This window comes from Salvia splendens, chromosome 20, assembly GCF_004379255.2.
Source record: "Salvia splendens isolate huo1 chromosome 20, SspV2, whole genome shotgun sequence".
Lineage (NCBI taxonomy): Eukaryota > Viridiplantae > Streptophyta > Magnoliopsida > Lamiales > Lamiaceae > Salvia > Salvia splendens.
In genome coordinates this window covers 2167855-2226343 of record NC_056051.1, presented here as the reverse complement: position 1 = coordinate 2226343, position 58489 = coordinate 2167855, and the positions used below count along the sequence as shown (strand labels likewise).

The 58489-nt window shown below is 37.4% G+C and overlaps 7 protein-coding genes and 1 long non-coding RNA gene across 11 annotated transcripts; 6 read left to right on the top strand and 2 right to left on the bottom strand.

Annotated features, from left to right (window-relative positions):
- Positions 1 to 10435: 10435 nt before the first annotated feature.
- On the top strand, positions 10436 to 11836 carry LOC121782022 (stemmadenine O-acetyltransferase-like). The gene has a single exon (XM_042179728.1). It carries the CDS (start codon positions 10436 to 10438, stop codon positions 11741 to 11743), a length of 1308 nt encoding a protein of 435 aa, XP_042035662.1. The 3' UTR covers positions 11744 to 11836.
- Positions 11837 to 20754: 8918 nt separating this feature from the next.
- On the top strand, positions 20755 to 21948 carry LOC121782739 (stemmadenine O-acetyltransferase-like). The gene has a single exon (XM_042180688.1). The coding sequence runs from the start codon at positions 20755 to 20757 to the stop codon at positions 21946 to 21948; it is 1194 nt and encodes a 397-aa protein (XP_042036622.1).
- A 1567-nt stretch (positions 21949 to 23515) lies between these two features.
- Positions 23516 to 25912, bottom strand: LOC121780847 (uncharacterized sugar epimerase YhfK-like). Its single transcript, XM_042178487.1, has 9 exons — positions 25700 to 25912; positions 25039 to 25122; positions 24895 to 24950; positions 24670 to 24765; positions 24502 to 24579; positions 24377 to 24439; positions 24118 to 24291; positions 23903 to 23998; positions 23516 to 23800 (listed from the first exon to the last, which is right to left on the bottom strand). The coding sequence occupies exons 1-9, from the start codon at positions 25860 to 25862 to the stop codon at positions 23729 to 23731; spliced, it is 882 nt and encodes a 293-aa protein (XP_042034421.1). The 5' UTR covers positions 25863 to 25912; the 3' UTR covers positions 23516 to 23728.
- Positions 25913 to 26842: 930 nt separating this feature from the next.
- LOC121780867 (developmentally-regulated G-protein 1-like) lies at positions 26843 to 31683 on the top strand. Its single transcript, XM_042178506.1, has 12 exons — positions 26843 to 26978; positions 27219 to 27306; positions 27427 to 27494; positions 27643 to 27719; positions 27851 to 28031; positions 28202 to 28258; positions 28998 to 29072; positions 29378 to 29497; positions 30160 to 30330; positions 30482 to 30595; positions 30686 to 30856; positions 31224 to 31683. Exons 2-12 carry the CDS (start codon positions 27237 to 27239, stop codon positions 31317 to 31319), a joined length of 1200 nt encoding a protein of 399 aa, XP_042034440.1. The 5' UTR covers positions 26843 to 26978; positions 27219 to 27236; the 3' UTR covers positions 31320 to 31683.
- Positions 31684 to 32340: 657 nt separating this feature from the next.
- LOC121780916 (PHD finger protein ALFIN-LIKE 4-like) lies at positions 32341 to 36052 on the top strand. The gene is made up of 5 exons (XM_042178573.1): positions 32341 to 32692; positions 32773 to 32805; positions 34316 to 34544; positions 34953 to 35085; positions 35581 to 36052. The coding sequence occupies exons 1-5, from the start codon at positions 32602 to 32604 to the stop codon at positions 35827 to 35829; spliced, it is 735 nt and encodes a 244-aa protein (XP_042034507.1). The 5' UTR covers positions 32341 to 32601; the 3' UTR covers positions 35830 to 36052.
- Positions 36053 to 37767: 1715 nt separating this feature from the next.
- Positions 37768 to 40472, top strand: LOC121780915 (DNA-directed RNA polymerase I subunit RPA49-like). Its single transcript, XM_042178572.1, has 4 exons — positions 37768 to 38257; positions 38696 to 38845; positions 39095 to 39415; positions 39949 to 40472. Exons 1-4 carry the CDS (start codon positions 37856 to 37858, stop codon positions 40360 to 40362), a joined length of 1287 nt encoding a protein of 428 aa, XP_042034506.1. The 5' UTR covers positions 37768 to 37855; the 3' UTR covers positions 40363 to 40472.
- Positions 40473 to 41175: 703 nt separating this feature from the next.
- Positions 41176 to 44683, bottom strand: LOC121780914 (casein kinase 1-like protein 2). Of its 4 annotated transcripts, none has more exons than XM_042178570.1 (14): positions 44458 to 44683; positions 44345 to 44385; positions 43679 to 43748; positions 43435 to 43583; positions 43258 to 43353; positions 43101 to 43168; positions 42920 to 42981; positions 42740 to 42803; positions 42570 to 42669; positions 42352 to 42478; positions 42183 to 42265; positions 42060 to 42111; positions 41802 to 41899; positions 41176 to 41729 (listed from the first exon to the last, which is right to left on the bottom strand). In XM_042178570.1, exons 1-14 carry the CDS (start codon positions 44531 to 44533, stop codon positions 41571 to 41573), a joined length of 1245 nt encoding a protein of 414 aa, XP_042034504.1. In that variant the 5' UTR covers positions 44534 to 44683; the 3' UTR covers positions 41176 to 41570. The 4 variants fall into 4 exon arrangements, with proteins under 4 accessions (XP_042034504.1, XP_042034505.1, XP_042034501.1 ...); XM_042178571.1 differs by having other exon boundaries at positions 42570 to 42654; XM_042178567.1 differs by having other exon boundaries at positions 44345 to 44683.
- A 1296-nt stretch (positions 44684 to 45979) lies between these two features.
- LOC121781916 lies at positions 45980 to 48265 on the top strand. The gene is made up of 3 exons (XR_006046206.1): positions 45980 to 46230; positions 46321 to 46411; positions 47970 to 48265. It is a non-coding gene; the product is annotated as an uncharacterized LOC121781916 (long non-coding RNA).
- The last annotated feature ends 10224 nt before the right edge of the window (positions 48266 to 58489 follow it).

Genomic DNA, 58489 nt, shown 5'->3' with positions numbered 1-58489 from the left:
AACGGTCTTTAGACAGCTCATCTAGAGGAGACGAAAAGAAGCCCGATCATAGCGATCAGAGGCTTCCTCGCCGAACACCTTCCCCACCAAAGGAGGGATAGCGGTCATACGAGGTGATCGAAAAAGAGCAAGTGTGTTCGCAGATTGCGCTTAAAAGTGCCGAGCAATCAGTTCGGCACCATCAAGCATAGCAATCACAGCAGCCGGAGTCAGAGGCAGGCGGAATGACCGAAGTCACACCGGAGCCGAACTCGATGGTGTACGGCACTGAAGACGTGATTCCGGTTTAGATTGGCATACCCAGTCCCCGAACTCAATTTCTCCTCAGAAATGAATGGTGACGGACTGAGAGCCGAACTAGATCTTGCCGAAGAAAGAAGAGAATTGGCCTGCATAAAAGCAGCCAAGTACAAGGAGCAAGTAGCCCGGTATTACAACCAAAGGGTGAAGAAGCTGCAATTTCAAGTGGGAGATCTCGTCTTGAGAAACAACGAAGTAAGCCGAGCAGAAAAGCTGGGCGAACTCGAACCCACATGGGAAGGTCCATATCGGGTGTCAGAAGTCCTCGGCAAAGGGTCTTACAAATTGACTCACGTGTCAAGAGCACAAGTACCCCGAACATGGTACGTTTCCAACCTCAAAAAGCTCCATTTGTAAGAGACAGTCCGGTCAATGTGCTTTCTTTGGTTTGCTTGGTCTTTATTTGTCTATATGCGTTTTGTCTGTCTATGTGCGTGTCGTCTCTTACAAATGTTACTGAGGTATCTTGTTCTTCGAAGGCTGATCCCCTTCTTAGAACATAAACAAGCCAAAGATTGTGTGTCAAAGCTTCTAAAGAGGATACAAGACCACAATTCAGCTTAAACAAGCAGTTCGTCCGAAACGAGCTGCAACAAGCCAAAGATTGTGTGTCAAAGCTTCTAAAGAGGATACAAGACCACAATTCTGCTTAAAAATCAAGCACTTCGTCTGAAACGAACTGCAACAAAAGTCCGATTCTCGCGATAAAACTTGCCTGAATTAGGACAAGGGAAAGTCCAATCCATGCGATAAAACTCGCCGAATTAGGACGACCAAGTTCGGTCAAAGCAGTTTACCTCATAAGACCGAGGACGACCATGTCTAGTCAAAGAGGTTTACTGCATAAGACCACTTCGGTTAACTGGGAAAGTCCGATCCACGCGATAAAACTCGCCGAATTAGGACAAGGGAAAGTTCGATCCCGGCGACAAAAATCGCCAAATTAGAACACAGACCAAAGACGAGTCCGGTCAAAAGATGTTTATTTCATCAGACCAAAGACGAGTCCGGTCAAAGATGTTTATTTCATCAGACCAAAGACGAGTCCGGTCAAAGATGTTTATTTCATCAGACCAAAGACGAGTCCGGTCAAAGATGTTTATTTCATCAGACCAAAGACGAGTCCGGTCAAAGATGTTTATTTCATCAGACCAAAGACGAGTCCGGTCAAAGATGTTTATTTCATCAGACCAAAGACGAGTCCGGTCAAAGATGTTTATTTCATCAGACCAAAGACGAGTCCGGTCAAAGATGTTTATTTCATCAGACCAAAGACGAGTCCGGTCAAAGATGTTTATTTCATCAGACCAAAGACGAGTCCGGTCAAAGATGTTTATTTCATCAGACCAAAGACGAGTCCGGTCAAAGATGTTTATTTCATCAGACCAAAGACGAGTCCGGTCAAAGATGTTTATTTCATCAGACCAAAGACGAGTCCGGTCAAAGATGTTTATTTCATCAGACCAAAGACGAGTCCGGTCAAAGATGTTTATTTCATCAGACCAAAGACAAGTCCGGTCAAAGAAGTTTACTTCATAAGACCGAGGACAAGTACGATGAAATTTTTCGCTAAGCTGTAAATACAGAGTGTTAGAAGCGAAAACAAAATTTCATTTTTCAAATCTTGTTCGGCACACAACTCCGCTACCCTACGAGATGGCGTTACGCTATTACAAAGGACTATTCTACTGTCCAGGGTTGCTAAAGTTGAGCCATCTATTCACAAAATCCTCGTGAAGCTGAGTTCGGGCGTTCCAGGCAGCCGCAGAATAAGCAGGTCGACGAGATGCTCTAATCGACCTGCCACCTCTTCTCTGAGCCCGGGAAGCCCTAGCACCTCGGCGGCGAAGAGTCTCTTCACGAAGCATTTGCCGATCTTGCTCACTCATAACCACAGCTCCTCTGCGAACTTCAGTCCGTCCTCGACTTGACGTCTCCGGTTGTCCCTGAGTTCGTTGCTGACTTGGAGTAGGGTTTTGAGCAAGTGAATCAGAGGTTTGAGCTGGAGTACTAGCATCTGTTGGCGGGAAATGCCGGAGGAATCTCTCAATTGAGGGACGCCGGGCAAGAACTATGTCGTACCGAGAGGCCCAGCGCCGCAATGATGTCACGACTTGTTGGCAAGCCGAGCTCTCCAGCGCATTGTTCCTCCGGAGTACATTATATTCCTCCCACAGTTCGTCAACTCGACTCTGAACATCTGATATGGTCATTCCCCCGCGCACACGGATGTAATCCTCATACGCAGTCCTCTCAGCAATGGCCGTATTCAGCTCGGCCTCCAGATCTTTCTTATCGGACTCTAAGTCCTTGTTATCGGCCTCCAGCTTCATTGAACGAGCCAAGAGTTCGTCATTCTTCATCTGGTCAGTTATAGCTCTTTTCTCAGCTTCGTCTAAAGCCGAAGAATACAGCCGCTTCCAGTGAAGTACCTCCAGCTCCTTAAGAGTTAAGAATACAAAGCAGCTACGTCAGTTCGGCATTTCAGCTTACCGAGCAGGTAGTAAACCACAACAGGAGTAAGAGAGTACGAAAGGCTATACGAAGACACAAGAGCAGAAAGAAGAATTTTTTCATTCATAAGAAAAAAAATTTTTCTATACAAGGAGGGCTTCAAGGCCATTTTACACAAAGGAAGAAACTAAACTAGGAGAAGGGAGACGAAATCATACTTCGCTAGCTTCGTCTCCACCTTCTCGGTGAGGTTCAGCTTCCTTCTCCTTATCTGCTTCAGCTTCAGCCTCTGCCTCCTTGCTCTCCCCAGCCTGCTCGGCGCCACCGTAGCCGATCTGCTGCGCCTCCTGATCGGCTTCCTTCTCCGGATGCCCGGCCCGCTCGACTTCGGCCTCCCGCTCCAGCGGCTCGGCCTCACCCTCTCCGTTGTAAGTCGAAGCGGGTGAAACGGGTCCCACGGAGGCAAAGATAGCCTCCAGGTTCTCGTCCCGATCAGCTCGACAACTCCGGACTCGGTCTGCAGAAAGCAGGACCGAGGATGAAGCGAGCTCCTCAAGGAGCGGCAGATTCTGAAGCCGAGCTGCTATCTCCCGGCCGTACAGCGGCAGGACGACTTCAGGCCCCTGCTCGCCCTTATCGGTAATTAGCCTTACCAGATCACCGACAAAGGCCGAGAATTGGTGGCTCAGAAAGAGTTTCTCCACGAAAGCACGGAGACCCTCTCCTTGGGCAACCACGGCGGCAGCATCCCTCCGTTTCGTCTGCTCTCGCTGGATGACGAGCTGGTTTTTGGCAAACTGAGCTTCATCCTGGGCCGAAATCCTAGCAGCTCTGGCTTTCTCAAAGTTTGCCTCAGCCTGCTCGGCCCGGTGACAAGCAGCCGCCAATTTCCTCTGCATCTCAGCATAGTCGTTGGACGCTTTGGAGAGTTCGACTGCGACGAGCTTGGAGAGCATATCGTTCCTCTGAAAATGGATAAGGAAAAAAGTCAACAGAGGGCACCAAAAATACAGGACAGAAGTCAAGCCAAAGAATCAAGAAGACAATTCACCTCGGCGAAGTCCGTGGGCCATAAAAATGGCTCACAGATATGCTCCGAAGGAGGCGCCAAGACCACGTCTTTCTCTGGCGCTCTCGGGGGCTTCTGGGTCTTCCCCTTCCTACTTGCCGAAATCGACTCCGGCTTCTTTGGACCCGAAGAGGTCTTTTGCCTCTTCGGATTCTTCTCGGCATCAGGCGCCGAGCTGGTAGCCTTCTCTCTCTCCGGCTCCTTGGACTCCGAAGATTTTCGGGTAGCCTTGTTCAGCATGTACACTGCCAAAAAGCAAGAAAGCAAGGTTAGTTTTCTTCGTTAAAGCAGTAGAGCATAAAGATAAAGAGAAATCCTCACCCTCGGCCTCTTCGTCCGAAGACGAGATGTCGAACACGACGTCGCCCTTGACGAGCTCAGACTCCGTGTATTGTTTCCTAACTATGGGAATCTTGTTGAGCTCGCCATCGAGCTCGTCCAACGGTTCAGGCCGAGGATGACGGATAACGGACTTCGGCCCTCTCCAGGGAAAACTAGGAGCCGCAGTCCTATTATAAAAAAAGAAGCGATTTTGCCATTTCGGCCATTTGGTTTTACAAAAGGCCCTAAAAGGCTGTAAAGGGACCAAGTAAAACCAAGATCCCTTCCTTTTAAACTGGAAAAAATTAAGGATTGCCCTCAGAGACAGATCCTTATCTAGCCTACGCAGTTCGGCAGCAAAAGCCGATAAGTGCCTCCAAGAGTTCGGAGTCACCTGACCTAAAGGGAGTTGAAAAAAATCTAGCAACTCTACAAAGGCAAGGGGAAGGGGGAAACGAAGCCCGCATTCTAAGCTGGCTTCGTAGACGGTGGCGTAACCTTCCGGCGGCGAGTCCGCCCTATAAAGGTCGTCGGGAATCGCAACCTTCCCCCCAGGAAAAGAGTATTTTTCGTGAAGGGATATCACAGTATCCTTACTCAAGATACTGTGAAAATACTCTACGGTCTTCTCCCCGGATTCTTTCCGGCTAGAAGACCCCTTACCCCCTTCACCACCGCTACCAGACTCAGACGAAGAAGAAGCAGACATGGTCCTTACTCTTTGCAAAATCTGAGGAAATTTTTGAAAGCGGAAGAAAATCTTTTTCGCAAAGGAGATAGAGTGCAGAAGAAGCAGTCGCAAAAGTGCTTCAATGATGAAGAAGGGAGGTATTTATCAGATTCGGCGAAGATTTCAAAATCGTCGCACCGTTTCGAATCCCACCTTTTCAAGATTCAACGGCCGGATTTTACTGTCGCATTTAATGCAGCCACATGCAAGGCACGTCCCCTGACGTCAGCCTCCCCCGTACCTTTATCCAGAATGCCGAAGTGACTCGCTTCGCCGAAGTGATTCACTTCGTCTTTCGGGGGGGGTAGTGATGGGGTGCGTACTAAACAAGCCCGACAGCAATGACGGCCCATCAGCCCAAAGCCCAAGGAAGAGTATGAGTTCGGCATTACCAAAGAGTTCGGCCTCAGCCTACAGCTCGGTAAAAGCCGACCAATCAAGCTCTGCGAGTTCGGCATTACCAAAGAGTTCGGCCTCAGCCTACAGCTCGGTAAAAGCCAACCAAGCTCTACTCTCAGATCGGCAACCAAAGCAGTTCGGTCTCAGTTTTCGACCGAACAAGGAGTTAGTGGACCCATGCAGGATTTCCACAACTTCCAACACACCCACTACCACGTGGCGTCAACTCAGGCCACGATCTTAGGCCATGACCTACACGACCTCCACGACCTAGAGTGATGATGTAAGCCACGATCTTAGTTCAATGTATAAATAGAACTTAGATCTGGTAGAAAGGGGTTAGAAGCTCTCTAGAGAAAAATACCATATAGCAAATAGCAAGTCTGTATTTGTAAGCTGTAGAAAACAGATCAAGCAATACAATCTTGCCCTCCCTTCTTCCCGTGGACGTAGATTTACTTCAGTAAATCGAACCACGTAAATCCATTGTGTGTTGATCTACATTTATTTTGTGCATTTACAAACATCAGAAATTCGCGGACTCATCAAATACGAATCATTTAAGGGAAAAAGAGTATTTCTTTTAGGATATTCGCAACGTGAGGTTTTGGAGAAGTGTCGCTTGACATGGAGGGGTGTGGGGTGTGGCCTATAGTATTTTAGGAAGGGGTACAGTATGGAGCCACCAGGACATGGTTATTCAGCTCAACTGTTTCGACTGCGGCAGCATAGGCATGTGTATCAAGTTTTATCATGTAATTGCAGACAGGGACGGAACCAGAAATACAAATTAGCCGGTGCTAAAATTTAATAAAATAATAATAATATTATAAAATGTTTAATGTAATATATATATTTATTATATTTGTTTAATTCAATTTGTTATTCCATTAGATTTGTAATAAATCAAACAAACCAAAAATTAATAATATGCAATCAAATTAGAAAAATCTGATACTCCTATGTTGTTTGAAATATGAAAACAATCATAAATGTTGAGGAATAAAAAAATAAGAGTAATGAGGTATTAGATCGAAATACATTTATAAAAAGAGGTATTAGAATAAAAACTAATTTAGTTGTTGTAATTTTGTTATTTGGTCTTTAATTTGATGTTATGTATTTCAAATAGTATTCAAATAACTATTTTTAATTTGATGTTATGTATATACTAGTAGTATAATTTAGGTGAATCCAATTAAATATAATAAAGCATTAATTAAATAATGTCATGTACTACTTATTTTAATAAAATAAAGTAATTAGTCTCAAAACCAAACTCGTTCATTAACTTTTGGAATAGTAACAAGTTAATGAACCAAATTATTTACTCAATTTAAAGTGGGTCATTTGATAAAATTTATCAAAAGTCAAAACCCATTTAAGAAAGGCCCAATTGATCCAAACATAAAAACGTGTGCCGCATCTTCTTCCCTACTCTGGTAAAAGCTATTCCCATCTGCATTTTTATCTTTCTTCTTCGCCGATGCAGTTTTATTCTTTCTCTAATCCCAAAATACAACAAAAAGATTAAGTCTTTGGTAAATATAAATGGGTCCGGCTCCGGCCAAGCCCCTGCTGGAGCGGTGGCTTGGCCAACGCTATCTCCGTCCCTGATTGCAGACATGGTTTCAGTCTCCACATTTCTCCAACGTTGGGCTGCCAATGCACAAGGATCAGGGTTTGCTCCCTTGAATTGTATAGCTCAATCTTCCTTTCCACAGAATCCCTCACTGCCAAACAACTTATTAACTTTCAGCTATTTTAGCAACAAATACTTGAGCCCTGAGAAGTTTGTGGTGAGAAGGTAAGTTTTCGGTGCCTCTGCTCTATCTATTCTCAAGGCCCAAACAAGTAGCTCCAGCGTGTCGCGAGTGAATGTGGTTACCGCTGTGATATGGAAATGCTTCATGGAGGCCGTGGCGGAAGAGTCTGTCGGGAAGGATGTGAAACCTGTGCTGATGACTCAAGCCGTCAACCTGCGGAGAAAGGCGACACCCCCTTTTCCAGATGATAGTTTTGGCAATTTAGTGTGGCCGGCAGTGGGCTTGTGAAGAAAAGGAGTTGACGGAGTTTGTAAGGGAGGTGAAAAAAGGGATAGCAAAAATAGATGGTGAGTTTGTGAGACGATTAGGGAGTGATGGTGTGTATGAGTTTTTGGAGGAATTGAGGAATGAGATGCCTCAAGAAGCTACTTGGCTTGCTTTCACCAGTTGGTCAAATATAGGTCTTTCCGAGGTTAATTTTGGGTGGGGAAAACCTGTGTGGATGTCAGGCTACATTCCGCAATACTCTGAATATGAAACTTTGGTTGGAAGTAATGTTGTGATCTTATTGGATTTGGAATCCGGAGGAATAGAAGCATCGGCTATTCTTAATAAAAAATATGTCGCAGGGTTCGAGAAAAATGATCATATTTGTAAGTATGCTCGTTTTAATCCTAGTGTGATTTGAAACATTTATACCATATGTAGTGTGCGGAATAAGTTATGTTACCTTTGAGATTGTAATTCCAATACGGAAAAATAACTTTGGAAAAATTATGGCCGTTCTTGATGACTTTACCTATTCCATATTAGTCTTAAAATCATGAACTCTGGACAAATTATTGCGTCTTCTAATAACTTTGAATGTTGTTTGAAAAATACTCTCTTTGTCCCAGAAAATTTTTCGCTTATTTCCTTTTCGTCTGTCCTTAATAATTTGACACCTTTCACTTTTATCATATTTGGTAGTGGACCCTATACTCCACTAGCTCATTCTCACGCACATTTTATTATAAAACTAATATATAAAATTAGGACCCTCATACCACTGATTTTTTCAACCTACTTTCTATTACATTTCTTAAAATCGTGTTGGGTCAAATGGTGACAAATTATAAGGGACGGATGAAGTAATAAATTTTGAAAGTGTATAGTTTTCTCAATCCAATCTAAATAGAATTTTTTGACATATTTTGATCCTATGTTGTTGATACGCTCGGATTTTGCACTGTTTTAAGCCATTATTTGGTCCGTTTTGAATGTCAAAGTTGCATTACATATCCATTATTTGCATATTTTATCCATTTTGGTATTTTGACATTTTTTAGAAATATGCAAAATAGAGCTGAAAAAGGGCATAAAAATGTCAAAATCTGGAAGTTGGAGAAGAAGCGCAACCCAGCGGCCCGCTGGACCCATGCCAGCGGTCGCTGGAACGAATCCAGGGAGTTCTAGAGCTGTCCAGCGGCCTGCTGGGCCCGGTCAAGCACGACAGCCTCTGTTCAAATTTTTCCTTCTATTCTGACGTTCAATTAAGGCTTTCTACATGTCATTTTCTTCGTCTTGAAAAGAGCTTCGCGTTGATACCTTGATCATCTCAATCGGAGTTTGGTGGAGAAAGTTATGACCATTCTACGAAAATTGCACAAAGCTGTCAAATGCAGAATTTAGGCGGAAATTCAAGGAAGGAAAGAAGACATTACCTCTTGAAGCCAAATCTTTTTCTTAACCTATAGGGGTACGAAAATTCCATATTTGCTATTACTTGGAGGAAATGTTTTACCAAGTTTAAATCCTTTTCAAGCCTATATATACTCCATAACCTAATTCATAATATTCATCATTCTTGGCACACAATTCATAGCCACCTTTGGGGAGCCTCCAAGGCTCCTCCCTCTCTACTCCATATTTTAATTCTTCCACCATTCTTGGAGATTGAAGCAAGGCAAGACGAGCATGAAGACTTCAAGATTCACCCTTGGGTTTTGTTTGTTTATTTCATGTCCTGTACTTTAATTATTGTTTTAGTTCATCTGTCTATGGATTGCTAAACAATAGAATTTTGAGGTTTGATAGTAATTGACCTTTATGTAGTTCTTTTTATGTTTAATGTTCAGAACTCGTCGCACTTGATTTTTCTTGAGCTTTTGTTCGACTAATTGGTTGTTACCTTGATTATTGTCGTGATAACTTTGATGGTTTATCTTATGTATTCATACAAGAATTGTGACATGAGTATCGATGCATGGTAAAACTTGAGTGAACGTAGAACTAATTAGAATAACTACAGAGTTAGTGAAATCATTATACTTGAAATTCCACTAATTACCTGTCTTTTATTTGTTTTGTTTCTTTTACTTTATTTATTTAGTTTCATAATTTAAAATCCAAAACTATGTTTCTCTAGATAGTATATGACGCTTAGTATATGATAGTCAGTTGCAATTCTATTCCATGTGTTCGATATCCGGATGTGACCTTTAGTTATACTATTTCTGCCTTGTATACTTGCAAGTAATTGTAGTGCTAAAAAATAGTGCATCAGTTGTCGCGAAACATATATACTCCCTCCGTCCTATAGAAATATGCTAATTGGGGATGACACGAGTTTTAATGTGTGGTTGGTAAAATAAGAGAGAATGAGAAAAACTGGTTGAAATTATGTAGTTGATGGCGGGGTTCATAAATGAAAGTAAAAAAGGAGAAAAAGGTTTCCACAAATGGATATTGACTATTTTTATGGAATGAACGAAAATAAATTCTCGAATTTGATATTGAATAATAGTATATGTCTAATAAAATAAATTATGCCTTGTAGATCTATCAGGTTTTAGAATAATTTCAAAGTTCGTATGATATATCAAAATTGCCCGAATTTATGATTTTTAACACCAATATTCCTTCTGGTAACTTAATATTTCACCGTTATGTTTGAAGTAGGGTGTGAAAACCAAACTTAATGACTATTCAATCTAGAAAAGGATAAGCCTTAACCAAACTAAACAAACTCAAATTGAGTTAGCATATTTCCACTCAAATAAAGTAAATTATTTGGCTTCATCTAGAACCTCTTGACTTTTCCGCTACACACTCAATACCAAACAAATCTTGGACCTATCGATAATATGACTAAGATAGATATTGTCCATTTTTTTTATCAAAGTTGATTAAATGGACCACCACACTAAATCGCACGAAACTAAGATCATCAATAATAATAATATCAACCGTAGTCCAAAGGAAAAGTCAAGCTGATCAAGTCGGCCGATTCCATATTACTCAACAAGTGATTCTTTCATGATAACAGACAAGTTGTGAAGCATCTTTTTCCTTGATCACATCTTCTTCTTAAATATAAATCGAGCACTTGCTCATTGATATTTCCATCAGCCAATCATGATCATGAACGTCGAGATTAAATCCAAGGAGATGATCAAGCCTTCTTCTCCAACTCCAAACCATCTAAGACACTACAAACTCAACCTATTGGATCAGCTCATTCCAGCAGCCTATGCTCCCATTGTCATCTTCTTCCCAAATCACGACGGCAGCCCCACCTCTTTTCAAGTCGATCTGCTCAAGAGATCGCTCTCGGAAGCATTAACGCGCTTCTTCCCGCTTGCAGGAACGATCAAAGCAGACGAGCTCTCCATCGACTGCGATGATCAAGGTGCTTGCTTCACCAAAGCAAGAGCAAACTGCAGTTTGAATGATCTTCTCAAGCGCCCTGATCTCAAACTGATAGCGCAGTTCCTCCCGTGCGGGCTGGCCAGCACGGGGCTCAGCACGACCAACGTGCAAGCCACTGAATTCGAGTGTGGTGGGATGGCTCTTGGTGTGTGTATATCTCACAGAGTTGTTGATGGAGCTGCATTGAGTTTCTTCCTCGAGAGTTGGGCTAATGCTGCTAAGGAGAAACCCTCGTTCGCTCCTGATTTCTCCGCCTCTCGCCTCTTCCCTGTCTATGGCTCGTGGCTCAGGGATGCATCGATGGTGATGTGGGGTTCTTTGTTCAAGAAGGGGAAGTTTGTCACTGGTAGATTTGTGTTTGGTAGCGCGTCGTTGGCCTTGCTCAAGGATAGAGCGACTGGCGTGGGTGGCAGTAGTCCTACACGGGTGGAGGCCGTCTCTGGCTTCATATGGAAACATGCAATGGCTGCGTATGCTGAGAGATGTGGTGCCAAGAATGAGCCCTCTCTACTCACACATTTGGTTAATCTAAGGAAAAGAGCAGTCCCAAATTTCTCACAAGAGTCTCTTGGCAACTTAATGTGGATAGCAAGTGCAATGTGTGGAGGTGGGGTTGATTTGGGGCTTCCTGCGCTGGTGGATGAAGTGAGGAGATCGATATCCGTTGTGGATGGAGAGTGTGTGAAGAAGTTAGGAGGTGAAAAGGGATCGAAAATGATGCTCGGGTGCATAAAAGAGATTGAACATGTGGGGAGTGAGAATGTGCACCATTTAGGGTTTTCGAGCTGGTGCAAATTAGGGTTCTACGATGTCGATTTTGGGTGGGGGAAGCCGGTTTGGGTTAGCAGCATTGATACGAGCGGGCCGTGTTTTATGAATCTTGTTGTTTTGATTGACATGAGAAGTGGTGATGGAATGGAAGCTTGGGTGACACTGGAGGAGCAAGAAATGGCTGTCTTGGAGCATGATCAAGAGTTCACTAGTTTTGCCTCATTGAATCCAAGCCCCCTCTAATTAAGACTTTTTCTTTGTTTTTGTTTTTTTTTTCTTGTTTTTTTTCTTAGACCAGTGTAGACACCCCAGAGGATGTGACAAATTGAAAGGCATAGATTGAACCCCTCACCATTTGATTAATAAGGATTGAACAAGTCTTACGTCACCCCCTCACCATTTGATTAAGGATTGAACAAGTCTTACGTCACTCGATCATATCCTTTGGGTCAGTTCAAGACTTTTATAGTGAAGTTCAGTTCTGTATTTTGCTAAATAAGAGTTAGTTTTAAGCTACGTGTAAAATTATATACTATGAAATGTCAGTTATAGTTTCTATTTATGTTCTAGGGGTTTTGAATTGTACTCCCCCCGTCTCATAAATTTTGTCACACTTTGATTGGGCACATGTTTTAAGAAATGTAATGGAAAGTGAGTTGAAAAAGTTAGTGAAATGTGTCCTATTTTTATGTATTAGTTTTATAATGAAATGTGAGTGAGATGAATTAGTAGGATGTGAGGTCCACAACAAAAAATGGTAAAAAGTGATATGTGACAAATTATGTGGGACGGACAGAAATAGAAAAATGTGATAAACTTTCTGGGACGGAGAGAGTAAGTAATTTACTGATGTTCGAACAAATCACGATCTCACTCTCACATGATCATATCAGCATGCAACTCGCAGTGTAGAACCAATACAATTGTGCCACATTACCGGCACTAGAAAGAAGTGCAAATATGGTATATGTTCCAGGAAAATAGATCGGCCGATCACAGTTTAAAAAGAAAATGTTTTTAGTGTTCTCGGGCATTTTCAATAAAACCCCGTGTTCACTCAGTGATGGCTTGACAAAACCAGTGTTTATAAAAATATGTTTTTGCATGTGTCCACTGAGTACTTTCAAGTACTCAGTTCTGCATATGTTTTAAAAATGTGCAGGTTAAGCGATGAAGACGAAGGGTGATGTTGAGCAAAGATGGCAAATATGTTTCCGTTTGATAAATGCTTGGATGCATCGTGCCTCCATACACGGTGTCCTTCTCTCTTGACTCTTTTGCTGCAATGTAAATAACGAGCTTATGTTCTTTTATATTATGCACTCTGATATATTTTCCAAGTTATCCCAAGTTGATACTGTCATAATTTCGTTGTGCCAAGTTTCCCCTTTCTTCCCGGCTTCTTTAATCCTCCCCTAGTCGTGATAAACCGAGTTTGCTATCATTAGCAAAGTGCGGTCGTGACAAAAGAGGCGTGTAAATCTTCTCCTTTGTTTAACCTAAATACAAAGACTACAATTCTAAGAAACTACAATTCTTTTAAACCCTAAATTTTACTAAAAATAGTAAAATTTAAATGAGATCATTATTGAGGTTCATCCAAATAAGGAAATACTCCCTCCGTCCGCCATTAGGAGTTCCATTTGAGTTTGACACAAGATTTAAGAAATATAAAAGAAAGTGGGTGAGAAAAGATATTGGAATGTGTGACCCATTTTTATATATTTGTTTTGTAATAGAATGTGAATGGAATGAGTTAGTAGAAAGTTATGTGTACCTACCATTTATAGTAAAAGTGAACCAGAACTCCTAATGGCGGACGAACTAAAATGCTAAACGGAACTCCTAATGGCGGACGGAGGGAGTATGAGACATTTAATAGGGAGAGGGAGTAATTATTTGAAATTTCAGTTATCTACTTTTGATATGGAAATTAAATTATGGAATTGGAGGATTTGGAATTGTAATTTAATTCCAAATCCAAGTAATTTTATGATACCACACTAGATTTTGAATTGTAGGCTCCAATTCCAATTTCATACCATCAATCCACAAATAGAGCATCATATTTTTCATTTCTATTTCTCTGTCCTTGTTTCTTTGATCACCACTGTAGCATCAGCACCACCCACAGTCAACGACGTGCTCTAGTACCATGAAGTAGGCCTTATGCAGTAGTTTCAGTTCTCCAGTTAATCATACTCGGGTTTGGGGCGAGCTAATCTGGTCGAGTTTTTTTTTCAGGTTAAATATTTATAATCATAACCCTTTAAAGTTAGTGGGTTATGTGTACAACATCATTATAAGAGAACCTGAAGTTCATTATAATGAACTAATAAAAAACTTATAATAACTCTGGTTTTTTAAATTACGTCAGATGGTGTCATTGTTTTTAAATCTCTTAATTCCCTACAACGAACTAATAATAAAGTTGTAATGAACTCTACATTGTTTTATAATGATGTGTTTGGTGTTTAACTTTTAGAACTACTCCCTCCATCTCATAAGAGTATGCGCTCTTTCCTTTTTAGTCCATCCCACAAGAGTGCACTTTCTAATTTTAAAAATTCTTCCTCTAATGAATTGAGACTCTTTCTCCACTAACAACATTTTAATTACTTTTTCTTTCTAACTCTCTCTTACTTTACCAATTCTACATTTAAACACTTATCCAACCAAAAGTGCATACTCTTATGGGATGTGGGTTATAGGATGGGGGGAGTAGTTTGGTATATAATACAACCATATTCGGATAACCCTTATTTTTGTGGCTGCATTGATATTCCTAATGGGCAGAACACCATTATAAAAACACAAAATTGTCAATAACCACCCAAACTACTCTTTCTTCCTCAAATTTGGTTCAAATATATCAAAACCCTAGATGGAAGTCATTCATTTTCATTTGTAAATCTCCCGCTTACCTTATCTGTGAAATCCCCTAACTATAAGGTCTTGAGCATGTTTGGGAAATACTACAAAAGAAAACTAGGGTTAAATGAGTAAATAGGACAAAATTATCGAGAACACATTGGAAAAAGATAAAATTTGGGAAGTCAAAATTGTCATTAATGCTCCACATCACATACCAAACACTATGATTGCCTATTAGAAAGAATGGACATCTATATTAGTATTGTAATAAATGATAAGAAGTTGAAACCTCAAAATATCTTTGATCCAAAGTTAGACATACCAAACACTATGATAACATATTCATAAAAATGGACACCCCTATGACTATATTAGTCATGTAATACTCACTTCGTTCCTAAAGAGTATACACTATTTCCTTTTTCGTCCATCACCAAAAAGTATGAACATTCTAATTTTGCAAACTCTCTTCTCTCCACTAAGAATACTTAAAAAACTTTCTCTATCTATCAATATCTTACTTTACCAATAATGCATTCAAACATGTGCCGAACCCAAAGTTCATACTCTTTAGGGACGGAATAAGTAAATGATAAGAAGTTGAATATCTCCGATTCAAAGTCGAACTTATAATTTATTACATACCAAACACTATGATTGCCTATTCATAAAAATGGACAATCCTATGACTATTAGTTATACTTATAATACTCCCTTCATCCACAAAAATATTCTCATTTTGTCATTTTGGGATGTTGAAAAAAAATAGTCTCATTTCAAAAATGGAAACTTTCTCTTGTACTTTTAAATCGTTTTTTGAACAATGAAATCCCTAATGCTAAAAAACGGATTCTATCTGCTTTTTTTCTTTGTCCCCCAACCCAAGAATCTTTTTCTTTTTCTCAAATTCGAATATGTAATATCATAATAATAATGGTATAATTTTCATTCTTTTTTTGTTTTGTTATTCTATACAAAACCCTATGACCTTAATAAGTCTAAATGACAGAATTCCGTTTCCAGGATTGTTTTATTAATTCCTTTACTCACTTTTTATTCATCTCTCTTAAACTTTGTCTCTTTCTTATTTTATCTACTTTTTCATATTTATTACATATATTATAGTTTGATTCCATATTAATTTATATAATACTCCATCTGTCCCCAAAGAATATGCACTTTGGATTCAACACATATTTTAATGTAAAATTGGTAATCAGAGAGAAGTAGATAGAAAAATTACTTAAAGTATTGTATGTGGAGAATAGATCACACCTAATTGGAGAGAAAAAGTTTTTCAAAATTAGAAAGTACATATTCTTATGGAACGAACTAAAAAAAAGAGTGCATATTCTTGTGGAACAGATGGAGTATGATATTATAACATAGTTTAGTAAATATTACTAATTTTTTATGATTGAATCATTACATAGTTTAATAATAATTAATAATATTAAGTTGTTATATTAGGCAATAATCTATTACTCCATTCGTCCTACAATAATATGCACTCTTTCCTTTTTAGTTCGTCTCATAAGAATACTCACTTTTCAATTTTTATTGGATTGTTATTGTGACGGTTTGTTATTAGTAGAGTGACGGTTTGTTATTGTGTCTGAAATCCATAATGACAATTTGATACTAAGAATTAAATGTAATTGGAAGCACTAATAACAACGAAGGATTAAATTAGATATTAAAATATAGCAGTTACAGTAACTTCCTGAATTCTCATCGATTTCTTCTTCTCATAGTATATGTAAAGTATACAAAATATTTAGAATAAAGTTAAATAGTACAAAAAGATAGTACTCCCTCCGTCCCATTAAAGATGACACACTTAGGTAGTGGCACTAGATTTTAGAAAATGTTATTTTATATATTAAGTGGAGAGAGAAAATAATATATTTATATTAATGTGAGAAATAGTTTTTTTTTAAAAAAATGTGACAATCTTTTGTGGGACAAACTACAAAGAAAAGTGTGAGATCTATTAAGGGACGGAGTGAATACATGTTATTATCATATGTACGTGTGGAATAAGAATAGCCAAATTGTAGTAGGCTATATTTATACATGTGAATGCCTGTCAATTTTAAAATAAATAAAAGTACGCTACCTTTGGCAACACTTATATTTACTTGACATCTTTATTTGATTAATATTCTAATGTTATTGCATGACTCAGATTTCTTCCCTAATTTAGATGATGTACACGGAAATGAATAGAAACATAAATTGAGCAAAGAAACATATGCATATGGATCTGAAATTGTTTATGATATTTAATGTTTATTTATATATGTAGATTTAGAATATTTGTAAATAAGTCTAATAAATAATGGATTTTGTAATTATAGTATTTAGCTGGTGAAATGATTAATATGTGATTTCTTTAATTTAGATTTGTTTATTATAAATATATACCTTAAAGTGGTTGGGGTGTGACATATTGGCCCTTAGACTAAAGTCTTAATTTAGTCATTTACATTTGCTCTAAAAAAATTCAGGTCATTTACATTAAGTTTGTTATCTTTGGTCCCAGACAATATGTTTTGGTCCAAAGTTAACATTTTCTGTTGAGCTCGACTGTCAAACGTGATTTGACCAAATTAGTGACTTAATTATGAATCTAATTAGTTAGATTAACCTAATTTATTTAATATTAAAATTTGTAAATATTTTTTTATCTACAATAAAAATTAACTTACAATTTGTAAAATATTTCATAAAAATTAAATTAAAATAAAATATTAAATTTTATAAAATATTTTAACTATAATAAAAATAACATTTGTGAATATTTTATAAATTTTAATTTAAATTAATTTTATTATAGGTAACAAATATTTTATGAATTTTAATAATTTTATCATATGTATTACAATATTTTACAAATATTAATATATTTTGATATAGTTAAAAAATATTTTATAAATTTTAATATTGAATTAGTTAGGTTAATCATTTAATTAGATTTATAATTAAGTAACTAATTTTGTCAAATCACGTTTCACCATTAAATTTAACAGAAAATGTTAATTTTGGACCAAAACATATTGTTTGGAACTAAAAGGTACAATAACAACCTTAATATGAAAGACCACAAAGTTTTTTAGAGCAAATGTAAATGACTAAATTTGGATTTTAGTCTTAATTTTATATACTGCTCTTAACTTTTTTCTCCCTAAAAATATTGTTATATATCGAATCATCATACATCATCAAACAATTCTACTTTCGTGACTACAAATATCGACAGAAAAACACAAGAGCTCTCTCCAATAAATGGTCGTTATGCCTAGCATCATCCGCCATGATTTCAGCAAGAAAACTAGAGTCGAGATCGAACCTGGAAGTATGACTCAAAATGGCAATGAAATGTTTGGAAAAATATCTTACATGTAGAAGGGCTGAGAGGTGGTGCTGTGGCAGATATGGAATCCCTAAATTTTCAACTTTTATATGTACTATTACTTTATATGTACTACTATAATAAAGTATAATGAGTAAGGTATTAAATTTAGTAATTGACACTAAAAGAAATATTGTAATTGATTAATTAGCGTGGGTAATTGATAGTACTAAATAAGAAATTGTGATTGATTAGTTTTCACATTAATGACTTACCCTTCTTATTGATCTAATTAGTATAGATTTAAGGATTTGATTAGTATAGATTTGATTTTGCAGTATAATCTGTGAGAATGCATATTACGTATTAGTTGTTACAACTTACACATGTATGATGTATTGTTGTATTTTATTTTCTCCCAATCTGTAAGTTTCCAAAGCTATAATTACTGTGCATTTTAAAATTAATTTTTTAGTATTTGTTTATTTATTTGCTTTTAGAATAGATCATTATAGTTGGCTATAATAACAAAAAAAAAACTATTAATTTCTTCGTTTGTAATATGTTTTATTCCAATAATTAGTATTTTGACGTTTTTTTATCAATTATATTTGTAATATATTTTATTTCAATAGAAAAAGCTATTGATTTTTTGAGTTGTTTATTTATTTATGTTTGTAAATTGCTATATTTTTGCGCATTTAATAGTTAAATCTAACAAAATGCGTGTACTAATATAATGAATATTCCTTATTTGAAAATGTGAAAAATACTAAAATTGGAATTGCATTAGACAAAGCCACGTATATGTAACATCAAAATTTTAAAACGTTTAATATTAATTATATTATTTATATGATAACATAAAATAAAAAAAACTCTTCAATTTATTGCATTAATTAATAGAACCGCAAATTATAAAGCGGATCGTTAATGAATTTAAGTTATTTTAATGACAACCTATTGAGTCTAGGAAAAATATTTTAGCAACTACACAACATTTGGTTTATAACTTTTCTTTAATTTGATTTGGATGTTTTTTATTATGATGTATTAACCTTCATTTAATTTAAATAAAATAATCTTTCTAATTGTATATTGTTGAAACTAAACAGTATAATCCAAAGTTGGCATTTCTTTAATCTATAATATTACTATAAAGATTTCATAGCTTATTATACTATAATTCACAGCCAAAATTATTTTGAGAATTAACTCCATAAATATATCCCAATGATTATTCAAATCCTATTTATAAAAAAAATTGATTAAAACTAAATGCAATATTGAATTAAAATACTTAAAATAATTCCAAACTATTTTGTTGTGTTGATTTTATTTTTCAAAACAAAATTAAAGTGTATATGCGTGAAATTCAATTGACTAATATTTCTAATGTCACATTTATTTTATATAAAACTTTAAAAGTGTCACATTTTATTTAAAACACATGAGTGACTTTATGACAATTGGTTATTAAAAACGTAAAAGTTACTACCCATCCAAATACTATTCCATGTTCAATTGAATCTAATATCAATTAGAATCTTTGATTGTAATAACTTAGTTTTAAAAAATATTTTAAAAAATATATGATACCTATAATATAAATAAAACTGAATTAGTAAAAAGATAAGATTATACTCCCTCCGTCCCATGCTACTCGCACTTTTCATTTTAGGCCGTAAATTTGGGATTGATTTTTTTGTGTAATTAAAAAAGAATTTTAGGTGTAATGAGACATCACTTAATAAAAGAGCTCTTAACTTAAACTAACATATTAATTAAATGCATTAATTCTAACTTAAATTATAAATAGTGGAAGGACTTTGTGACGAGCCGAAAAGCAAACGTGCGAGTAGCAAGGGACGGAGGGAGTATAATGTAACAAAATAAATTAGTAAAAAACTGAATAACAAGTATTACAAAAAAAGAAAGCATCCAAGCCTCCTAGCTCAACTGGTTGAGAAGGGAGGCAAGGATACCGCGTCATCCTAGAGGTCGCGTGTTTGACCCCTGGGAGGCGCATCTTGAGGATTAATTTTCCTGGGGCCTAGTGGATTCACTGGCCTGACTCCAGAGCTTCGGGAGGTGATTAAGCCTGTACCCATGCCTGGACCCAAGAGCTGGGGGAGGTGAAAAATCCTGGACCCGTTCCTGCGGGGCTGGTGGACGCATTGAGTCCCACCTTGACAACGAAGCGCGTCTTGGTAAGACGCTTCACCTCCGACCGTTAGGCCGGGGGTCCGAGTCACTTCGGGGGTAGGTGAGGAACCACCGTCGATCCTCCTTTAAAAAAAAAGGTAAAAATCAGATATAAGAATTGAAAAAGAATCTACAATTAAGTAGAAAGGATAACTGTGTCAAGTTATTTGAGCATTAAATGACACAAATAAATTATTGGGAGAGGATCCCCTGCTGTGCACAAATCACAGCAGGGCCTGCTGCCCCATACACCACCATTTTATATTATTATTTTTTTTATAAAAAAAAAATAAAAATTTAATATTTTAAAATTGTTTGTGAGGGGCAGCAGGGCCCTGCTGTGATTTGTGCACAGCAGGGGATCCTCTCCCTAAATTATTACTATTCATAATTTCTATATTTACTAAAATGTCATTTATGGTTATCTATAATATGCATGCATAGTTTTACTGATAATTATATGCCGATTAATTGCCCTATTTTTTATGCTAATATGCAATGATTAATTGCCCTATTTTTTTATGGTACTACTACTACGCAAGGATGAGCAACAGATATGGACCATACGCAGACCTAACTTATATAGACTAAAAAAGACAATTGATAATATCCCAAAAAATTAATTCCCTATTCTTAGCTTGCCAAACTTACTCTATAAAAGAGAACTAATAATGAAGCAAGCTAATCAGTTAACAAAAAAGAAAGTGAAAAAAAAATCAGAATGGAAATTAGCAATATTATTTCAATGGAGAAAATAAAACCCTCTTCACCAACACCTCCTCACCTTAGAGTTTACAACATTTCTTTGCTAGATCAGATTATGGATGCTGCATACATCCCCGTAGTTTTATACTACTTGGGCAACGACTGCAGTGCCATAATAAAACATCTGAAGGAGTCACTCTCTCGAACTCTAGTCACCTTCTACCCCTTTGCCGGAATTATCAGAGATGCTCTCTCTGTAGATTGCAACGACCAAGGCCTTCCATTCGCCGTCGCCAAAGTGAAGGCCCGATTGAGTGATTTTCTACAAAACCCTAATGTTGAATTGATGAACAAGTTCTTTCCAGGTGATGAGAAGAAACCAGTTCTAGGTGATAGCGTTATGCTGATTCAATTGAACTGTTTCGATTGCGGTAGCATAGCCTTGTGTATCAAGTTTCATCATGTAATTGCAGACATAGTTTCGGTTTCCATATTTCTCCAATGTTGGGCTGCCAATGCACAAGGATTAGGGTTTGCTCCCTTGAATCGAGTAGCCCAATCTTCCTTTCCACAGAATCCCTCCCTGCCAAACAACTTATTACCTTTCAGCTATCTTCACAACGAATACTTGAGCGTCGGAAAGTTTGTGCTGAGAAGGTACATTTTTGATGCCTCGACCCTATCCAATCTTAAGGCCGAAATGGGTAGCTCTAGCCCTAGCTCCACTGTGTCGCGAGTGAATGTGGTGACCGCTGTGATATGGAAATGCTTCTTGGAGGCGGTGGCCGCCGAGAAGGATGTGAAACCTGTGGTAATGACTCAAGCGGTCAACATTCGGAGAAGGGCGACGCCCCCATTTCCAGATGATAGTTTTGGTAATTTAGTGTGGCAGGCCGTGGGCTTGTGGAGCAACCATGTAGAAAAGGAGTTGACGGAGTTGGCGAGGGAGGTGAAAAAAGGGATAACAAAAATAGATGGTGAGTTTGTGAGACGATTGGGGAGCGATGGTGTATATGAAATTTTCGAGGCATTTAGGAATGAGATGCCTCAAGAAGCTACTTGGCTTGCTTTCACCAGTTGGGCAAATATTGGTCTTTCCGAGGTTGATTTTGGGTGGGGAAAACCTGTGTGGATGTCATGTTTCATTCCGCAATCTGAAACTATGGTTGGAAATAATTTTGTCATCTTAAAGGATTCCAATTGCGGAGGAATAGAAGCTTGGGCGATTCTTGATAAAAAATATGTTGCGGGGTTTGAGAAAAATTATCATATTCAAAAATATGCTCGCTGTAATCCTAGTATCATTTGAATTTTTCTTATCATGAATAAGTTATGTTGTGAGATTGTAAGTCCCATAGGGAAAAATAATACTTCTTCTGTCCCACTTAAGACGACACACTTTCCTGTTTAGTTTGTCCAAATAAGATGACACATTAATATTTTTTTGGAACTTTCTCTCTCCAATTAATACAATCAACCTCATTTTCTCTCTCCAATTAAATATTCAACTCTGTTTCTCTCTCCAATTAATACTTACAATCATCTTTTCTCACTCCAATTAAACACATTAACTAACAATTCCTAAAATCTCGTGCTGACTAGGAAATGTGTCATCTTAGCAGGGACGGAGGGAGTAATAGATTGCACACTTAAGTAATGATACGAGATTTTTAAAAATGTTATTTCATTTGTTGAGTGGAGAGAGAAAATAATATATTTATATTAATATAAGAATGAAATTTTTCTAAAAAAATGAAATGTGACATCTTTTGTGAGATAAACTAAAAATGAAATTATGACTTCTGATATGAAACCGAGGGAATAGTATATTGTAAGCCTTATTGTGATTTGAACTATCAAGTTTTAATTTGATGTGACATATGAGATTTTAATAAAAAGATGTCTTTCTTTGATCCAATTTTTGTCTTCTTTGTTTGTCGGATAAAGTAGACAAAATAAAAAAGAGGATGTCAAAATCGGATTCTTTAATCTCTATTATTTCAGGTCATGTTTTTTCCCACCCTTATTTGTACCAAGTCAGAAGAAATATACCTTTTGTTAATAAAATGAATGAATATCTGTAGGATAATAGTCGTTTATAGCAGTCTGGGTTTTTCGGTAAAATTTAAAAATAATCAATCACAAACTTTTTGGTTTTGTACGTATATTTATCTACAGAAAGCTTGGACTTCAAGAGGGCATAATCAACCAGCGGCCGTCGAAGAGTCCAGCAGCCCGTCTCGGAAATTGAGACTGAAGCTGAACACGCCCAACGACCGATGAGACATGGTCAGCAGTTCGATGAAATTGGTGCCGAGAGTCCATAAGACTCTTAGCAGTCCACTGAGATCAATTCAGCGGCCAGTTAAGTTTATGCGGCGTGACAGTTTGACCTACTTTTTCTCCGAGACTTACTATGTTGGGCCAGAAATCACACCATATGGAGAAATATTGTATTTTAATTAAATTGTGATTACTAGATTACAATATAAAAGAAATGAAAATAAAGAAAAATGTGGGACTAATGAAAGTTAAGAAAAAAAGAGAAGAAATGATGGATATTTTTAGTAACTTAAACTCATGAATAGTTGAGGGACGACACATTTTTAGTGATATCTTCGTGGATGTACTAAACTTTTGGTGACATTGTTGTTGATGTTTTAAGAACCATGCGAATAGTATATTGTAGTGATGTTTGGTCACGCTAATTTGGATCGATGTTGGTTGACTATAATTGTTGGCACAATAAACTACAACTTGATTGTGAAGAACTGTATTAGACTACTGACTAGTGTGTTGTCCTAGTTGATGTGTCTTAACTTTATTGTTTTGCAGACAGAAGCAAACGAAATAGAATCTTGGACAAAAAGCTAATGTTCATTAAATTTAAGAGATATGCTCATTCACTAGATTCTTGAATGATGGATTTTGATCATACAGTTTGAATCGATGGGAGGGTAATTCTCTATTTTAAGAATTGGACATATATTTCAAACTTGTACAAATAATAGCACTAACGCAATCAAATATCGTCGGATTAGAACCTGGTCTCGACCTGTCTCACACCATTGGATTTGGGTTTCGAGCTGCTATGTTGATCTTTCTATCAAGTCAGCAAAACATTTTTTCCAGTCAGAAACCTTCTCGTCGCCGTTAACAACCTGATGCATGACCAAACAAACTCCGATTTAGAACAAAAGAACAACAGGAGTAATGAAAATAGGATAAGAGAGACTGAGAGAGGATTAGTTGTATTCCCAAACCTCAAATAGCAATCCATTCTGAGGGGCATTGTCTAATGCCTCTACACAAATAAAGGCAGCATCTTCTTTGCTAAGCCTTCCCTTTGATGCACAACCCTGTCATCCATATTTTCTTGTCAATCCAGAAAATTCCTAAGAATTCGTATACATGCTTTGACGATTATGCGTGCAAGACTTGACGATTATGCGTGCAAGACCAAACGAAATCGAAATACCTCATCAAAGCAGAAACCTTGTTGCCCCCCAGGGGTATTTTTCAGGATCCCGGCTCTGATGATGGTATAAGGTACACCAGAGGCCTTCACCGTATCCTCATCTTCCTCTGCTAGTTTCCTGGCGTTGCTGTTCATGATTGCTTGAATGCCACTCAACTCCCTATAAACGGACAACTGAAAACCTTCACACACTCACAACATCAGCAATGTGAGTTTGTTGAGGTTGCAGAGCTAGATTCATGTCTGAAATTTGTGATACCTTAGACAATAAGATCACATTCTGCACACCTTTCCAGCCATCAATGTTGTACAAGCTTCCTTCCTATAAATTTATATCAATAAATGCATTGAAGAAGTAAAACACGATGTGGGAGACGTACGTACCACTGGGCATATAACTGCACGAACGCCTCTAAAGGCCTTCTTGAGGAAGATCTTCTCCTTTGGATCTCCAGCCAAAGACTTCAAAACAAGCTTTGTGTATCAGATTTCGACAGCAAAGTGAATTAAACGACTGACCAACGAGTAATTTGTAAGGAGAACACTTTTTACCTCAACATAAGCGCCAAATGCTTCCATGGCAACACGCTTGTCCTTCACAAGTGCTTTTACTCGAAGTCTTTTGACGATTAGCTGAAGTATAATCATCTGTGGCAGAAGCAATAGATCAGACAACAAAGTTTCAAAACATGACAGCAGTATACTGTTTCTCATGTTCACAATCCTGATGCAACTGAGGCCTACTAAATTCTGATCATATATATATAAAATCATCACCTGACCAATCTCATTGTCCCCGTCAGTTACTAACACAGCATCTCTAACGGTTTCCTCTGTTTCGAGATAAAGAAAATGATTTAACACAATAATCAACAACAAAAGATTAACAAAATCAATAAATATGTTACTAAGATATAAGACCTGAAGCCTCATCTTCATTTAGTTCATCTCCATCGTTCTCAAGAATATCAGGTGCCCCATACCATTTCCTCAACTTCGGTCCACCTACATGTGAAACAAACACTTGTTACTCAGCAGGTAGGGTTGTAAACGAATCAATCGTTTGCGCACACTACCATTTCAAGCCTGTTTGAACTTTTATCAATCTTTAACAATCATGTCTAACTTGTTCGATTAGATTCCGAATCAAGAAGAACCAATAAACTGGTAATTCGATCAATAAACTATTAATTCAAGCTTGATTGAACGCTCGTCACGGTTTCAAACTATGATGGAACTTGGTTCATTACTAACCAAATCAGCTTACAACAAAACCATTAAAATACCGCAGATGACCAAATCTAACAAGCTCACTGCCATTTTAAGCTAAATTTCATCGATATTTACAAAATCACGTTTGAGCTGGATGGATTATTTACCAAATTAGTTGAATTAATCAGCTATCAGATTTATTTTTCATATAGGCTTTCACAAAATCAATAGAAACGAAACCCTTCAGAGTTCAGCCACGCAATAAATTACATTTTCAGCGCATGAATTTTGGAATTGAGTGAATCAAATTAGTGAAATATAGTTATAATGAAAAAAACACTAGGCGAAAAAGGTGATAAAGAAAGAGAACCTTCAATGTAATCGAGAATCTGGTCCGTGAAGCCGAGCTTCTTCTTGGACGAGAAGCAGGTAAATGAGAGGCGATTTTGGAAAGAGGAAAAGGGTTTGGCATTGTGGAAAGCGCGGTTGCAGTAGAGGGTTGAGAGAGAGAGAACTGAAACTGAACCCGCCATTGATGGAATTTAATTCAGCTGTTTGATTGCTTTGCACTTTCCCACTTATCCGCGTTCCGTCCATTCGTTCTCTAACTTTGGTGTTTGGCGTGGGGCCGCTTTAACGGTAAACGTTAATGAACTTAGACTCCTATTTTTATATACTTTCTCTAATACTAGAAATAAAATATTTTTTTGGATTATATTATTAAAAATTAAAAATTTCATACATTAATACTATTATTTTTATTTTTTTTGTCTTATTTTACGGTCTCTTTATAAATTACAAAATAACACTGCATCAAATTTTATAACGAAAACAAAATATTTCATATTTATTAAGACCGGGGTGTATTAATTTTATAATAAAATGTGAATAGAATGAATTAGTGGAATATACGCTCATTTACTAAAAATAGTAGTACTCACTTGTTCTATGATAGTCGAGTTTTTTTGTCATTTTAGTGCATTCCATAGTAGTGGAGTCATTTTCATTTTTAGTACTTCCTCTGATCCCTCATAGTTAAATTATTTTTCCATTTCGGGAAGTTTCCTTATAGTTGAGTCATTTCTATATGTAGTAAACTTTTTCTCACTCTTACTTTATCCCCTCTTACTTTATTTTCTCTACTTTATTCACCTTCTATTTTATTCTTCCTATTTTTTCCCTCTTACTTTTCTATTTATTTATTTAACACACACAACATCCATTTCTTAAACTATGAGTAAAAGTTAAAACAAATTTTCTCACTTACTTTATTCTGTTTTTTATTTTATTCTCTCATCTTATCTTACTTTATTCCGCATTACTTAACTTACTTACACAAATTTTTTTAAATCGCATGCTAAAAAGAAACACTTTTATTATTGTGGATCGGAGATAGTAAAAATGAAGTGGGATAAATGAGACTAAAATGGAAAATTGAGATGGAGGAGGGAGTATTAATTTGATAGTGAGTCTTGGTTTCTGAACATGGGCCATATATATGGGCCTTTTTGCGGCCCACATTAAATTTACAGTTTCTACCACTTTTAACAAGATTGCAATTTAGCTAAAGTCTAAACCACCTGCGAATTCTCTTCTCCACTCCGGTAAAGCCCTACAGGCGTCCTCTCCTTTCTCCCCCAACTCACTAGGTAACATTTCGATTATCTATATGTGAGTTTGGATTGATGTATCAATTATATCAAGGAGAATTCTAGATTCCAATAGGTTGTTTGTATTTGCATCGAACAACTAATCTGAGCTTAAGCATTGCGGAAAGTGTTTGTTTGTGCTCATTTATAATTGAACTCCTCCAATTAGGTAGTAGTTTATTGATGCAGCTATACTCAACTGATTGCGAGAATGTCGTTGATGATGTTAATTGTTTTCAGGTAATTAATCAAGGAAAGATGGGGATCATAGAAAAGATTAAGGAAATTGAATTCGAGATGGCTCGGACTCAGAAAAATAAAGCCACAGGTGAATTACATACCTGATCCTTCTCTGAATATGTAACTGAGCTTAGTGCAAGAAGCTGAGTTGGTTTTGTTCTCAATTTAATTTTGATGCTGACCTTCTATGTGCAACTGATTTTCTCAGAATATCATTTGGGTCAGCTCAAGGCTAAGATAGCAAAGCTGAGGACACAACTGTTGGAGCCTCCGAAAGTATGAATTTTTTTTGTGGGGGTGAAAAAATAAAAAGGAATCATATAGTTTCATTTGCATGTATTTTTATACCAACTGCTATTTTCTAAGTGTTACTATGGCTTTTGCAAGTCACTCGTATTCTGATAATTCTTCGATGGTGGGCCAGGGAGCTAGTGGAGGTGGTGAGGGATTCGAAGTTTCAAAATACGGTCATGGCCGTGTTGCACTGATAGGTTTTCCCAGGTTGGTTATGCATTGAAGAATCAAGATTAACTGCCCATGTCATTCTTTTGTATTGTTAGGTTATCTTAAGGTATCCCTTTTAACTTCCATACATTTTTAAATTCTAAAAGACATGCTTTTTTTCTGTTAAGTGTTGGTAAATCCACACTTTTGACTATGTTGACGGGAACACATTCAGAAGCTGCATCATATGAGTTCACCACGCTTACCTGTATCCCTGGTATTATTCACTATAACGACACAAAAATTCAGCTGCTTGATCTTCCTGGAATTATCGAAGGTGCATCTGAAGGAAAGGGTCGTGGTAGGCAGGTAATGATATATACAGTGGACTCTGTTATTTGATGCCTAGTGAGACAGAATGGGACATGCATGTATTGCACTTTTCCTGTGGAAGAGGGAAGCTTATCGGGTTCAACCCACAACAAGGATTATAAAAATGACGATGGTACACACCCTGACATAAACTTCTTGTTTGTCAGGTTATTGCGGTCGCTAAATCATCAGATCTTGTATTGATGGTTCTGGATGCCTCTAAAGTAAGTCCTAGCTATATCAACTGCTCCTTGGATAGTTCTATATTTTTCTATGAAAATTTTCAACTGTACTTATCTCAGAGTCATCTGCATTGAAATTTTTGTGTGATGCTTTCACTGTTAAAATAATTGTTTGCTTTCCCTCAATAATGGAGTTTTCCGACCTTCAATTGGTCATTTATTGTGATCTCTTATAATATTTTGAACACATTGCATATCCTGATGATTAATTAGACACAAAACACATGGAGTATATGCATAAGAAAAATGTCATAAAAGTAGTATTAATTCCATGCTAATATTTATTGACTACTATTGATGGCTTTTCAGGTTGCTGCGTTATATGATTCTACAAAGTAAATTATTGACATAATTCTTTGCTTGCTTGGTTTTTGTGACACTATCTGAACCCTCTATCTTCGGGGGGTTACATACATTGTGTGTCTTATATTTCTTTGGTGTAAAAGACAATTTTATATATAAAAATAAGATAGTATTTTTTTCTGGAATTGCTAGTAGCCTGTATATTTTGTCTGAACTTGCTCCTTTTCTTCATTTACATGGCTGGATCGTGTTTTGCACTTTTGCTTAGCATTTCTGGCTTGGAGAAATACTGAAATTGCACATTGATGTGGATAAGAATTTGTGATATTTTGATTTTGTTGTGAGTAATTAGTAGTTATATGAGATCTCATTCATCTATCTTTGAATCTAATTTCTTCTTTTGTCCTTCAAAATCTAGAGTGAAGGGCATCGGCAAATCCTAACAAAGGAATTGGAAGCAGTTGGCCTGCGTTTAAACAAAACTCCACCGCAAGTAATGTATTTTTGAGATTTCTCCATTGTATATCTGGTTCTAGCATTTATTTGGAAGCACTACTTTGAACTTTACCGTACACTTTTAGGCCTTCTCCGTGATCCTTTAGGGAGGGATAAAGCTTTAATATTCTGTATTCATAGCCATGATTGTAGACTACCTATTCATGCTGATTGACTAGCTTCTATCCAGACAAGAACTCTAATTGAATGAATCTTTTCGTGGAAGAAGAGTGAGGCATTTCCTCAAAGTTATGACTTCTAGCTTGTCTCTTAATTGATGTGTGTGGTACTTCTTGATGACAGATCTACTTCAAAAAGAAGAAGACTGGAGGAATTTCTTTCAATAGTACATTACCCTTGACTCATGTGGATGAGAAGCTCTGCTATCAAATATTACATGAGTACAAGATTCACAATGCCGAGGTAACTACTCCTCCCCAACCAGAAACCAACCTGAAAGTCATTGTTTTCGTAGTTTAGAGCAAATATTATTTTGTTTTGTTCATCTGCTTGATGTATTATCACATTACAACTAGACTTGTGATAGCACAGAATTGTCATAGGTAAAAGAAAAAATCCATGGTATTTCAGTAATGCCTTAGCACATGACCACCAATTAGTAAGTACACAGATTAGGACTGCTTAAATATGAACCACAAGAACTCGAGCTGTAATATCCTTGTAGGTGAATCTCCTCTTCATGGTATGTGTTGCAGCTGTGAGCTGTCTCATATTGCTAACTCTGTTTTGGTTTTGTTTTGTGTTATGATATACTCCCTTCATCCCATAAAAATAGTCTTTTTTTCCATTTTGGGTGTCCCACAAAATTAGTCGACTTCTATTTTTGGCAAGTTTTTTCTCTCTTATGAGGTGGAGGTAGACCTCATTCTCCACTAACAATACTCCAATCACTTTTTTCTTTCTATCTCTCTCATACTTTACCAATTTCGCATTGAAACCCGTGCCGTTCCTAAAGTCGTTATTTTTATGGGATGGAGGAGTATGAAAAATGATAACAGTTGATGGTTGAACTATGTAATAGGGCTGAGAATGTTGACAATTCTTTTCTACTTCAATTTCACCAGGTTTTGTTTCGTGAAGATGCAACTGTGGATGATTTGATAGATGTCATTGAGGGCAACCGCAAGTACATAAAGTGTGTATATGTCTACAACAAAATAGATGTCATTGGTATTGATGACGTGGACAGATTAGCTCGACAACCCAATTCAATTGTCATTAGTTGCAATCTGAAGGTATTTCTTTGTTCCTGTATACCTGCCCAATTCCATCTATCATTTATATTTTTCTGTAAAAGAATTTGATGGGGCACTGATAAACACTAGCACGTGGCCTCAAATAACTTTCTTTTTGCTTGCTTAATGATGTGTGGTTATGCTCCAACAGCTCAATCTAGATAGACTGCTTGCAAGAATGTGGGAAGAGATGGGTCTTGTTAGAATATATACAAAGCCTCAAGGCCAGCAACCAGATTTTACAGACCCGTGTGTCCTTTCTGCTGTATGTCTCTTAGTATCTTATTCAGTTCTGATTTTTCGCTGCTAGTTTTTTTGTTTTTGTCTTCCCACAATGATTGGATTTTTATTTCAGGGTAGAGGTGGCTGCACTGTTGAAGATTTTTGCAACTACCTTCATCGGAGCCTGGTAAAGGAAGTGAAGTATGTGTTGGTGTGGGGAACAAGTGCAAGACACTACCCTCAGCATTGTGGCCTTAGTCATGTTCTTAATGATGAAGATGTGGTACAAGTGGTTAAGAAAAAGGTACTTGAGCTTTTCCATTCTTGCCTCTTCTCGCTTTTCTTGATGAACACGATCATAATGTATTATCCTCAATTATTGGTAAGATTATAGATGGAAGATAAATTTTGTTGGGCAGTTAAAAATTAAAATAGCATTTTCCATCAAACCTGGAGTTGTCCACAATAACTTGGAAACATATATATGTAGTAGGATAGGCTAAATTAGGATTATGTATCAACCTGGAGCAACCCTCTTGCTTCAAGCCTGTATCTCAAACAACAAGATGTTGGTTTGTTCATTGTTTGGTATCATCCCTTTTATTAATTGTATGCTGGTCCCGACCTTCTGTTTCTGAACCAACACATGGAACACCGACTGCCTGTTCCAGGAGAAAGAAGATGGAGGTAGAGGGCGATTTAAATCACACACAACAGGTCCTGCTCGCATTTCTGACCGAGAAAAAAAGGCTCCTTTGAAGACATGAAGTGGTGGTACCGGTGAGTAACCTCTACAAATCCCTTCTACCTATGTTCGGAGGCAGATGATTGTATACATATTGGAGGGAATCCCAAATACTTTCTTGCAATGCCCTGGTGAAGCTGAATCTAGATTGCGATTTTCTCCCCCTGCGATTCAAAATAGCCATTCGTCATCGCTCAGACTTTGACAATTGTGATTTTTGTGTTGATGTCTGCTAATGTACAAGACCTAAGGCGACAATATGTTGTACGAGTTTATCTTTATATTTAAGTTATGTTGTTTCGTTCCAGTGTTATAGATACACATTGAGCTGCATACTTGGATGATTTTTAGTATTATATCAAAAGCTATGCCGGAGTGATTCATCTTCTCTGTGTGTTAGTGTGTTGTTATAATTTGATCGCCATTGGTATGTCGATAAATGTGGCTTAGTGGGAATATAGTATAAAAAATGTAAAAATCTCTTAAAATGAAAAGTTCGCATGCCTCAATTCTATATTATGAAATAAAAGGTCCAATTTAAAATTACCAAATTCTGAAATTTCTCTACGACATTTAAAAGTTCGTACGATATTCTAAGAGGAATTTTGAAATTTATTTGCGAAATCGAATACTGTATTTTGAGACAATTAACTTAAAATGCTAATGTAATATTTGTAAGAACGTACAAATGTAAGATTATTTTCGTTCTCCTGTAATTTTTTTTATTATTTTTATGAAAGATTCTCCTGTACTTTTTCTTCTCGATTTAATTGAATTTGGCATGAAATGATTCCTTGCTTCAAATGTTGGTAAGAGGATGTTTGACCTTTGGTAGTTTGGTTATGGTCATGGACTTTCAAAATATTGAATCAAATCCGAAGAATTCAGAAAATTTCTACATATTCCGTTTTTATTGTGGCAATACAATTTAAGTTCTCCAAATAATTTTAAAAATAGGACTCGAAGTCAATTAAATTAATAAATAAATTGAAAAGAATATGCAAAGGAAAATAAATAAGAAGATTGTCGGACACATCAGCCATTCAACATCGTTAGTTGAAGTCCGTTTCTCTCTCTCTCTCTCTCTCTAGAAATGAAGCTTCCGATTTTCGATCTGGTAGAGTGAAACCCTGCAACACCAATCACTTTGATCCATTCCTCCCTCGTCAATTCGAGCTCCAGAGAGCAAAGGATCTCTGCACCCTCTCTACTTCGATTTCTCGATCCAGTAGACTTTATTCAGCGCAATAATCGGATTTTTTTTACCTTCAATTTGAATTCAATAAGACCAACAAAGGTTATAAATGGCGGCAAGGTTGTATCCTCGATCTGTTGAGGAAGTTTTCAAGGATTTCAAGGGTCGAAGAGTTGCACTTGTTAAAGCCCTCACGACAGGTGTGCGATTATAATTTGTTTACTTTTTCACCCCTATTAATTTGGCTGCTAATTTCTGGGTTTGTCTGTTGTTTCTGCAGATGTTGAAGAATTTTACCAGCAGTGTGATCCTGGTAGTCTCGACATTTTAAATTCTACTGCTGCTCGGTTTCTATTGTTTCCTAATTTTGTATTTTACTGTTTCTAGGCTGAAGTTTTTTTCTGAAGTTTTTTTTTTAAAAAAATTGTTGATGCTTAGCATTAATGATTGTTGTGTTTCTGGTCTTGCGGAATTTTGGGAACTGCTTGTTTAACTTGGGATGTTACTTATACTGTGACAACTGATATAATCTGTTGAGACTGGAGTTTTGTTATTAGCATTTGGAGTTTCTGTGTCATCATGGCTTCAATTGTAGGCTAAATTTTGCAGTTGGTGTGTTTTGAAAAGCATATATGCTAGGTTTTGTTTGTTTTTACAATTTGTTTGATGTATGTGTATTGGATAAATATCTTTTACAAGAATTGTCTTCAGCTGTTTTCGGATGTGTTATGTAATTTGATTGCATTTTTATGCTACTCCTATTACTTAAGCAAGATGGTGTTTCGACTTTCGACATGGGATATTTAAATAAGTGGCACCATTTTTGGCTAGATATTTGTCTTGTTCTGATTCGTAAATACGTTGGTTTGTTCTAGGACTTCTTGTGTTGCTCCTCATTACCCTATTGTTGGATTGAACTGAAAATTACTTTTTTGAATGTCTTCTCCGTGTATTCTAGGTTTTGATTTTGTATTTGTAGGATTCAATTGGATTATGCTAAATTGAGTTGCTTGATTTTGGTCTGATATGTACATTGTATCTGAAATATATTGGTTCATGTCAAGAAACTTCTTTGGTGTCACAGTCACATGATTCTTTCTCTCGCGATTTACCTTTGTTTTACTTTTAACTTCGATACCTTTTATCTTTTCTGTAAACCTCTGATTGGTGCTATTAAAGTAGTAAAATGTTATCTGAGTATTAATACTTGTATTGTACTCTCTCCATCCGCGAATAGGAGTCCCGTTTTTCCATTTTAGTCCGTCCGCGAATAGGAGTCCCGGTTCACTTTTACCATAAATGATAATAGGGTCTCACCTTCCACTAACTTATTCTGCTCACATTTCATTTAAAATTTATATATACAAGTATGACCCCTATTCCACTAACTTTTTTCTACCCACTTTTCTTAACATTTCTTAAAACTCGTGTCGCCAAGAAATGGGACTCCTAATGGCGGACGGAGGGAGTATTAGATATATTATTGTATATTTCTTTTGGAAATGTCTTGCCCATCATGTAATAACTACTATTGCCACAGGCCTCATTTAATTTTTTCAACAAATGAGTGCCGGTTACCTGTAAATGATTAGGTTGTTTCTGTTTATAGAAAGCATGGGAATTTCCAAATATGCCCATCTTAGGATATTCTTTTACTTATTCTAGGTATGGTTGTTTCTGTTTATACGAAGCATGGTAGTTTCCAAATATTCCTATCTTAGAATGTTCTTATACTTATTCTAGGCATGGTTAGTTTTAACAATATCTTAACTAGTTTTGCTCGCTGCTGCTGGTATTGATTCTGCCTGTTGCTTGCTTCACAGAGAGGGAGAATTTATGCCTATACGGACATCCTCATGAGGAGTGGGAGGTCAATTTGCCTGTTGAAGAGGTACCTCCTGAACTCCCCGAGCCTGCTCTGGGCATCAACTTTGCTAGAGATGGGATGCAAGAAAAAGACTGGCTAGCTCTTATTGCTGTCCACAGCGACTCCTGGCTGCTCTCCGTTGCCTTTTATTTTGGTGCTAGATTTAGCATTGATAAAGCTGACAGGTACCCCTAATGCTCTTTCTGCATTTTCATTTCTTGCTTAAGACTTACTACAATGCTTAGCAATGTCTAATCTTAAGACAAACAGCAGCAGTGGCTTAATCTTTTCAATATTAGCAATTTAGCATGCAATTTCCTGCTTAGTAAATAGCCTTTACATGGTCATCATGACTCAGTTTATGCAAAACTTTGATCATTGAAAGTAACTGGCTCTCTTCTGCATTTTCCTGGCTTTATTATATGTTTAGGTTTCCGATTGGTTTGGAATTACGACATAATGTTCGTAGATGGTAACTTCCCAGCTTGTATACCATTCGTCTGTTCTATTTTATGTTGTGTAGTTTTTTTCAATATAGCTAGCTTAAGCTTCCATCAGACATTAAGCTTATATAATGCTCGCCATTTGTGCAGGAAGCGGCTATTCAGCATGATCAATGAACTTCCTACTGTATTTGAAGTTGTGACGGGGGCAGCCAAAAAACTACAGAAAGAGAAATCTCCAGTCTCAAACAGCAGCAGCAAATCCAAGTCAAATTCTAAGCCGGTACTGTCTATAATTCTTGGTTTCTACTTCTGTTCTTTTTCCTCATCCCTGGCACCACCATAGAGGGAAAGGAAAGCAAAAGATTGTTTACATAGTACTTATAAATCCAAAATTCACCATAATCTAATGAGCCCTATTAGTTTTTCTGTGCATATCTAGTTTTCTATGTTCTTTATGTGCATGAGCAAGTTTAGAAATCACACTCTTCTACTGCAATACACCTTCCCAAGCACATTACTTTTTTGGAATAAAGTATATTCAGGTCTCTAAAACCTTTATTGCTTTCTTTTTGTTGAATTGGATTGCTGAACTTTCATCTGTAAAAATGAGGTCTCTAGTTCGTGGATGTGGACAATTGCATAGTTCTAGACATAAATGATGAATGATACTACTAAATGCAAGTACATATGGGCTTGATTCCCCTATTTCTATCGTTGAAATTCTTGATGGTATCGATTTGCTCGCGCTGTAATGAAAAATATAACCTACTCTCAGGTAAAAGTTTCAAAGCCACAGCCAAAAGACGAGGAGGAGGAGGAATTGGATGAGGAAGAAGATGATGAACATGGGGAGACATTGTGCGGCGCCTGTGGGGATAACTATGCATCAGACGAGTTCTGGATATGCTGCGACATATGTGAGAAGTGGTTCCATGGCAAGTGTGTCAAGATTACTCCTGCCAAAGCCGAGCAAATCAAGCAATACAAGTGCCCATCATGCAGCAACAAGAGACCCCGGCCTTGAGATGGAATGCTGATCTCTCAACTCGACTTCTAAAACTCCGGCTACCGCCTAGGTTCGAATTCAAGTATTACATTTGGTGCTTTAACCTGTGAATGTCAATGCAGACTTTGTGGTTACTGGTTCTCTCTTGAAATAGTATTATCTATTGTTAGATTCAGCTGTAGTCCCCTCCCCTGATTTTGTTGGATTATCATGCTTCTCTTTAATGGGATTTTATTAGCTATTCTTGGGCTTGATATGACTTTTAAATGTTTGCTGTGAAAATAAGTTATAATGTAAAGGGTTAAGGATCGAACCGAACGGAAAATTCGAATCGAAATTTAAATTTTTTATTTGATTCAGATTGGATTTTCGAATCTCGGATATTTTAGTCAACCCTAGTAACTAATTTATGTGCACATCGAAGTTAATTACAGTCAACCCTAGTAACTAATTTATATGCACATCAAAGGTTAATGTTGTGTTTGTGTAGCCATTATGTGACATGTCATGTAAATACGCCGAATTAGTTGGGAAGACAAGGTGTGTTGGGTAAGACAAAGTTGATTGGGTTCATTTGCTTTGTTATGAAGGTAAGACAAAGTTGATTTAGAGTTCATTTGCTTTGTTATGAAAGGTGAGAAATAGAAAATGTTACTGAAATATTGGTCGTATGTATTGAATTGTTGGTATACTATGATGCCAATATGTATTGATTATACTGCATACACCGAATTTTTATACCATACCAATTATATGCAACTATATGAAATAAGATTTCGGTAAATGCATATTTTGATGTACCGTAGTGAAATCCGATATATAGTAAAACTAAGAAGTATAGTAGGTTTCAGTACAATATAATGAAAATCGGTGTAATATTTTAATATTGAAATGAGTTATACCAAAATTTAAAATTTATTAAAATGTGGTATATTGAAAAATTCTATTTTCCTGGGATTATTTCATTTTGGCACAAGAATTAAGAAAACTCCGTCCGTTTCTTAAAAAAAAGAATTTTTGAAACGACATGTGTTTTAATGCAAAATTAAAAAAATGTTCCCTTTATCCGCCATTTATAGTCCCATTTTGACTCGATACAAGTTTTAAGAAATTGTTTAACTTTGTGAATAAAAACGAGAAAATGAATTAGTGGAGTCTGAACCCCAATTTTATATATTGATTTTATAATACAATGTGTAATGTGTAAGGTGAATGGTAAGGTCCATTTACATAGAATAGAAGGTAAATGGAACTTTCAATCGCAGTCACTCTGAAATGGCAAAATGAGACATTATGTCACGGACCGATGGAGTATTCAACTATCTAAATAATAGTAACACATTATTCACTGCATATAAATATTATTATTATATCCGTCTCTTAAAAATAGAAACTATGTTCATTTTGGATTGTCCCTTAAAAATAGAACTTTCTAAACTTCCTATTTTAGGATGTGGACCCCAGAATTTACTAACACTATTTCCACTATTTATTTTGTCCACCTCTCTTACTTTACGCATTTTTCTTTTATTATCTTTTACGTTTCCAATTGTGTATTAAAACTCGTGTTGTTTTTATAGTTTCTTGTAGTATGTTTTAAGTATTATTATTATTATTAGTAGTAGTAGTAGTTGTGGTGGTGGTAGTTGTAAAATTCGGATAGTAAGCTACACATAAGTACTCCCCTCAAGTCCCAAAAAAATAAGGAACGTGAGATGACACGAGAATTGATGCATAACTGTAAAATAAGAGAGATAACGAAAATGATAGTTAAAATAATGTTACTTCATAGCAAAACTCACATATTATTAGTGTGGAATTAATAATGATCTATAGTAGTATAAGTTGTAAATAAATCAATATATTATTGAAGTATTTAATTGTGGAAAAGAAATGTGGTTTGGCAATGGGCGTCGGGCGATATTAATTAGTGGCAAGTGTCTCTTAAAAGGCTAAAACTAAATTAGGGTTTATCACAAAAGCCTGACAACCCATAGTGTTAAGTTAGGGTTTAGCACGACCCCTGAAAATCCCTCGTCGAATCATGGGGGAAAAAGAGAAGAAGAATCGAGTAGAACAGGAGAGCGCCGAAATGGGAAAGCAATTGGAAACTATGAATGTGAAAATCAAGGAAATTAACGAAAACCCAGAGAAGAAAATCCCGCCAGTAATCGGATATTTTCCTTCCGGATTTGACCCGTTGAAGAATTCGGAGGAATCCAACTCGAAATCCGGAGTCTCTAGCGTGAAGGTGTACAGGAATGCCAAACGAAATCCCAAAAACCCTAGATTGGAGGTGGTGGTGGGAGTCGGCGGGTCCGCTGTCAATTTTGTAGGAACGAGCTATTCCGGCGAAGCTAGGACACCGCAGCTCTGCAATTATGCTCTTGGGGTGTTGGACAAGGAGACGGGGGTGCTGAAGATGGTTCCTATTGCTGCTAATAAGGTATTGTGTTTGTGGCTTAAACTAACTCAGTTTTTCGCTGATTTTGTTATTAGGATTTCTTATTCCATTTTGGTGTTTTTTTAGCTTGTGCGTGTTTGTGGTGGAATATCTGTTTTATTTGTTTTTTCAATTTGTGGCTTTACAACAAAAAAATTGAACTTCTGTTTTTTTGCACTTGTAGTTGAAGGTTTTGATTCTTCTTAAATTTGATGTTTTTCGACTTGGTTTTTAAGTGAATGAACGAACTATTCATGATTTTGATGCCCCTTGGTATTGATTTCTGATTCCATTTTGAATTTGGTGTTCTTTTTTCTTATTTGAGGCTCAAATATGATTATTTCTTTCGGTGATGTATGAGTGCAAAGACGAAAAACTGCAGAGGCTGTTTTATTTGTTTCTGGAATCAATATATTGAAACATTTTATTGTGTGGCTGCAGATATTCAGGTTGGAACCAAAGGTTCCTGGGATGGAGCAGCCTGAAAATGAATCACAAGATGCGGAAAAGGAAGCAGATACATATGAAGAGAGGTCCGAGAAATTCATGAATGCCACGCGCATGTATTCAACGAAGAAAAATATAAGAAGGGTATGCATTTTTTTTGGGTGGAAATTAAATAGTTTGGCTGTGTTTATTAAATCTCAGTCCACCTCTGTGTTAGTAGTTTGTAGGTAAAGCTTAATATGACATATGCTATACAGGGCTGGCCTAACTTGAGAATTACGAGCATCTTTTCTTTTATTTCCTGAAAGAGAATGAATCACAGAAAAAAGTGGGAAAGGGGGCACAGTGTTTGATTTATTTCACTTCTAATATGTAGCACTCCTTTACTCTCAGGATGAGAAACGCGTAACCTTACGTAGGACAGAAGATGTAGGAGTGCAAGAAGGTATGGAACAAAAATTGGAGGGGATCAAGGTGAACATGGAGGCACTGGTGGAAGCAGTCCCTTCAACTGCTAATGCTCGCAATATCCCTCCACATAATATAGATGCCAATGAGGTAGAGATGGCCTATCCACTTGACAAGATCATTCTAAAAGGGGAGTGGGATTACCTTCAAGACATTTTTGACAAGTTGCATGGTGGATCAGAATTGGCCCAAGATGTTTACCCATGTTTTGTTCTCAATCGAGTTCATTCATTGCAAAAAATTAAGGTGAGAATTCATAAGATGATTGAAGTTCCCTAATGTTATTGTTTGGCTGTGTTGCAATTGATTTTCCTTCAACATGGTATTATCCTTCTCACGGTTAACTGATTACATGCGTATCAGCTTATCACTTTAATTTCTCAAGTTTTCGTTCATTTGCTGAAAACTGTTGGCATTTACTATAAACTTGGAAAACATGTCAGTTACCCTAAACTTGTTTCTATGAAACTTTGATATTCCAATGAAGGATTTGGTTTCATGATTATTTCCTTGTGAATCCAACTTGTTCTTTTGTCTAATCGTCAGTCATTATTTCCTCGTGATTCCAATTTGTGATACAGACAACCCCTTGGTTTTGCTCATTCCTGTATCTGCTGGTTCACTCACCATGCTTTTGACTGCTAGTTTTGCCGAGTTAATTGACATGATGATCACAATCCTTTTTTCTCTAGCTTATAAGATATCTCAACATGTTATGTGGACTTCATTGTGTTGAGTCTGAGCTATTTTGTTATCATTTCGGCCTCTGAAATTTGTAGAATGAGTCAAGTAGAAGGAGGATGGCTGGAATTTTGTCATACATCACTCATCTCATACGATTCAAGGATCGACACTCTATGGATGGGGTGTCGTCTGCAAAGTTTCACAAATTGCCTAGCATCTTATCCCAGAAATTCTCCACCATGTTCGCTTCCACTACGGATAAACGACTTCCTCAAGATAAACAGGATCTGCTGATAAGCTACGTTCTGGTGCTCTCTCTCTTTGCTGATGATTTTCGCTCTGACCCTTCAGACATTGCCAGGGATCTCCGGATGAACCCTGTGACACTGAGAACTCACTACGAGTCCTTGGGCTGCAAGTTTGTTCGTGAAAATATGTCTCTGGTCGCGACCCTCCCTGTCCCGCTGACCTTCCAGACGATCAAGATCAAGAGGAAAAGGCAAAAGTAGATATATTATCACATTCTACGTAAATCCATTCTTGCTGAGTGTTTGTTTATCTGTGAAATTACTCTTAGACGGTGCAAATTTACAGTTTAAATGGTATTTTTGATAACCAATTTTCAGTTTTCGTCTTTCCCTTTTGATATATACTATGAACTTTTTAACTTTTGTCGATCTCATGGCTAAAAAGTACTACTTTAGACATGAGTTAGATTGATAAGAATAAGATTGATAAAAGATGAATTGTTAGACAATTCTTTTAGTTATTTTCAAATTAGATTTAGTCTTATTTCTCAAATTTTCCTAGCTAGCCATTTTAAGTTTTTAATCATATTTTTTGTATGGCCTAACACTGAGAATGAGTCACTTACAATCTTGTGTTTTGCTTATAATACTTTGTGAAAAAGAGCTGTATAGATAAATGAGAAAAATAAGAGTAGTTCAACCTAAATGTGAAAAATGCATAATATCTGTAATTTGAAAAGAAAAAAATAGATGTGCACAGAAAATGAAGGTTGCACAAGAAAAAAAAGTAGAGATAATGAAAGGAAAAAGAAAAAAACTTACGGTCTATAATTGATTGCGATTGGAATTGTTAGTTTCGATTGGAGTAATTATTAGTCACATTTCCTTACATATTCAAAATGCCTACAATACAACCTAATTAAAACAACTTTCTAATTTTTTATATTTTTTTTATCACATTATGTAGAGAAGAAATTGAACTTTAAACACCTTTCTAATTTTTTTAATTTATTTAAACACCATATTTGGCATAAACATCACATGAATTTATTAAACTATAAATAATTGCGCAAGAAATGTCAAAACTACATGCCATGGAAACGACAAATCAAAAGAATGGGTATTTACAACATTAGGTACGTAAGAAGCATAAATGAATGCGTGTTACCTGAGGTGGTATTACACCCAATCTCGGCCTAAAACTAAAAGGCTTCGAGTTGGCCTAGTGATAAAGTGGTTTCATCGTGTCAAGTTTACTGATCTCTCACTTCACCTCACCTCACCTCGGAAGCTAACTGATATCTCGTTATCCGCATGCACCATTCACTGGTTAGGATTTCCTTCAGCAGCTTCCCTCGAGGGAGAAACAACAGATTCCCCGAGTGTTAAATAGGGGTAGGGGCCGGCGTATATGTACAGAGGGAATAAGGGGAAATCTGTAGCTACAAGTCCTGATAATACTGCATAATCTAGTCATTATGGGGTGACGTTGTGGGGCGACTTTTTTGTGCAGCACCGTGATCTCCATTGACAGGATCATCACCATTCCTGGGGATCTTTGGATCCCGATTACTAGAAATTGCAGGCTGCTTGGATGTTCCGGCTTTCTGGTCGTTTGAAGTGGATATCTGCAGAAACCATTTTAGAGGATATGCATTGAACGTTAGAGGATAGACAGAGGTGGTAGGTAGTAGTCTTACCTCCTTTGGTGCAGCAGTATCACTTGCACCTGGATCTTTCATTTTAGACGAATTTAAAGCGTTTCTTCCACGCACAGGTGGCCTACCTTCATCCAAACCTGCAGAAAGTTGTAGAAAATCCATCAAATTCAAGCATTTATAAACCGAAAAGAACGAGATGGCTAACAAACGAGCGAGTTAGTATGAAAATAACAGGAGGTGTGCGATTTCTGAAGCAACAATTCTATCCAGGAACTCAAATAACTGATCAAGAATCACCTGAGTCTCTGTCGTTATTAGCATTTGGCAGCATTGAACTCGTTCCAGCACCCTGTACGAAAATTCATCAGGTTGTAACTCGGAGGGAGGCAAGAGCAGGCCAGCCTAAACTGAGGTACTTACTAGAGAACGAGATGGAGGATTAGCGAGCTGTGACTGCTGATACTTCAAAATAGTCCAATCAAATACGTAATCAAATTGAAAACCTGATAAATAGAAACGCAAGCATAAATTGAAGAGGCACTAATATAATCAGCACAAGATTTTGGGAGGGTAAGGCGGACGCCATCACCTTCACGAATAAAAAGGTCACGGAAAATTCTTTTCAAATAACCATAATCTGGTTTGTCCTCAAATCTAAGTGAACGGCAATAATGGAAGTAAGAAGCAAATTCTGTTGGATATCCACGGCATAAAGACTGCAACGAAAAGATCAAGTTAAAACCCATCTCTTCTTGCACGGCAGGGAACATACTTCTTCGGTCCAGAAGCTACAAAAACTTTAATCACCTCTATTGGTGTTTGAACCTTTTTCTCGCTAATTCTGTCGTACTTTTGTTTCTTGTTTCCGGCTTGCAGTCCCTGCCAGGGAAGGCTACATTTTTTTTTTCTAGATAAGAGTCAGTGTACCACAAGAACCAACAGTAGAGAGAACTAACAAGACAAGATTTAAGAACAACCTTCCTCGTAAGAAGTACATAAGAACATATCCGAGTGATTCTAGGTCATCCCTCCGGCCTTGTTCTATCCATAGGTTAATGCAGTGGAGCAGAATGAAAAACGAAAGCAACGAACAATCAGCTTTCTACTACACCTGTAAGGTCGATAAATAAAAGATAGAGCACGTGTCACATACATACCGATGCCAAGATGTGTATTTATGCTTGCGAATCTGGCTGTTCCTGTCAAATTCTTATTTTCTCTGCATGATAGAGTAACGTGTTGCTGAACTATAGCTTGATCGGGTACAAAAAGAGTAGTATTGAAGGGAATATTGAAGTAAATCAGATTACAACGTAAGTTATACAGAACACAGCATACCTATATGGGATATGCTGATGATTAGAATCTCTATATTTCTTGGCGAGCCCAAAGTCAATGACATAAACCTAGAGGCGGATAAATAGAGTTATCATCCGCAAACCATTAAACAAAATTGAGAAAACTTAAAAATAAGGAGTGAAGGAAAACAGAAGACCTGATTCGCACGCCTTCCCATGCCCATGAGAAAGTTGTCAGGCTTAAGATCTCGATGCAGAAATGACTTAGAGTGAACAAACTCGAGGCGATTAAGCTGAAAGAAGAGAAGCAGAGATTTCCATGATAAGTGAACCATTAAATTGTTTAGAATCCTTAACTAAACAGAGTGCATTACCATCTGATCTGCAAGCATGAGAACAGTCTTCAACGACAACTTCCTACTACAAAAGGTGAACATGTCCTCAAGGCTCGCCCCCAATAAGTCCATCACGAGAACATTATACTCTCCTTCAACCCCAAACCATTTAGTGTTTGGGATTCCGTCTGTCAAAATCGAGAAATGCCAAAAATGAGGATACTGATAACTTAACCATGTAAAAAAAAAGGAAACAAACATCAGCAACAAAAGAGGATATTACTTCCTCCTTGGAGTAATCTGTACAACTTTGACTCATAAAGCAGTTGGGGATGTCGTGTCCTCGCATTTTCCTGAAACACACATGAATTACATTCTTATAATCATAGACCAAAACAAAAGACACTATAGTAGAATCTACCAAGAAAAGTGTATAAATACATTACAATAAATATCCAACGGCATGAGAAATAGCATTTGATAAACATTTTGGGAAAAAGTTACAATGATGAACCCCTTCCTTCTACGTAGCTTGTGTTTGCTCAACTAGACAGAGACAAGCCCCGGGTGTCCCTTGGCAATCGCCAAGTACGTTATATTTTTCTGTATAGAATTATAGTTTCGCCACCTTATTTTAAATCCTAGCTCATTCCAACTCAGTAAAAATGACGAATACAGGTAGCTGACTAGAAGTAGCAATGGCGATGACGACGATGATTATGAGCTCTACAAACACTGACGACGGAAGACAAGAACAGAAAACTAATCATTAAGCCATGCCTAAGACAAAGAAACTCAGTTTTTTCAATGTCATTTTCTACAGGAAGCAAAACATTCATTCATCAATAATCAATCTACCAAAGATTCAAAAAAAAACCATGATCAAATATTAAAGATGGATCAAAACAAATTTACATGGAAGAACAGATAAAAAATTGGAACTACTTACAAGCTTGATAGCAACATCCTCATTCGTCTGGATATTAGTGCCTGCAAACAACAAAAGACAACCAATTAATCCAAAAAGGTGTCGAATATAAACAATCAAATCAAACAACATGCCTAAGTAAATCTCTCCGAATGAGCCATTCCCAATTTTTCGCCCCAACCGAAACCTATTCCCCACACGCTGCTCCATTTAGAACCCCCCAATCATATCAAAATTCTTCATAACATTAAACCAAATAAAGCTGAAAATGGCAGGACTCTAGGGAGAGAAAACGACGTAGAGAGGGAGATGATTTTCAGCTTAACGTTGATTCGATTCGGTTAATGAACAAACAAAAAAGTTTTCGCCTTCTCACCAAAACTTTAGCACCAAAAAATAATTGCAAATAATTTTTTGATATTCCTTTCGTTTTTCAAATTAGTTGAACCAAAATGAGTGCATTTTGTATCATTTAATTTTTTAATCTGATTTTGTCATTGATTTATAAATTTTATGTGGTCGCAACAAAATCTTAATAAGTTAATTCATTGCAACCCAACCATCACATTTTAACAAACAAAAAAGATTATATGTTGGTTGTGGCAAACTGCAGAAACATCAACGATTCTCCACTATTACATTATATTAAAGAGCAAAAGAAAATGCTAGACATCCAACGAGCAAACATAGTCTTGGAAATGGATTGGCTTCTTCCTTATGCGACGAGCTCTTGAATTGTCTGTTCTTTGTTCTTCAACCAATTCAGAGGAATGATCATGTGAGAGTGTTTAGGAGTGCTTAACCGGTTCTCCGGTTCTCGGTTAACTAGAACTAGAACAGTCCAGTTAATTGAGTAACCGGGACTAGAAAAGCCAGTTCCGGTATCGATTTTATTTATTTAAACAAAACTTCTTGTTCCTAATCGGGAACCGGATTACAATTCAATTTTATTTTTTTAGTATTGAATTAATATTGAATCGAAATAAAATAATTTGAAACATTGAGTAAGTTTTAGATTTAAACCGTATTAAATTTGCGAACTTTATTTTCTAAAGTACTCCCTCCGTCCCACACTAAGAGTCTCATATTTGACATGAAATAATTTAATGCATAAATAATATTAACCATATATACAACAAAGTGCAAAAAAATACATCCACCCAGATTCAAATTTGACGAATTCAAACTAATCTAACTCACATTACGCGAACCATGTTGATCAATAACCTATCACTTAAAATAATGGATCTATCAACAAATCCACCAACATCAACTACAAAAAGGAAAATTATTATTAGTCGAATCAATGTAAATTAAATATAATTAAATTTCAAATAAAAAATTCTTTACAAATTTTAAAAATTTAGAGAGAAATTAACATTTACAAAACTATTATATGAAAGAGGAATTACATTTAAAACAATTACTTTTATTATATTTAATATAATTCATACAAAATTTATCATAATAATGGGTCACAAAAAAATAAACATGTGGACTATTTTCTTTATCGGTAAAGGTATTAGAAACAGCTAAATAGCCCAATTAGATAAACTGATAAAATCATAGTTGCCGAATATCTCATCTGAATATATTTATAAAAGCCCAAACAATTTTTTCAATAATTTGCTAAACCCTAAATCCCTCTATCTTCTCCGCACCTCGACCGACGAAAACGGAGAAAGAGGAAGAGAACGCCGGCAACGACTCAACTGAACAACAAATCGGCGACGCTTCAACCTTTTGGCCAGTCGCCGACGGCGGTCTCAATCCTATTCGCCGCCTCAGTTTCCCTCTACCTTCGAGCTGCCTCCACCATCGAAAAAGGAGAAACAGAGGACGTCGAAGCGATTTCTTCAAACTCCTACCAGATCGGCAATCGATCATCTCTCCCTCACCAAAAAAAGGTACTCCACAAATTTGTTTTTGTCATATAAGTTTTAAATTTTCATTACACGTTTAGATATGAACTAATTTCATTGAAAAAATATTTGCAGGAACGGATCTAAAAAATTCAATAAGCTTTCATTTTCTCAGCTGCAGAGCATTTTCTAAAATCATGAAAATCAATGTCGGTTCCGGTAAAAGGTAAAGCTTAGAGCTATTTCATTTACAGATTAACTGTGGAGCTCTTTATAGTTGTTAACGTGTGACCAGTGTTGTCAAAATGTCGTTCGGATCGCTCGGGTCGCCTGGGTCGAGACCATCACCGCCCCAACATGGGTGGGTCGATCGAGATACAGGGTCGCCGCTGGGGGTCACCCGGGTCGAGTGTGTCGGCTGGGTCGCCCAAACACATGCTGCGCAGTCATGTTTTAAGATAAATCCCTAAATCTTTTTTATGTAAATCTTTCGCTTCGATGCTGATTTGTTTTTACTAAAATAAACATAATATAAAAGTAAAACTTACCTAAAAATCTGCTCTCTCTTATTTTCTCAAATATATCACACGTTTTCTGACTTTCTCAATCTCAATTCTCTATACTCTATATATATGCATGCACCATATCAAACTTTTCAAACCTACTTTCTACACTTTAGAATTCGGTTCAAAGATCTTTTGCTGCCACCCTTCATATATTCCTTTTTTTATATTTTTAGACAATGGTTTCAATTATTTATTTTGTGTTTTGACTTATGAATTGTTTTGATATTTTTGATAATTTCTATTTTCCACTTTATCTCTATTCACCTGAATTACATCTACATTTATATTATTTGATATATTATAAACATTAGAGCAATATATTATTTGATTTAATATTAAAAGGCAAAAAAATAAGCCTAGATTCGTGGGTCTCTAGACCGCGTCGACTCATCGACCCGCGACCCGAATTTTCACCTCATCGACCCGGTGCGCCCCGCGACCCTAACATCAGTGCGTGTGACTTGAATTATGTTATGTTGTAGCATGAACCCTTTCCTGATTATGAGCTGTATCTTATTCAAGGAACAAACCCTTGTTTATCTGTCAAGCTGAGTTGTGCAAGGAACAAATATGTTGATATCTCTCTGCTTAGTGAATGTATTTATTGTTGATGATGGATTTTCTGTCACTCTGATTGAGAACTATTCTTTGTCTCTGTCTTCCATTGTTCTCTGCAAATCACTTTAACGACTATGTTTATAGAGCTGCATTCATTCATACAACAGTGTAAACTGATAGTATTAATTAAACTTTAACCTGACCGATATAGTAGATCAATTAGAGTTTGTTGATGGTCTTGCATACCAATTTCGGTATGAAAAACAGTTGCACCTGATGTCTTTCACTCTATTTGAATTGCAATCACAATGTCACATTTACTTTGACATGTTGTGCCTCTAACTCTCTTCGGGCTTTTGTTGTAATAGGAAAATTTTGTTATTCTAATTGGATATATTGTGGAGAAAGACTTGACGGTTCTACCCTATTTATAATTCTGATAACCTGAAGTGTATTGGGTAAACAACTTCATATTAATTAATAAGTGTCAATGTGAGTACGGTTAATGGTAAGGGCAAAAGTGTCATTCCACCCAACTGGCACTTTAGATTAGTATAGATATAGATAGATATAATTAGAAAATTGAGGCACTGTCTAATTATCAATAATTTGTAATGTGTGCTCCCACTAGATTCATGTTGTAATGTATGTTTCCGACAGTTTAACTAGTATGGAAGACCAGAGGAGGCGTACCATGGAAGCTCTAGAGCGACGATTTGCTCAAGCGAAATCGGAGGTTCAGACACAGCAACATAAGAGCAAGAAAAGGCCAGCTGAAGATAAGAAACATGTGAGGATTTATGCATATAGTAGTCAGGCCCAATTCGTAAGCCCAATGTATAGAAATAATAAGATGGCCCAGTTCAAATATCTTGATCTAGCCATTGGAATAGTTAGCTGTTGTAACTGTTTTGCTTTCTTGCTTTTCCTTCTTCTTTACTTTCGGTTAAGCTGAGTAGCAGCAATTTGTGGAAGATATATAGTGTAGGCTTCAAGTTGTAACTCCAAAAAAGCTTGAATAAGATTTCAGTATTCTCTCACAAACTTTTTCTTCTCAAGATTCAATTAGAAGAGTTCAATCGATTCACTCTCAACTCTCTCAATACTCTCTATTTAGTAACAATTGGCGCCGTCTGTGGGAAGGCGATTTGAGAGAGATCAGTTGCGAGATGGCTGCACGATTGGAGGCTGAAAAATTCACCGGCAAGAACGACTTCGGGTTGTGGCGTTTGAAGATAAAGGCGCTACTGATTCAGCAGGGTCTTTCTGCGGCATTGGAGAAGAAGGCTGCAGATGTGGGGGCTGGAGAAGTGCTGGATGAAAAGGCGAAGGCCAAGCTCGCTGAAATTAACGCTAAGGCACATAGCGTGGTTATACTCTGCCTTGGAGATAAGGTATTGAGGGAAGTCTCTAAGGAGACCACAACAGCTGGAATCTTGGAGAAGTTAGAGAGCTTGTATATGACCAAGTCTCTTGCCAATCGCTTGTGTATGAAGCAGAGGCTGTACTCATACAGGTTCTTGGAAGACAGAGGCATCTGTGAGCAATTGGAAGAGTTCAACAAGGAGGTGGATGATTTGGAGAACATTGATGTTCAAATCAATGATGAAGATAAAGCGATCATGCTTCTGAATGCCTTGCCGAGGAGTTATGATCACCTCAGAGATGCAATGGTGTATGGGAGGGAAAAAACTATAACCCTCTCTGGGGTGCAATCTGCTTTGCGGTCTAGAGAACTCCAAGCTGGCTCAACTAAGCCCTCAGAGGCCGTATCTGAGAGTCTTCTTGTGAAAAAGTTCAAAAAACCAAAGTTCACCAAGAAACCAGATGATGGAAAGGCTCCTGCACCAGGTCAGAAAGAAACCAGAGCTTGTTATTGGTGCAAGAAGCCTGGGCATATCAAGAAAGATTGTCATGCTTGGAAAAAGAAGCAATCTGAATCAGGTAAATCTCACCCAACCTCTGATTGTATTGAAGATTGTGATACTCCAGAAATTCTTAATGTGATGGAGAGTGGTTTGAGTGGGGTTTGGATAATGGATTCTGGCTGTAGTTTTCATATGTGCCCAAATAAGTCATGGTTTCATGAGTTGAAGAATGCTGGTGGTTCAGTCTTGTTAGGCAACAATTATGTCTGTGGTGTGAGGGGTATTGGAATGATAAAACTGAAAATGCATGATGGCTCTGTGAAAATGTTAAGTGATGTGAGGTACATACCTGAGGTGAAGAGAAATCTGGTGTCTCTGGGATTGTTGGAGAAGAAGGGGTTCTCATTTTGTTCAGCTGATGGGAGAATGGAGGTTAGAAAGGGGAGTCAAGTTGTTATGGTGGCTGAAAGAAAGAATAGTCTCTACTACTTGATGGCAGAGACTGTGACAGGAGACTCAAATTCAGTAATGGTTGATGACCTAAGGCTGTGGCATGAGAGGCTAGGACATCCAGCTGAAGGAAGCATCAAGGAGCTGGTGAAGTCAGGCCTAATTTCTGGAGATGTCAGCTCCAAACTTGATCCATGTGAGCAGTGTGTGCTTGGTAAGGCTAAGAGGACTCCCTTTCCCACTGGTGCTCATTATTCTACTTCCCCTCTTGAGTATGCTCACTCAGATTTGTGGGGCCCAGCTCCAGTGAACACTCTCGGTGGTGGGAGGTACTATATGACCTTGATAGATGATTATAGCAGGAAGGTGTGGATTTACATCTTGAAAGAAAAATCTGAAGCATTCCAGAAGTTCAAGCACTGGTGTAAGGAAGTTGAAGCTGAGAAGGGTAGTAAACTGAGGTGCTTGAGGACTGACAACGGACTGGAGTATCTATCAAGAGAATTTGATGAATATTGCAAGGAAAATGGGATCAAAAGGCATAGAACAGTTCCAGGCACTCCACAACAAAATGGAGTTGCAGAACGCATGAATAGGACACTCTTGGAGAGGGTGAGATGCATGTTATTTGGCTCTGGTATGAACAAGAAATTCTGGGGGGAAGCTGTTGCTACTGCTGCCTACTTGATCAATAAATGTCCCTCTACTAGCTTGGGTGGAGATACACCAGATTTTAGGTGGTATGGAGTGCATCCAGATTATTCAAATATCAGAATATTTGGCTGCAAGTGCTTTGCTCATATCAAGCAAGGCAAACTAGATGCTAGAGCCTTGAAGTGTGTCATGCTTGGCTATCAGAGAGGAGTCAAGGGGTATAGATTGTGGCATATTGAAGAGGGAAAGCAGAAGGTTATTGTCAGCAGAGATGTGACATTTGTTGAGCATGTCATGCCCTATCTTGAAAAACTAGATGGGAAAACAGAAAGGAGTCAGCTCAGGTGGAGGTGGAGTACACTGATGAGTTTCTGGAACCTGTTGATAACTCTAATAACCAATCTGAGCCAATGACAGTGGAGGGTGGTTCTGATGCAGAGGAAGTTGCCGATCAAGAACATGATCTGAGTAATTACCAGCTAACAAGAGATCGAGTCAGAAGAGTACCAAAGCCACCATCCAGATAAGCAGAGGCTGATATAATTTCATATGCCTTGTGTACAGCTGAGAAGCTGGAGTGTTCTGAACCTGCTTCTTATACTCAAGCTATGGCTAGCAGTGATAGAGAGAAATGGATCAAAGCTATGAATGATGAAATGGATTCTCTAATCAGAAATAAGACCTGGATTTTGGTAGAAAGAACTGAGTTCATGAAGCTAGTAAGCTGCAGATGGCTTTACAAGAAGAAGGTGGAGTCAGTGGGCACCGAGAGCATTCGATTTAAGGCTCGACTTGTAGCTAGGGGATTTACTCAGGAGGAAGGAGTAGACTACAATGAAGTATTTGCTCCAGTAGTCAAACACACATCTATAAGAATCCTACTGTCAGTGGTGAATCAGAGGGATTGGGAAATGCAGCAACTTGATGTGAAGACTGCATTTCTGCATGGAGATCTTGAGGAGTCTATATATATGTACCAACCAGAAGGGTATGTGAAGAAAGGAGATGAGAACAAGGTTTGCTTGTTGAAGAAGAGCCTCTATGGACTCAAGCAAAGCCCAAGACAGTGGAATAAGAATTTTGATGCACACATGTCTGCCAGTGGGTTCACTAAATCAAGATATGATGATTGTGTGTATATTAAGAAGAAGAGGAGAGTTCCTGTGGTGTATCTACTGATTTATGTAGATGATATTCTGATAGCAGGACCCTCCAAAGAAGAAGTGCAGTTGGTGAAAGATGGCCTGAACAGCAGCTTTGAAATGAAAGATCTTGGAGATGCAAAGAGGATATTAGGCATGGACATATGCAGAAACAGAAAGGAAAGGACTTTGTGGTTATCTCAAGAAGAATATATTAGCAAAGTGTTGAAGAGATTCAATCTGAGCAATGTGAACCTACTTCAACACCTATGGCTCAACATTTTAAGCTGTGTAAAGCTCAGGCATCTAGCAATCAACAAGAAGCTAAAGAATTGGAAAGCATCCCTTATGCAAGCATCATTGGAAGCTTGATGTACGCAATGCTATGTACAAGACCAGACATCTCACATGCTGTGAGTGTCACAAGCAGGTACATGTCTGCATTTGGAAAAGAGCATTGGAATGCTCTGAAATGGACACTTAGGTACCTGAAAGGAGCAAGGAAGTTTGGAATTATGTTTAAAAGGTGGGATCAGGCAGAGGGGGAAGCATTGCAAGGTTTTTGTGATGCTGATTATGCAACCAATCTAGACAACAGAAAATCTCAAACCGGGTATGTCTTTACATTGTTTGGTTCAGCAGTTAGTTGGAAGTCTTCTCTACAAAGTGTGGTGGCTCTCTCAACTACGGAGGCTGAATATATAGCATTGACATCAGCCGTTAAGGAAAGTTTCTGGATCAGAGGGATGGCTGCTGAGTTTGAGGTTCATCAAAAAGCAATAACAATGCACTGTGACAGCAGTAGTGCATTGTGTTTAGCTCGTCATCAAGTGTTCCACGAACGCAGCAAACACATAGACGTTCGGTTACACTTTATCAGAGACGAGGTGGAGAAAGGTAATGCAAAGGTTGTGAAGATAAGCACACTACACAACCCGGCTGACATGCTTACAAAAGCTATACCAAAGGAGAAGTTGGAGCATTGTAAGGAGTTAATCAATGTCAGTGTTCATGGCTGAACTACTAAATGCAAGGTGGAGAATTGTGAGGATTTATGCATATAGTAGTCAGGCCCAATTCGTAAGCCCAATGTATAGAAATAATAAGATGGCCCAGTTCAAATATCTTGATCTAGCCATTGGAATAGTTAGCTGTTGTAACTGTTTTGCTTTCTTGCTTTTCCTTCTTCTTTACTTTCGGTTTAGCTGAGTAGCAGCAATTTGTGGAAGATATATAGTGTAGGCTTCAAGTTGTAACTCCAAAAAAGCTTGAATAAGATTTCAATATTCTCTCACAAACTTTTTCTTCTCAAGATTCAATTAGAAGAGTTCAATCGATTCACTCTCAACTCTCTCAATACTTTCTGTTTAGTAACAAAACCAGTTTCTGTATCTGTTGAATCTTTGAATGTAGATTCACCGGTCATTAAGCCCCTCTCTGTATCATCATCTAAAAAAGGTTCCTCTTTAATCATGACTACAGTCTAATCTTTTTATTAGAATAAAATATTAGAACACATTATTAAAATACAGTCACTGATTGCAACTTCATAATCTTTTTCCATTTTTAATAAAGTATGTAAGCATAACCAATTTGGATTTTACTCGCTCTTTAATGTCATTAGAGTCTAAGCTTTTATATTGTGGTCGTCAAAAACTCTTAAAACTTTAAGTGTTATTTTTTGCGAAACTAATAGTTTCAAATTTTGCGAAATCTTCAAATGTAATGCCATTTAAGTTTTAGAGACTTTTGCATATTTCTGTTGTCTAATCTCATTTGCCATGTGCCTTCCTGGATGCTATGCAGGCAAAATTTCTTTCCCAGGTCGTACTTTTAAAGAAGGTATTGCCCTACTAAAAATATATAGTAGCTCTTTGGATTTGACTTTGATATGGAACTCTTAATATTAACCCCCTATTTTACAGATACAGAATCAAATGAGCCTGCCTACTTCAATCTTTCTCACGTTGTTCATGAAAACTTGCTACGAAGTGGTGCACAAGTAAGTCACACATAGTCCATCTGAGTATCTGTGTTGTCATTTGACTTGCTTTTAATAGAAATCAAGTTAATTGTGACTTTTTTTTGCTCTATTGTGCAGGTTTCCCATGGTAAAGCCACAGTTAATGGGATTTTACATGAGCTTTTCAAACATGGTGATTCAGCTATGAAATACATGCAGGGATCCAAAAATATATAAATCGAGAATACAATACTTCTTGATAATTTTGTCCAGAAAAATGGCAGTTCAAGTTCTGGTCATATGAGAGCACTACAACATGGCTCAAAACGCTCTAAAAAACATATGTCCCTAAAGCAACATAAGAGTATTGGAACATTTGATTTGCTAAAAGATTTCCACAAGTAAGTTCACTATTCAGTTATGTTTTGCCCATGCGGTCTTTATGTATCGATACCCGTATTATTTTCATACTTAGTTATCTTTTAGTTGTAGCAATTAAGTAAAACCATGGAGTTTTTATTATTGTTTTTAAAAAATGGTCTGGACCAAGGGAGCAACTTGAATTTTGGCATTGCTGTGATAGTCCACAAAAATTGGGATTGCTACTTATGTAGTGTGTACCTCAAAGAATACTCCTCAAGAATGTCCAACCCCCCAGGTAGTTCACTAGAATGATGAAGTCCCTATAAATTCAAGAATTCCCCTTGCCTTTTGGACATGATTCAGTGATTGAAGTTTGAAATATGATTTGCATAAAATATGTTTCTGTGATAGTCCAACAATAACTGGACTTGTGAGGAAGGTGGTTGTTTTTTAGAATGTTACGATTTGGCTTCTCTCTTTGTTGAGTGCGTTTCAAGTTATGGTTTGTTGTGTTTGTTGCTTTAATAGTAGTATGAGATCACGAGATCATTGTTGATTACTTATCTTGTAATACCTCAATCTTTTTGCTGACTTTTCAGCTTTCACATCTTCAAGCCTATGCATGAGAAGTGGAAAGCCTATGTGCAGAAGCTTCTTAAAATTTCCGGGTTAGTTTTTATTCCATTTTCATCTTTAGTATTGCCTTTTCTCGTAATGTGTGTAAGCCTATAGTCTTGAATGCTCTTGCAGGAAAGAACAGTTGGCCCAGTGCTTCCTTAATGCCGACCTACATGGTGCAATCATTTTAGGTATGGAAAATTCACTAATTCCTCAACTTTTGTAAAATAAAAAATAAACTTCCTGGTGAAAGTCTTACTATGCTTGAAGTGTGACTTTAATTATCAGTGTGTGTAGTTGTTCAGTGTAAAACGGCTGCGTACGTTGGGTTACACAGCATCATGGTTCGTGTTAGGAATCGGAGTTCCGGTTCAATCTAATAACCCAAAAATTGTAATAACAAAGACAAGAGAAAGAAATATAAATTGGACAGTGGACACAAGAATTTACGTGGTTCGGTCAATGCGACCTACGTCCACGGCCGGAGGAGAAAATTTCACTAATAATGTGGGGATGATTACAAAAGGCTAACACCAATATTTTAGGATAATGGAATTAGAAAGCCTAAGCTACAAAAGAGAGAAGAAGGCAGAAGCTTTGAAGCTTTGTTCTGAAGTAGTAGTGGTGCTGCACCAAAGGCATTCTCCCATGCTCCTTTTATAGGCAAAAATGGTTGAAGAGAAAGTCCACAATGTGTGCTCCAAAAATATCACGTACACACTCACAAATCTCCACATATATGACTTGCATTTCAGCAAGAAATAAGGAGCCATAATCTTCAGAAGACAAAGCTGTTATGCCTAAGTCAAAAAGGTAAGGCTAAGCATTTAAGGCATAGCCACCCTACAAATCTCCACCTTGACTTAAATGCAAAATACTAGTGATTTTTTTTTTATCAACTCCGGCAGAGCCCCAACGGGCTAATTCACCAATTCTGAAAGACCGATCAAGTCCAAGCATTGCTTGAACTTGTTCACCGGAAGGGCCTTCGTAAACATATCAGCAGGATTGTCCTTGGTGTTGATCTTCTGAACAAGGACCTTCTTATCTGCAATGACATCACGAATAAAGTGATACTTAACGTCAATATGCTTAGTCCTCTCATGATACATCTGATCTTTAGTCAAATGAATTGCACTTTGACTATCACAAAAAATGGTAGTAACGCTTTGTTGTAGAGTTAATTCACCGAATAAGCCTCTCAACCATAATGTTTCTTTGATTGCCTCAGTAACCGCCATATATTCTGCTTCGGTGGTAGACAACGCCACCACATGTTGTAAAGTAGCTTTCCAGCTAATTGCACAACCTCCAATACAAAATACATAACCTGTAAGAGACCTGCGTTTATCGAGATCACCGGCGTAGTCTGAATCTACAAAACCAACCAATGTATTATCGTTTCTACCAAACTCTAAACAAGTGTTCAAAGTACCCTTCAAGTATCTGAGAATCCACTTCACCGCTTGCCAATGTTCTTTTCCTGGGTTAGCCATATACCTGCTAACAACACTAACAGCTTGTGAAATATCAGGACGAGTACAAACCATTGCATACATAACACAACCAACAGCCCTAGAGTAGGGAACTCGTGCCATATAATCCTCTTCTTCTTTCGATGTTGGTGACTGAGCAGCAGATAGCCTAAAATGGCTAGCAAGAGGAGTACTTACCGGTTTGGCATCGTGCATGCCAAATCTCTCCAAAACTTTCTTAAGGTAATTCTCCTGGGTCAGGAATAACTTACCAACTCCCCTGTCACGTCTAATCTCCATACCAAGAATCCTTTTAGCTGCTCCCAAATCTTTCATCTCAAATTCACCACTTAACAAGGCCTTTAATTGATGAATTTCTGCAAGATTCTTAGCCGCAATGAGCATGTCATCAACATATAACAATAAGTAAGTAAATGAGCCATCATTCAACTTCCTGAAGTAAACACAACTATCATACTTGCTCCTGGAGAAACCATGACCCAACATAAAAGAATCGAACCTTTTATACCATTGTCTTGGAGATTGTTTTAATCCATACAAGGATTTCTTTAGCAAACATACCTGATCTTCCTTTCCTTCAACTTCAAAACCTTCAGGTTGCTTCATATAGATTTTCTCATCTAATTCACCATGTAAGAACGCTGTCTTGACGTCAAGCTGTTCTAGCTCTAAATCATACATGGCCACCAATGCAAGTAGTACACGAATAGAGCTATGTTTAACAACAGGTGAGAAAACGTCATTAAAATCTACACCTTGTACCTGACTGAAGCCCTTTGCAACCAATCGTGCTTTATACCTTGCATCCTCAACACCTGAAGCAACTTCCTTCTTCTTGAAGACCCATTTGCATCCGACTATTTTCTTACCCTTCGGCGGCTGCACAAGAGTCCATGTACCATTTTTGTGCAGAGATTCCATTTCTTCATTCATAGCTACCACCCATTTATCTGAGTGTGCACTTTGGATCGCTTCCAGATAAGTGGAAGGTTCACCATCTCCACTTGTTTCTTGTGCCACTGTTAAAGCGTATGAAGCTACATCAACGTACCTTTGTGGTAGTCGAATATCTCTTCTTGGTCGGTCTCTAGCTATGGAATATTCTTGCTCCACACGTTCATCTTCAAAGAGATCTGGATCTATTTCATTTTCTTGATCCATCCCTCTAGTAGAAGAGTTTTGAGAAGAATCTGAAGTATCTATCTCTAACTCCACATCACTTTGTTCACTACCCCCCTTTCCTAAATTACAAGGATTACAAGACTCATTTCTAGAATACAACATGGAGGCTTCGTCAAATGTTACATCTCTACTAATTACAAATTTGGGTGAATTGGGATCAGGACAATATAATCTATATCCTTTCACCCCTGAAGCATAACCAAGGAAAATACATTTCTTAGCTCTAGGCTCTAATTTTCCCTCGTTTACATGCATATAAGCATGACACCCAAAAATTTTCAAATTAGAGTAATCAGCAGGATTACCTGACCAAATTTCCTCAGGAGTCTTGAAATCAAGAGGAGCACAAGGAGCGCGGTTGACAATGTAGCATGCAGTAGCGATGGCTTCTGCCCAAAAATCTAAAGTCAACCCGGCATTAGAGATCATACATCGAGCTCTCTCCAAAAGAGTCCGATTCATGCGCTCGGCCACACCATTTTGTTGAGGTGTCATCCTGACCGTGCGGTGTCGAGCGATTCCTTCATTCTTGCAAAATTCGTTGAATTCGCTTCCACAAAATTCCAAGCCATTATCAGTCCGTAACCGCTTGATGTGTTTTCCTGTTTGCTTTTCAATCAATATTTTCCAATGTTTAAATGTTAGGAAAACATCACTTTTCTGTTTAAGAAAATAGACCCAAACTTTCCTCGAATAATCATCAATGAAAGTTAACATATATCGGGCACCACCTTTAGAGGGTATGCGATAAGGACCCCACAAATCAGAATGAATGTAATCCAAAGTACCTTTTGTTTTATGATCAGCTGGTGTTTTGAAGCTAACTCTCTTTTGCTTCCCAAAAACACAGTGCTCACAAAATTCCATCTTACCTGTACTTTGACCACAAAGGAGGCCTCTCTTACTTAACAAGGTTAAGCCTTTCTCGCCCATGTGCCCAAGCCGCATATGCCACAATCTTGTGGTATCAGCTTTTGGAGTAGTAGAGACTGCAACAACACCTGTAACAGTAGATCCCTGCAAAACGTACAAGTTTCCAGACCTGCAAGCTTTCATCACAATAAGAGCACCTTTGGTTATCTTTAAAACTCCACCTTCAGCCGAGAACCTGCACCCTTGTGCATCAAGGGTACCTAAAGAGACAAGATTTCTCTTCAAGTCCGGAACATGTCTAACATTAGTGAGTGTTCGGATAATACCGTCAAACATCTTGATTTGAACTGCACCTTTACCAACAACCTTACAGGGGGAGTTATTTCCCATCAAAACATATCCACCATCATAAGATTCATAAGTAGAAAAACAATCTCGGTTAGGACAAATGTGGTAAGAACAGCCCGAATCTAAGATCCACTCATCACTAGACCTCACAACATTTGCCGAGGCAATAAAGACAGTTCCATCACTTTCATCTGCAGCTACACTAGCTTCGCCAGTGTTATTG

What these genes read in the sequence shown, in the direction of transcription:
- LOC121780847 (XM_042178487.1), bottom strand. Translation starts at nt 25,862, where the DNA reads ATGGCGGGTTCAGTTTCAGTTCTCTCTCTCTCAACCCTCTACTGCAAC. An exon ending in CATTTGGCGCTTATGTTGAG is followed by an intron (nt 24,580 to 24,669) that starts GTAAAAAGTGTT and finishes CTTGTTTTGAAG; the next exon opens with TCTTTGGCTGGAGATCCAAA. An exon ending in ATGTGATCTTATTGTCTAAG is followed by an intron (nt 24,292 to 24,376) that starts GTATCACAAATT and finishes GAAGGTTTTCAG; the next exon opens with TTGTCCGTTTATAGGGAGTT.
- LOC121780914 (XM_042178567.1), bottom strand. Translation starts at nt 44,533, where the DNA reads ATGGAGCAGCGTGTGGGGAATAGGTTTCGGTTGGGGCGAAAAATTGGG. An exon ending in CAGATTACTCCAAGGAGGAA is followed by an intron (nt 43,584 to 43,678) that starts GTAATATCCTCT and finishes CGATTTTGACAG; the next exon opens with ACGGAATCCCAAACACTAAA. An exon ending in ATCCTCCATCTCGTTCTCTA is followed by an intron (nt 42,112 to 42,182) that starts GTAAGTACCTCA and finishes ATTTTCGTACAG; the next exon opens with GGTGCTGGAACGAGTTCAAT.
- LOC121782739 (XM_042180688.1), top strand. Translation starts at nt 20,755, where the DNA reads ATGGATGCTGCATACATCCCCGTAGTTTTATACTACTTGGGCAACGAC.
- LOC121780867 (XM_042178506.1), top strand. Translation starts at nt 27,237, where the DNA reads ATGGGGATCATAGAAAAGATTAAGGAAATTGAATTCGAGATGGCTCGG. An exon ending in AACTGTTGGAGCCTCCGAAA is followed by an intron (nt 27,495 to 27,642) that starts GTATGAATTTTT and finishes ATGGTGGGCCAG; the next exon opens with GGAGCTAGTGGAGGTGGTGA. An exon ending in ACAAGATTCACAATGCCGAG is followed by an intron (nt 29,498 to 30,159) that starts GTAACTACTCCT and finishes CAATTTCACCAG; the next exon opens with GTTTTGTTTCGTGAAGATGC.
- LOC121780916 (XM_042178573.1), top strand. Translation starts at nt 32,602, where the DNA reads ATGGCGGCAAGGTTGTATCCTCGATCTGTTGAGGAAGTTTTCAAGGAT. An exon ending in AGCATTGATAAAGCTGACAG is followed by an intron (nt 34,545 to 34,952) that starts GTACCCCTAATG and finishes CCATTTGTGCAG; the next exon opens with GAAGCGGCTATTCAGCATGA. An exon ending in CCAAGTCAAATTCTAAGCCG is followed by an intron (nt 35,086 to 35,580) that starts GTACTGTCTATA and finishes ACCTACTCTCAG; the next exon opens with GTAAAAGTTTCAAAGCCACA.
- LOC121780915 (XM_042178572.1), top strand. Translation starts at nt 37,856, where the DNA reads ATGGGGGAAAAAGAGAAGAAGAATCGAGTAGAACAGGAGAGCGCCGAA. An exon ending in TTCCTATTGCTGCTAATAAG is followed by an intron (nt 38,258 to 38,695) that starts GTATTGTGTTTG and finishes GTGTGGCTGCAG; the next exon opens with ATATTCAGGTTGGAACCAAA. An exon ending in CGAAGAAAAATATAAGAAGG is followed by an intron (nt 38,846 to 39,094) that starts GTATGCATTTTT and finishes CTTTACTCTCAG; the next exon opens with GATGAGAAACGCGTAACCTT.
- LOC121782022 (XM_042179728.1), top strand. Translation starts at nt 10,436, where the DNA reads ATGATCATGAACGTCGAGATTAAATCCAAGGAGATGATCAAGCCTTCT.